This window comes from Schistocerca americana, chromosome 1 (assembly GCF_021461395.2).
Source record: "Schistocerca americana isolate TAMUIC-IGC-003095 chromosome 1, iqSchAmer2.1, whole genome shotgun sequence".
NCBI classification, from domain to species: domain Eukaryota; kingdom Metazoa; phylum Arthropoda; class Insecta; order Orthoptera; family Acrididae; genus Schistocerca; species Schistocerca americana.
The window spans coordinates 1,014,318,541-1,014,369,959 of record NC_060119.1 but is presented as its reverse complement, the minus strand read 5'-3'; the positions used below and the strand labels follow the sequence as shown (position 1 = coordinate 1,014,369,959).

The 51,419-nt window shown below is 43.2% G+C and overlaps 1 protein-coding gene across 1 annotated transcript; it reads right to left on the bottom strand.

Moving 5' to 3' along the window:
- Positions 1-9,877: 9,877 nt before the first annotated feature.
- On the bottom strand, positions 9,878-37,227 carry LOC124548858 (4-O-methyl-glucuronoyl methylesterase 1-like). Its single transcript, XM_047125199.1, has 3 exons — positions 37,104-37,227; positions 25,877-26,164; positions 9,878-10,553 (listed from the first exon to the last, which is right to left on the bottom strand). Exons 1-3 carry the CDS (start codon positions 37,135-37,137, stop codon positions 10,507-10,509), a joined length of 369 nt encoding a protein of 122 aa, XP_046981155.1. The 5' UTR covers positions 37,138-37,227; the 3' UTR covers positions 9,878-10,506.
- Between the last annotated feature and the right edge of the window lie 14,192 nt (positions 37,228-51,419).

The window sequence follows — 51,419 nt, the reverse complement described above, 5'->3', positions numbered from 1 at the left end:
CCACAATCCGGCGCCATAACGTTTTTCGTGCTTCTACCACCACCCTCTCCCCACCCCTCCATCCTGTTACAGGCCTAGAGCACAATTTGTCCTTTAATACGGCTCTACTGCACTGAGACGTGGTACATGCAGTTAATATTCGGCCATGAACCACTTCGTTTAACAATAAACATTAATTTTATGCTACAGAACATTACTTTTAACTATTACATAAAGTTGATGTTACTGAGACATATCGAGTCTCACCTTTACCTAAGATAATGATGTAGGCTGAAGCAACGAATTAAAATCCCTGAGCTGTGGTAACTGCAGTGCCAGTGTGGCGTAATTATTAGCGCGTCTGCCTAGTTAGCAGGAGACCCAGGTACGAATCGTGGCGTAGGTACAAATTTCAATTCATTGCTTCAGCCTACATCACTGTTTTTACTGTTTGCAAATTTTTATCTCCTGCAACACGGAAACTAGTAGTCCTAGAAAAAATACATTTGTTCTTTTTGTGGGAAATTTAATGTTTAATTTTGCACGAGGGAAGTAATTTCGCTAGATGTCATTCAAGAATGTTCATAAGAAAGTAACCTTTAAACACTCCTTCCCTCCACCGCACGCAACCGGTGGGAATTTTTGGTATGTTGTTCATGTCGTAATTTTCCTTCGTTGACTGGACTACAGTGCATGATTAAATATTTTTTAATTACGTATTTCTACAAGGCAAGGAGGATGAAGTTGACAGAAGTAACAGTCCGTTCTGTCTATAATTAACGTTTTGCTGGTCTGTTGTTAGATGATCAGTGCACGTTAGAGTTTCACTTTACCCCATACAAAGGGCAGACAAATCGAATAAAAATTTATTATTTGTTGTCCCTCGTTAACAACCTGACTTGGGTAAGGCGAAGTGGCGTGAAGTGGCCACTCTGAATTGAAACTGAATTTTCCCCAAACCGTGGTTATCAGCAAATGTTGTCGCTAACACATTTTGCATCTACGTACTATGATGTATGATAGGAAATAATTTTAAAGGGAAAAGAAAATAATATGTAAGAACTGCATGCATTTTTCTGTAATTTAGTGATCACCTTTCCCTACCTAAGGGGTTAATGTGCCCAGTGCCATCGCAACTGGATGCCATGTTTGTTGCTCTGCTTCCCCTGCGTATTTTCTAAACATCTTCGTGTCCTACTATCTGAAAGAATTCCAGGTAGCTGCAGCAGACAATTTGTAATCGGATTTTTGCATTAGACCAAATCGAACAGAGGCGGTTTGAGATAATATAAAATATTTAATTCGAATCCCGTCACCAGCGAATAGAATGAAAAATATTTTTGTATATAAAACGGTTAATAAGTCACTCTGATCTGCGGTATTATACATGACATACGAAAGCAACTAACTCTTGGCGTAAACAGCTTGGTCACTTTTCCCGACGAGTGCTGTGGCCATTTTTCCCGATCTGATGCTATGTTGGCATTAGTGGTTCATAGATGAATCTATCGAATCGAAATAAACAACATTGTAGGCCAAAAGACGTTATTTACACATTGATATTGTAAAAAAAGTTTTACTGTTTACGGAAGTAAGATGACAGGAAAATAGAAATGGCTTACCTATATCACACGACAGGAAATCAGAAAAGTTTTACTAAAAAAATAACAGAACAAGCGTCCTCTGTCAGACTCACTGACAACAATGAAGGTGTAAATCAGCGCTAGGCTGACAACTTCTCAGCAGGCAGCGGCACTGTTCAGCACAAATAATTTGCAAAACCACTTCTCCCACACTGACCACAAGTGTTACCATGTCGTCTTTTTAGAGCTAACTCTGGCTTCGTTTAATACCATTTAGGCGGCAAATGAGTGGCTTAGCTGGGATCCGGAAGTTCGGTTTTGGCACAATCACTTCGCTTTTTTCTGTCTTTCTTTTTTTTTTTTTACTGTGGGTAAGGATTGAGGTCCATGTTGACTAAAGGAATGTTATTACACTGAACAAGGATTTCAAAACACGTTTTAATATCCCTTGAAAATTTGTCATTAATTGAATGAATAAGCACAACAAAGAAAACTAAAGTTGTATTGGTGTGCATTCTGGGTTCGGCAGAATACGCATACACATGAAAGAAAAACAGTTGACAGCGTTACTGGAAAAGCCATTGCAGCCTAGCTGACAGTAGCAAAGTATCGCAACATTACAATAATGAAGAAAGCTGTTCGAAGGAAAGCAGACTTCGATGTATGCAGGATGAGTCAGAAGTCATCCGCTTCACAGTTGCAATAAATAATGTGTCAGCGAGTGAACTGAGAAGAGGACCAGCGAATTTCTGTCCAGTGCAGTAGTTTTCTAAGGTGTCAACCTCACTATAGTGCACAGAAGGTTTGGATGAAACAGTACTAAATATAGGTTTCATGGATACAAATTAATGTTTAAATTAACACGTATAATGACGCATATAATCCGTTTTGAACTTTTAGGAATTGAGGTATGTTGTTTCCTTTCTGTCTAAGCTACGTAATTCAAATAATCTTGTTAATTCACAGTTAATTGTTTGTATTAGTATAATATCAAAATTAAATAAATAAATTTAAATTTATGCTGCTGTTACACAGAATAATTACTTCAAAAATAAAACTGCATGTGATGCACTTTATTTTATTTCAACTATTTTCTGGTTTCTTTTTGTAGACATATTTAACGTATTTCGTTTTGAAGAGTTTCAACACTGCTGGACACTTTACCTCACTTACTCTTACAGGTTTCAGTTCGCCTAAAACCTCACAAAATCGATTACATTTTCACCAGCATCGGCAGCCCGTCGTTTATTACTGGATAAAAGCCTCCTGAAGACAGTTCCACACCTTACCGTCTACAACTATACGCGTTCATCTTGCTTCTGCTTATATTTTAATGTCAACCAATTTCAATGTCACCCTCCATTAGGTCGCTGACTCATGCTTTTCTTACCTCTTGGAATCCAGCAACCTGGCCGATTTACCACGCATTCGCCTGCCTTAGTCCTGCCCGCTTCCATTTCATTTGCATTATATCAGTAAGTACATCTCTCACTCCAGTCTGCCTCAAGATCCGTTTGTTTGTTTTTCCAACATGCATCTCAAATTCTCGATGAGCAAACTCTGAGTTTTTGAGTGGTTTTTCGTTAAAAGTTTAGAATGAGCACCGTAGAGCTTTACCGTGCTCGGTGTAAGTCACTTGTCTGATCAGACATTAAGTCACGCCTTGGCACGTTCTACTAGAGCAGGGCTTCCCAACCTTTTCAGCCGGCGGACCCCTTCTTCAGTCGAAAATCCATGGCGGATCCGTAGTCAGTCAAGAGCACAGTAACTTTAAATTTCAGAGCGAAACCCATGGGAACTGAAAGCTTCTTAATGCAAGTGCCATGCTCCCAATGAGCCCTCTCCCCCCCCCCCCCCCCCCCCTCCGAAGTATCAATAGTCTTTGGTTTAGAGATGAATGAAAACAACTTGAAATTAATGATCCAATTTGAATTCCCACAGTACCCAGACACTTACTAGTGGATTTACTCCCTTTGTTCAACACACTATAGCCTGATTAAAATTACTTCATAATTGAAATTTCACACGATGGAGCTGCTTTCCTCCAAGAGCAATCAACGTCACGTCCAAACTATCGGGTGTTGACAAGCTGCCGCTTATCATCTGTTCACTTCCACTGTTTGGCCACTGTTGTGTAAGGAGCATGCATATTTCGTAACAGTCGTGTGTGTGTGTGTGTGTGTGTGTGTGTGTGTGTGTGTGTGTGTGTGTGGTTTTTCGTGAAATCCGAAGAAAAATTTTCAAATGTATGTAAAGTCTTCCTTTGGTCGTCCTCCCTTCTCATTCATTTCAACTGGAAACTTCCCTTGTTGCGAAAGCGACAGAGAAACTGCACCCTTCTTCAATGATCCTGACTTCAGCCCCCGATCCGTCATAGAAGTAATAAACTGGTCAAAAATCGACTTATGAATCAGATAGCGCACTGACAAAGCAAGTTTAACATTTAATGATGGCTGGGGTCGCATACGTGCCAGCGAGCGCTGTGATTGGTCGACAAAGCTCGCTCCGCGCATGTGTAAAAGGTTTCAGCGCATCTAGCGCCCTGAGCCGGCGCACAAACGACCCCCGTATTGTTGCGAAACAGTCGATCAGAGAAGCCGCATTCTCCGGCACTAAACTGTGTATGCGTTCTCACTTAGGAACCGCAAAGGCTGCTTGGGAATACGACCTGAAGTGAAGTACACATGTTTTTCACACGAAAAAAAAAATAGTGATGAATCTGATGTTCACATTTTTATTCAATAATTTTACTCATTATTTTACACGATTTGGTAAAAGGTGACCGCGGACCCCCTAGAAAAAGCCGGCGGACCTCTAAGGGGTCCGCGGACCACACGTTGGGAAGCCCCGTGCTAGAGCGTGGTATCCTTGCCAAAACGAGAAAGCGCAAGCCTAAGAGCTTAAAAAGGCTTCGATCAACGAGAACACTAGGTGGCAGGTCTCGTTTCTGTTCTGTCACGTTTTTCTGGACATAGACACTTCTTTCTTGTCCGTCATTGTTAGCACCGTGATGGAGCAAATACTCTTGAAGGCCCTCGTCTATTGTGAATATGAACGCATTGAGTTGGCTACGGTTTTATGGCGAGACCGTAGCAAGCCGCAAACATATCTTTAGCAGTCATATGATTAGGAACCAGGATGGTAGATTAGGTAAAGTCCTACAGCTTTCGTGTGTCTTTTTACGTGCAGATTTTACAAGCAGAGTTTTGGGTATGCGGTTACGTTTTCAATTTCTCTCTGCTACAAAAGTGTAAACCCGAGTGACTTACAATTAGCTTTTCCGCTCACGACGAAATTTTCAGGGAATCAGTAATATTATTATAATTATTATTATTTCCATTCCTTCCCCAGATGGGAGAAGGCGGGCACATGGAGGGCCTAGTGCTCTTTGGTGTCTATTTGTCTGAATAATCTACTGGTAAATTATACCGTTTATTTCCTGCGTCACGACTGCGCGAATCACTTGTTCCTTGTATTACCGATTTCATCCACGTTTATCGTCTCCATGTTAGAAATTCTTATGTACTTTCATGGGATGGTGTTCTTCTCGCATTTGTGAAAGTCTTACATCGCACTTGCATTCCTCACTAGAAATTTTTTCTTTGCAAAATATTTTCAACAAACAAGGTTAATTTCCGCTGAGGTAATTACTTCGACTGTTCTTGTTGCTGAGACTACGTAACTGAAAATAACTGCCTTCATTATAAATTCTAAATATCTGTAATTCCATTTTATGTTAATGGAATACTGGACTGCGGCTAGTCGATGATTTGCACAAAACAGATATCCAACAGCCGCAAATTTCTGGAATAATTTTATCGCGCTACCAGTTTCGGTGCGTCATTGACACTGTCTTCAGGAAAGGATCCAAGTGTTTGTGCTTATAACAAGAACCACTGTATCAAACTGGTTTCCGTAGATATCTTCACAATAGACGTGGACACGTCACACATTTATGTCGTTAGATTTGTGAAGTGCCCATGCCTGTTGTGAAGATATCTAGTGGAGAGATCGTTTTTCATTTTATCATCTGGGCGAGAAAGGGGGATAGAGGCGTACTGGTCACCATATTCGAGATTTTTACGTCAATGTGGCGAGCTTTTCGCAGCACCGGCATTAGGAATCTTTACAGTGAATTTCACCACTGCAGCCGGCCCTTATAGCAGCAGCAGTCGCTGTCCGGTATAAGCAGATTGTAGTAGTTTTCGGTGTTAAAGTCAGACTTAGAGTCAGTTTGCCCCTCATCCTGTGTTCATCTTTGTCAACTGTATGTTAGTACAGTTCATTTTATGAAACACAAGCATGAATGTAATCGATGTGCTGTGTTGATGTGTGCTGCATGTTATTCACGTCTTTTGGAAATAAATATGTCGTGATACTGAATGCCATTTGTTGCTCAAATGGACAGCTTTCCTTTGATCACGTTATTAATTTCGTTTATTTATGGACGGGGGGAGAGGGGGTAATAGTAGTGTATTGGAATGAATCAAGGAACATTGCACGTAATGTCAGAAATCAGTAAAATCAGTAAATCCGACAACATACTTTAAGCTATATATTGAATGTAACGAAACGAGACATGACATCCAGCCGCACAACAGGATAACGTCACTACTGGAGTGACTGGAGGCAAATACATTTCATGATAATTTCTTAAATATAGTAGAAAGTATAGGGACGAACAGTTCAAAAGAATAATCACAGCCTTATGCTAAAAAAGTAACGCACACAAAATTTAATCATATTCATGCATTACCAACTTCTCATACTGAAATTAGAACATTCTTCAATTGATAGCAATACACCCTGAGGAAGACGTCTTGCATCCATATTAGGAGGATTTAAACTGGAGAAAAGTACATTTTGGGGCTCCCGAAACAACTTAGTTCAGCTAAATTTGTGGTTACAATTATTGCAGATCTTGGGGATGGGAAAAACTGACGTATTTTGCATGTTTTCGTTCAATAATTTCACACGGAATAATGTTCTGGGGTAACTCATCATTAAAAAAGATTGTCTTCGGTGCTCAGAAAAGTGCTGTAAGAATAATGTGTGGTGCGCACCTACGATCTTCTTGTAGACATTTGTTTAATGAGTTGTGCATCCTGACTACTGCTTCACAACATGTTTATTCCTTCATGAAGTTTTTTGTAAATTATCCACTACAGTTCAAGAGGAACAATGATGTACATAATTACAATATTAGGAGGAAAAATGAGTTCCGTTACTCTATATTAACGTTGTCTTCCCCACAAAAAGGGGTGCACAATGCAGCAACAAATTTTTTTTGCCACGTACCCCTGATATAAAGTATCTGACACACAGCAAAGTAAAATTTGAAAACAAACTAAAAAAGTTTCTCCTTGGCAATTTCTATTCCGTAGAAGACTTTCTATTGTTATCATGTGTAAAATGTGGTGGGTAGGAATTACTACGTCATATCAGCCTGTAATTTTTTTTTTAAAAAAAAAAGGCTCTTAAAAATGTACACCTTGTACCCATGTTTACAGTTTGCGATGTGAATGTAAAACGCCTCGTTCCACATCATTACGATTTATCGTGCGAAATGATTCATGGAACAATTAACTAACTAATACATTGTGACAACTTCAGTTTCACTACACGGGGCCAAATCATTTGACATTCGCGTTTAGATTCCACTGTGCACAAATTTTACAAACTAGTTAGTGGAGGGTGGTTCTGTGTCTTACAAGGGGACCTCCCCATCGCACCCCCCTCAGATTTAGTTATAAGTTGGCACAGTTGATAGGCCTTGAAAAACTGAACACAGATCAATCGAGAAAACAGGAAGAAGTTGTGTGGAACTAAGAAAAAAATAAGCAAAATATACAAACTGAGTAGTCTATGCGCAAGATAGGCAACATCAATGAGAGTGTGAGCCCAGGAGCGCCGTTGTCCCCTGGTTAGCGTGAGCAGCTGCCGAACGAGAGCTCCTTGGTTCAAGTCGTCCCTCGAGTGAAAAGTTTAATTTATTATTTTCACACAATTATCAAAGTTCAGGCACTCACACATAATCTACTTCGCTCTCCAAAATTCCAGGACATGTTCAGATTTGCTTGGACATATGCAGGATTTGACCGTCTACACACGGAAAAATTTGAAAACGTTAAAAACATATGTTTTGACAGAGCACAGGGAAAACTGTGCGACTGTGAAACTGTTGCATTCATTTGTTGCAGTTTATGTGACAAAATCTTATGTTTTCATCACTTTTTTGGGAGTGATTATCACATCCAAAAGAAAACCTAAATCGGGTAAGGTAGAGGAATCTTTTTACCCATTCGCCAAGTGTACGAGTTAGGTGGGTCGACAACACATTCCTGTCATGTGACGCACATGCCGTCACCAGTGTCGTATAGAATATATCAGACGTGTTTTCCTGCGGAGGAATCGGTTGACCTATGACCTTGCGATCAAATGTTTTCGGTTCCCATTGGAGAGGCACGTCCTTTCGTCTATTAATCGCACTGTTTTGCGGTGCGGTCGCAAAACACAGACACTAAACTTATTACAGTGAACAGAGACGTCAATGAACGAACGATCATAACTTTGCGAAAATAAAGAAACGACCTCTCCTTCCGCAGCTGCTCACGCTAACCACGGGACCACAGCGCTCCTAAGCTCAGATTCTCCTTGATGTTGCCTATCTTGCGCATGGACTACTCAGTTTGTATATTTTGCTTATTTTTTTCATAGTTCCACACAACTTCTTCCTGTTTTCTCGAGTGATCTGTGTTAAGTTTTTCAAGGCCTATCCACTATGCCAACTTATAACTAAATCTGACGGGGGTGCGATGGGGAGGTTCCCTTGTTAGAGGTATTCAGGTGCTGAAGTTCATCAGTACCTGGCCCACCTACCGGACTTCTTGTAAGATCCTTAATGACGATCCACGAGCTCTTATAAAACAGAGATAGGACAGTGCAATGGACGTCAGATACGATTCAGTAGAACTGCAGGCTCTAAATCATGACTGTCGGACAAGGATTTGAGCCCACTTCTGCCAAATAAAAGACCAGCGAGAAATGCAGTGCCATCTCGCTTGAAGAGTATTTCATGATGTGTGAACAGCAGATCGATACAAGCGAGTAATTTGTGAAATTGACCGTAGGCGAAAAAACATGGAAGTTATTCGTATTTAGTTTGTAGGCCATTACAAGTTTCGTAATTTCTGCTGAATCAGTTGTATACGAAAATGATATTAAGGAGATCAAAAACGCGTTCCTAACAGGGGAAGAGGTTTTAAGGAGAACAGATAATGATTATAAAGTTTTCAGATGTAGGGAAAAAGCAATTTAGTAAAACAGACGGATGTCAATGCAGAATTCAGAATATAAGGGCGGCATCACATTTAACGTAGACAGTTGACACAGAAAAACAAACTGAAATAGTGTACAATGTACTGAAATCCGTACAGATAATCACACATGACGAGCGCGTTTGAAAACTTTTACCTTTACAGAACTACACGAAAGGCTATTTATCTCTTATACTATCATATATGTTGTCCTGCAATAACTCCAGTGTATTTTGGAAGTTTATAACCGGTTAAACAACCACAGAATAAACATACAGTGGACTATAGAGTTATATATCATGCATTCTAAACATTTTACAGTAACAAGAAGTTAGATACATGCGATTTGTTTTGGTTGCGTGATGGTGATATAATGTTGATGCATATTAAATAGCTACATGGACACGCTCCTCTGACAACTCCACTGTTGTCACACCTCGCTCAGTTATTGATATGTGTGCTCAAACCTCTGTAGTTAATAGCGCCAGCGAATAGCCAGGACAAGTAACATCGTCTCTCTGGACTTAATAATGTGTTTTATGCATCTTCAAACCAGGTGTTGGTTTCAAGGAGTAACCCGGGCGCCGATGTTACTGTAGGTATTCGCGCAAAATTACTCACGTTTCTACGGGAATGAGGCTTAATTTCGTGATTTACGGCATGGCTTGTAAATTTCTTGGAAGAAAGTCTGTTTTAGTAGGATATTAACTGAACCGTTGCAATACAAAGATGCGTAGCTTGTTCGTTTATGAAAGGGGACAATAAATTAGATTGCCTGTACAGATTTTCATCACATTAATATACTTCCCTTCACATCCCGTATAACGTCACTCACTTGTCAGGAAAGGAGTAGGAGTTGGTGTATATGAAAAAGGGTTAACAGGCCTACACATGGTATCACGATCGTATGGAACCAAAAACATAGATAAATGAATAAGTATCAATTCATCAAAAGTTTGTGTAAAGCAGAAAATAAATTCTCACTGCAGAGTGGTGGAAAATATTTATTAACAAAAATAGGAACAAACGCATCACTTACGGCGATCATTCTTCAGTAAAATGTAATAATGAAATAACTTCAGTATTACGAGTGAACAACTTACGAAAATGGTACCTACTACTTCTTATTACTGTTATTCATTTTTCGTTATTTTTTAAAAAATATCTCTTACTTTAGTAGGGGTACCATTTTTCTTATTATACAGTGAAACATGCCACGAAACTGTTCATTTCAGAATTGATTTTTGGTTGTCAAATGGTCATATGGCTCTAAGCACTATGGGACCTAACATCTGAGGTCATCAGTCCCCTAGATTTAGAACTACTTAAACCTAACTAACCTAAGGACATCACACACATCCATGCCCGATGCAGGATTCGAAACTGCGACCGTAGCAGCAGCGCGGTTCCGGACTGAAGCGCCTAGAACCGCTCGGCCACAGCGGACGGCTTGGTTGTCAAAAAGCAACTTTGTAATTTTCATGTTGCAGTTCGTAGCATCTTAAATGAACATTGAGTTGAATCAGCTGCGCAAGCGGAGAAGGCGGAGAAGATGTAGCACAGACAGACGACTGCAGAAGCCAACTTCAGCCGGATCCAGCTAGATCCAACGCTCCTTCAGACGGGGTTTACTTCCTCCTCAGCTGGCATGTGCCCAGGTAGAGGATGGTCACGCCTGCAACAAAGACAGTCACGCGCATTACATAATATCTACTTTTATTCGTTTCGTGGAGTTTACATCTAGTCTAAAAAGGTCCATTACAGACCAGCTCCTCGGGAGAGGATCTGGTTGCGGATTCCTTTCAGAATTCGTTATCATATTTTTCTGAGATTGATAGACTCCATACCACATATTAAACCGAGTCCAACGCAATTTTAAGAGTGCGGTAGGAAATAGGACTATACAGAATGAAAGGTTACTGGATTCTAATTCCCCTGAATGTTTTGACTTGTCCCACACACCTCCTGTCACATACTTCTACTCTTCTTCCTGATGGCGTCTTAATTTAACAACGAGTAAACTGTCTTGCCTGTGAGGCATTGGTGTTGGGGAAGATAACAGTGATAATAGGGACAATCATTGCACTGCAGTAATGTGATCAATTTTGTAGTGAATCGTAATTTGATTTTCTCTCAATTATCCTCTCAATCTCACTTGATACTAGCCGCTTTATAGTGCAGAATGATAAAGAAATAGAATGGTTTTCTGGCTCCTTTTTTTATATCATAACCTTGGCAGATTATACTCCACATTAGTGGCCTCCCCTTCCCCTCCCATCCTCCAGTCACCAGTTATCCATCTCTATTAACCACAGGTGGAAAACCTCCGAAACTTAAGAGGAATGGCCAAGATGTATCGGCATCGCATGTAGAAACCTATTACTCTTTTAATCCTAATAGCACGAATCTGTGTCAAGTGAAATGATTCATTCTAGACGCGCTTGTAGCAAGTGTCAAAGCAGAAAGGATTTGAAGAAAGTAGCACATTATGCCGCACATTTTCATTCAGATCCGTTTTGTTGCAAGTTAACATATGCTGCACGAACTGATATTTCGTTCTTTTTGATTCAGCTACAAATATACACACATCAAGGAACGTTTTGCATCACCCCGCTTCCCAGGACTCCTGAAGATAGACGTAGACTGTGCATATTGTATCACAGACACAGTCCCTATGACTCTTCAAAGATGTCACTAATCCCGCCCAAAGCTGTAAATAACCATGCATGAGCAGCGCCTATTAGATGGAGGGGGTCCGATAGACGATCAGTTCCAGTCATTCCACCAGGAAGGAGGTACATGGTTCGTGTTGTCTGTAGTTTAACTATGCCTAGACGGTCAACACCGCGATTCGATCGCGTCCGCATTGTTACTTTGTGCCAGGAAGGGCTCTCAACAAGGGAAGAGTCCAGGCGTCTCTGAGTGAGCCAAAGCGATGTTGTTCGGACATGGAGGAGATACAGAGAGACAGGAACTGTCGATGAAATGCCTCACTCAGGCCTCCCAAGGGCTACTACTGCAGTGGATGACCGCTACCAGCGGATTATGGTTCAGAGAAACCTTAACAGCAACTGTTGTTGAATACTGCTTTTAGTGCAGCCACAGGACGTCGTGTTACGACTCAAACCGTGCGCAATTGGCTGCATGATGCGCAACTTCAGTCTCGACGTCCATGGCGAGGTCTATCTTTGCAACCACGACACCATGCAGCGCGGTACAGATGGGCCAAACAACACGCCGAATGGACCGCTCACGATTGGCATCACGTTCTCTTCACCGGTGAGTGTCGCAGACAATCATCGGAGACGTGTTTGGAGGCAGCCCAGTCAGGCTGAACGTCTTAGACACACTGTCCAGCGAGTGCAGCAAGATGGAGGTTCCCTGCTGTTTTGGGGTGGCATTATGTGTGGCCGACGTACGCCGCTGCTGGTCATGGAAGGCGCCGTAACGGCTGTATGATACGCGAATGCCATCCTCTGACCGATAGTGCAACCATATCGGCAGCATATTGGCGAGGCATTCGTTTTCAAGGACGACAATTTACGCCCCCTTCGTGCACTTCCTTCAGGATAACGACATCACTCGACTAGAGTGGCCAGCATGTTCTCCGGACATGAACGCTATCGAAGATGCCTGGGATAGATTGAAAAGGGCTGTTTATCGCCTACGTGACCCACCAACCACTCTGAGGGATCTACGCCGAATCGCCGTTGAGGAGTGGGACAATCTGGACCAACAGTGCCTTCGTGACCTTGTGGATAGTATGCCACGACGAATACAGGCATGTAGCAAGAGGACGTGCTACTGGGTGTTAGAGGTACCAGTGTTTACAGCAATCTGGACCAGCACCTCTGAAGGTGTCGCTGTATGGTTGTTCAACATGCAATGTGTAGTTTTGATGAGCAATAAAAAGTGCGGAAATGATGTTTATGTTGATCTCTATTCCAATTTTCTGAACAGGTTCCGGAACTCACGGAACCGAGGTGATGCAACCCTTTTTTGATGTGTGTATATTTTCTTTAATCATAAAATAAGTAGCACAAATTCTGGAATATGTGCTCTGTACGTAACCTGAATGTTACGCGTAGATGCGGAGTATGGAGCGTGTGTAGAGTGTTTTACAGATGTGTACGTACTGAACATGTGAGCACGAGTTAACCGACTTTGACGGTTGGATGATAATCAGCGCAAGTCGTAGCTTTTCGAAAATTACTCAAGAATTTCATTTTATTACGTCAGGATGTCCAGGGTGAAAGTACGAGTACAGTGTCTCAGTGAGAACGTTTCCACACGCATAAATAGCCGCAGTAGAGGACCAAAAGAGTTTGACGAACGTACGTCAGGCCGTCTCCGCAGAAAAATGCGACGTGATCGACGGTCTGCTGTGCATCAGATCGATGTCGACCGGAGTGTGCTGACTCGGGGAAATCAATTCTGCCAGGATTGTACAGAGACAAATGCAGAGATTAAGCTTGAGCAGTCGATGCCATCTTCTGTCCTTTGCTCGTATATCGACAGGAAGGGTCCGCGAACGACGGCACTAGACCGTGGAATAGTGCGGGCTGTCGTGTGGCCCAGTGAATTTCAGTTTCAGTTTGTGAGGGACCGCTTATATCGGTCCTCTTAAATTGCCTTACCCTGAAATGAGTCGGTGTAGGCACATCATGATGGGAATTCACATGGTGGAGAGGGCAACTTCTGTCTGGACAAGGGGGCATTTTCCATGAATTGATAAGGGGTGTGTCCAGAAAGTTACGCTATTTTTTAACCAATAGATTTACTGTAGAAACCGTTACAAACGTTTAATGCTATTCAAAATAGTTCCTTTCGGCAGCTACACAATTTTTCGAGCGCCTATGCCAATCATTGTACGCGTCATGGGAGGCTTCAACGGGGACCTCGCCGAAGGCTCTAGTCACAGCGCCTTAGACGGCTTCAGTGAATCCAAAACTGATTCCTTTCAGGACATTGTGTGTCCCTGGGAAGAGAAAGAAGTGGGCCAGAGCTATGTCTGTATCGTATAGACGGGTTGCGTCAGCGTTGCCATACTGTGGTTCGCCAGGTACTCGGGGATGCAACGAGTGCTGTGGCTCGGAGCGCTGTCATTGTGGAGCTCCCAGGTAGTGACAATTTCATTTCTCACTCGGAAGATCTTAATTTTTTCCAGCACATCAACGTAATATGCAATGTTCAAGATATGGCCTTGAGGAATGAACTATGTGTGGACCACACGTTTGGCGTCGAAAAGGCATTCAACATCGTCTTCACTTTCGACTTGCTCGTTCTTGCTTTTTACAAAGTTCTGGGGATCCAGAGGTGTGCTACTCGCAGCTTTGACGTTTTGTTTCTGGATCGTGCTCGAAACACCAAGTTTCATCCCCGGCAATGCCACTGACCAAGACAGAAGTTCCATTACCACGCATTCGAGAAATTTAGTCGCAACAATCACCCGGTGATTCTTCAGATCGTCCGTGAAAAGCTCTGAACTGCCTTAGCACACTACTTATTCATGTGTAATTTGTCTGTCACCAGTCCCTGTACAACAGTTTTCGGAATGTTGAGACTTCCTGCAATCATCTGGACCCTCAACTGGCGGTCGGTATTTATCAGATTGCACAACCGCGTCAAATTGTAGTCGGTTGTGCTGGCTGACGACCGTCCAGCGCAGGGTTCGTCGACCACCTCTTCCCATCCTGCCTCAAATGCCTTCAGCCACAGCGAAACTTGCGAAGACTATAGAACACTGTCCCAGTAAGCTGTCACAGTCAGTTGTTGGATGTCTGCAAGTCATTTGTTCAGTTTCGAACAAAATTTTTTTTAACACATTACGTTTCTCGAGTGAAGATTCCATAGTGTTTCGCGGCACAGGCGCTAAACAGGGGTCCGTGGACACAACGAATTGATGCCCCGACTGCTCGGAGCAGACTGGCGAAGGCATCGCTTTGAAGCTGTGTCTCCATCTCCACGGAGCGCCGCTGCTGGTAAAACGATCGATGAACTGAGATGATGGTCGATAGCAGCGTGAATTACGCAGTCGCCAAAGAGTACATAACCTTGACGGCGCACACTGACACTATGAAAATGTTAAAAACAAAGTTATGTCCCGATCTGTTTGTGAGTATGTGATCTCTGTATCGTGCAAACAAAATGTTGCAGCTATTCTTGAAGGCTAGTTAGAGATTCTAAGTGGCTCCTGACAACATGTACAACGACGAAATGCAGTGCTGTGAATTTCAATTTTTGTTGAAAGTGATTTTTAGTTTGACTATTCATCTGTTCAACTGTAGTGATGTCCTACGAGTGGACTGCAGTCTGGATAGAGGACTGAAGGCATTCTTTCGCAAATAACAGTTCATTTATTCTTCGCAAAGTAAGTACTCATAGAAAGCGGAGATTTTTACAAAACAATTATAATATTTGCCAATTTCTGTGCAGTCAAGCAAACTTATTAATTCAGATCTAAGCTATTATTGTGAGACAGCAGTTATACGCAGATAATTATTTGGTTCTTGGAGTAGACAACATTCCATCAGAACTACTGACAGCCTTGGGAGAGCCGGTCCTGACAAAACTCTACCATCTGGTGAGCAAAATGTATGAGACAGGCGAAATACCCTCAGACTTCAAGAAGAATATAATAATTCCAATACCAAAGAAAGCAGGTGTTGACAGATGTGAAAATTACCGAACTATCAGTTTAGTAAGTCACGGCTGCAAAATACTAACGCGAATTCTTTACAGACGAATGGAACAGCTGGTAGAAGCCGACCTTGGGGAAGATCAGTTTGGATTCTGTAGAAATGTTGGAACACGTGAGGCAATACTGACCCTATGACTTATCTTAGAAGAAAGATTAAGGAAAGGCAAACCTACATTTCTAGCATTTGTAGACTTAGAGAAAGCTTTTGACAATGTTAACTGGAATACCCTCTTTCACATTCTGAAGGTGGCAGGTGTACAATATAGGGAGCGAAAGGCTATTTACAATTTGTACAGAAACCAGATGGCAGTTATAAGAGTCGAGGGACATGAAAGGGAAGCTGTGCTTGGGAAGGGAGTGAGACAGGGTTGTAGCCTCTCCCCGATGTTATTCAATCTGTATATTGAGCAAGCAGTAAAGGAAACAAAAGAAAAATTCGGAGTAGGTATTAAAATCCATGGAGAAGAAATAAAAACTTTAAGGTTTGCCGATGACATTGTAATTCTGTCAGAGACAGCAAAGGACTTGGAAGAGCAGTTGAACGGAATGGACAGTATCTTGAAAGGAGGGTATAAGATGAACATCAACAAAATCAAAACGAGGATAATGAAATGTAGTCGAGTTAACTCGGGTGATGCTGAGGAAACTAAATTAGGAAATGAGACACTTAAAGTAGTAAAGTAGTTTTGCTATTTGGGGAGCAAAATAACTGATGATGGTCGAAGTAGAGATTATATAAAATGTAGACTGGCAATGGCAAGGAAAGCGTTTCTGAAGAAGAGAAATTTGTTAACATCGAGTACAGATTTAAGTGCCAAGAAGTCGTTTCTGAAAGTATTTGTATGGAGTGTAGCCATGTATGGAAGTGAAACATGGACGATAAATAGTTTGGTCAAGAAGAGAATAGAAGCTTTCGAAATGTGGTGCTACAGAAGAATGCTGAAGATTAGATGGGTAGATCACATAACTAATGAGGAGGTATTGAATAGAATTGGGGAGAAGAGGAGTTTGTGGCACAACTTGACTAGAAGAAGGGATCGGTTGGTAGGACACGTTCTGAGGCATCAAGGGATCACCAATTTAGTATTGGAGGGCAGCGTGGAGGGTAAAAATCGTAGAGGGAGACCAAGAGATGAATACACTAAGCAGATTCAAAAAGATGTAGGCTGCAGTACGTACTGGGAGGTGAAGCAGCTTGCACAGGATAGAGTAGCATGGAGAGCTGCATCAAACCAGTCTCAGTACTGAAGACCACAACAACAAAAACAACAATCGTGTGGTGTCTCCATCGGCCGATAACCTATATTCCGTGGGCCTAGATCCCAACTGATCGACAAGCCATATCTGCCCATGAATAGTAATAACGTGAAGAATATAAGTCAGCCACAAGTTGTATCGAGTGAATGGCGCATGTAACAATAGTTCCTACGTGTCTTCACTGATCGGCCAGAACATTATGACCACCGAACTACTATCGACATAAACCCGTCCAGGTGACAGCAGCGTTATCTGATGAGGAATGACTCCAGCTCAGACAGACGCGCAGTGCATGAATTTTATCAGCGGGCGCGCTATCCGTGTGCAGAATGGGTAACGCGAGCGATCTATCTGAGTTTGACAGAGCGCAGATTGTAATAGTCCGTAAGGAACATTTCGGAAGTTGCACAACTTTCTGCGTGTTCGAGGATTGATGTAGTGACTGTCTTCAACACGTGCCAAGACCCAGGTGAAACCACGTCAAGACGTCGTGGGGTTGGGAGGCCACCCCTCATTTCAGATGTCGGACGTCGTAGGCTGGGCAGATTGATAAAACAGGACAGGCGGCGAACTATGGCGGAACCAACATCAGACTTTAATGCTGGGCAGAGTACAAGTGTGTCTGAACTCACAGTGCACCGAAAACTCCTAACGATGGGCCAGTGCAGCCGACGACTCATGCATGTGCCAATGTTAACATCATGGCATCTGCAACTTAGACTTAAGTAGGTACATGACCATCGGCAATGGACGATGGCGCAGTGGCAGAGCGTTGCATGGTCTGATGAATACCAATACCTACTTCATCATGCCAATGGGAGGGCGCGAATCCGTCGTATTCCATGAAACAGCTCCTGCGGAACGAAGACGAGCTACCAGCGGCTCCATTATGCTCTGGGGAAAATTCATTTGGGCATCCATGGCTACAGTGGAGCACGTGCAAGGCACCGTGACGACCAAGGAGTATCGTGCACTGATTGAGGACCACGTACACCCCTTGATGACGATCATGTTTCCTGACTGCAGTGGCATTTTTCAACAAGATAATGCGCCATATCGCAGAGCCAGGAGTGGGGCAAAGTGGTTCGAAGACGCAGTGGCGAGCCCCAACTGATGTGCTGGCCCCCAGTTTACGAGACCTGAAGCTGGTCGAACACATCTGGGATGTGACTGAACGTAACGTCAGACGTCATCGCTCAGCTATCTGGAATTTACGGGAATTATGTCACTTGTGTATGCAGATGTGGTGTAAAATCCACCCAGAGACCTACCAAGGCCTCATTCCTTCCATGCCACGACGCTTCACCGGTGTTATTCGTGCCAAAGGTGGACATACCGGCTATTACATAGGTGGACATAATGTTCTGGCTGATAAGTGTGTAAGGTTGTGTCCACCGAAGGATGGCTCAGTTAAGGCCTGGGCTTTTTTCATATGATCGCAATTAGACTCCATTATCCGGCAGCAGGAATCAATGACAGATGCAAATTTTGTATTGGGGGAAGTGTTGTACCTATACAGTGTACCTAGGAATACATGATGATTTTTGGTTGGTACTACAGTCTCGTGACTGATTTTAGAATCACATGAAGGAATGTGCATTAGAGACTGCCATAGCAGTTTCCACTATGTTCTGCAGATTTTGCTGTTGCTGTACGTGAGGTTTTGTTTTGCGTAGCATTTGTAAATATTTCGAATTTTACACATTTAAGTGCTTTATAATATATTAAAGCTGTTTGTAATATGTCGTCAGTTCTTCAGCTATAAAATTTTATGGCAAGCAATGTAAATTCTACATATTTCCAAAACTACACTCCTGGAAATGGAAAAAAGAACACATTGACACCGGTGTGTCAGACCCACCATACTTGCTCCGGACACTGCGAGAGGGCTGTACAAGCAATGATCACACGCACGGCACAGCGGACACACCAGGAACCGCGGTGTTGGCCGTCGAATGGCGCTAGCTGCGCAGCATTTGTGCACCGCCGCCGTCAGTGTCAGCCAGTTTGCCGTGGCATACGGAGCTCCATCGCAGGCTTTAACACTGGTAGCATGCCGCGACAGCGTGGGCGTGAACCGTATGTGCAGTTGACGGACTTTGAGCGAGGGCGTATAGTGGGCATGCGGGAGGCCGGGTGGACGTACCGCCGAATTGCTCAACACGTGGGGCGTGAGGTCTCCACAGTACATCGATGTTGTCGCCAGTGGTCGGCGGAAGGTGCACGTGCCCGTCGACCTGGGACCGGACCGCAGCGACGCACGGATGCACGCCAAGATCGTAGGGGAACGCACCGCCACTTCCCAGCAAATTAGGGACACTGTTGCTCCTGGGGTATCGGCGAGGACCATTCGCAACCGTCTCCATGAAGCTGCGCTACGGTCCCGCACACCGTTAGGCCGTCTTCCTCTCACGCCCCAACATCGTGCAGCCCGCCTCCAGTGGTGTCGCGACAGGCGTGAATGGAGGGACGAATGGAGACGTGTCGTCTTCAGCGATGAGAGTCGCTTCTGCCTTGGTGCCAATGATGGTCATATGCGTGTTTGGCGCCGTGCAGGTGAGCGCCACAATCAGGACTGCATACGACCGAGGCACACAGGGCCAACACCCGGCATCATGGTGTGGGGAGCGATCTCCTACACTGGCCGTACACCACTGGTGATCGTCGAGGGGACACTGAATAGTGCACGGTACATCCAAACCGTCATCGAACCCATCGTTCTACCATTCCTAGACCGGCAAGGGAACTTGCTGTTCCGACAGGACAATGCACGTCCGCATGTATCCCGTGCCACCCAACGTGCTCTAGAAGGTGTAAGTCAACTACCCTGGCCAGCAAGATCTCCGGATCTGTCCCCCATTGAGCATGTTTGGGACTGGATGAAGCGTCGTCTCACGCGGTCTGCACGTCCAGCACGAACGCTGGTCCAACTGAGGCGCCAGGTGGAAATGGCATGGCAAGCCGTTCCACAGGACTACATCCAGCATCTCTACGATCGTCTCCATGGGAGAATAGCAGCCTGCATTGCTGCGAAAGGTGGATATACACTGTACTAGTGCCGACATTGTGCATGCTCTGTTGCCTGTGTCTATGTGGCTGTGGTTCTGTCAGTGTGATCATGTGATGTATCTGACCCCAGGAATGTGTCAATAAAGTTTCCCCTTCCTGGGACAATGAATTCACGGTGTTCTTATTTCAATTTCCAGGAGTGTAGTTGGATAACATGTGGACGGTAAAGTTATTCTTCGTCGGTCATGGACTGTGTTATATGTTGAAGCAGAGCAAGGCCTTTGCCATGGAACATGTGATATTTGCAAATTAAAGGCCTCAACAATTTTACCTGACCTGAAAATGGAAATTAGTGCTAGTTTCCGCAGCTTTAATTTCAAAAAGCAGTTGCCTTTAACTGTTTTTCTATAGTACTGCTCCTAACTCTGAGGTGACAAAAGTCATGAAATACCTCTTAATATTGCGTCGGACTTCACTTTGCCTGGCGTACTGAATCAGGTCGACGTCGCATGGACACAGCCGTACACAATTGCGTAAGCGTTGCCGGTGCAGGATTTTGTACACGAACTGACCTCTCGATTATGCCCCATAAATGTTCTATGAGACTGACATCAGACAATCTGATCGGCTAAATCATCGTATTGCCCGGAACGTTCATCTAACCAATTGCGAACAGTTGTGGCCCCGTCACATGTTTGGGAACATGAAATCCATGAATGGCTGCACATAGTCTCCAAGTAGCCGAACATAACCATTTCCAGTTAATGATCGGATCAGTTGGACCAGAGGACCCAGTCGATTCCACGTAAACACAGCCCACACCATTAAGGATCCACCACCAGTTTGCACAGTGCCTCGTTGACAAGTTGGCCTGCGCCACTGTAACCTACCATCAGCTCTTACTATCTAAAATCGGGACCTATCTGACCAGGCCCCGGTTTTCTAGTTGTCTAGAGTCTAACGGACGAGGTCAAGAGCCAACGAGAGTGGCTGCAGGCGATGTAGTGCTGTTGGCGAATGCACTCGCGTTGGTCGTCTGCTGCCATAGCCAGTTAAAGCCAATTTCGACTCGCTGTCCTAACAGATACGTTCGTCGTAAGTCCTAAGTTGATTTATGTGGTACTTTCACGCAGTGTTTCTTGTCCGTTAGCACTAACGAGTCTACTCAAACGCTGTTGCTCTCGGTCGATAAGTGAAAGCCGTCAGCCACTGCGTGGTCTGTGGCACGAGGTAAGGCCTGATATAAGGTATTCTCGCCACATTCTTGACACCGTGGTTCTCGGAACAGAGAATTCCCTAGCGGTTTCCGAAATGGAATGTCCCATGCGTCTAGCTCCATCATTCCGCATTCAAAGTCTGTTAATTCCGGTCGGGCAGGCATGATCACTTCAGACACCTTTTCCTATGAATTACCTGAGTACAAATGACACCTGCCCTTTGACATCTTGTGTACGTGATACGACTGGCCTCCGTATATGTGCCTATTGCTATCCAGTGACTTCTGTCACTTAAGTGCAATTTGAATTGACTTACTCGTTATTGGTGTCTAGTAGAGTAGTTGTTTAACAGATAGGCTGGTAAATACCATATTAACAAGATTTTCTTGATTCCTACACTTTTTAAATTTCAATAGAATATTTTTTTAGGTATATGACCATGATGTACCTCGGAGCATGTCTTATTGTTTGGAAACAACCTGAAATTTCCGGAGAATTTTTTTTTATTTCATAAAACGTCTACAGCATATAAAAAGTGAATGCCATTATTTAAAAATGACATAACAAAACTATATTAAATTTCCACAACAGTGAAAGTCTGACAAGTTTCCCAAGTTACAGACAGACCTTCTCCTACATTTTTGTACACCATTTGCTTCCTTTTCTAGTATTTGATGCCGTTGACGGAAACACCAAGTTTCATAAGGACGAAGCGACTTGTCACCGCTCTTTGGCTGCTCGCAGGTAGTTAGACGAATACTCCAATGAATTCAAAACCATGGCTGGCCCCACAGATCCTTGAGCAAATCGAGCGTTTTTAGGATGCTGTAGTCTACTCTCGATGAATCCAGCTCCAACTACCCAAGAACAACTGTGTGTTCCACTATTAGATGCATGAATCAATATTTCTCCAAAACGATTCCAACACCTCGTAAAGTTCTCACCTCAATCGGTTACTACACACCGAAAGGCGACTCGCTATCAACATCATATCCAGTGCATTCCAATGACTTTTTAAAACAAAAATATGACACCACTTGGAACAACTTATCCTGAATGGTCGCTTGCTCTAATATGGATATATTTCTCGATGCACTCAGTAGCTGAGTATCACGTTTATTGCACATGACAAAGTAGGACAGACTTCTAATGCGAAAAGAGCATGTGTTAAATGTTCGTCAATTACAAATCATTTCTATGATCAGAATCCTTTCTCTGCACTGCAGTTGGAGTTTCGCTTGAATGTAATTTCGTGTACTACACAGTAAATACATCAGCCGCCAGACGAATGAATCAGAGTAGTGCGTAACATGAGTGGCAAGATAGAGAACAAACACCGGATAAAAATAATTCTTAGCATTACATGCGTCTTGACATGTTTCAGAAGTTATCACGTAAGTAACGAGAAACGTCCAATTGCAACACAGGTAACAGCATCGCATACTGATAACTCAGACACGTATTATTTCCTCAGACGGAGAGTGTTATCTATCACGCCATCACATATTCACTTACGGCTATAAAAACTAAAGTATCAAATGCGCATTACCTTGACTGATGGTCTCACAGACAAATGGAAATGGAATTTAAAACGCAGGATAATTCAAGCAGCAGATGATTTTCTATTTTGCACTTAATTTCTTAAACACACGAATAATTAATTGAAATCTCTATGTACCAAAACCGTTTTGCTTAACAAGGAATATTCTCCTTGCTTCACGCAGGAACTCAGCTGCAAGACTGATTAAACGTGAGCTTTCTTTTTCTATCTCATTGGCCTCTTAGAGAAAAGGATACACCTCGTTTTCATCTTCCCAGCTCTTGTCAGCTAGATCTGTAACGGAGAAATTTGCAAACACTGGGGTAAGCGCTACTGGCTCATTGACGTGCAAACTGGCAAAACTCGTGGCCCCTCTGCTTCAGCCGAAACTGAAAACCGACCGGCACAGACATTAAGGACTCACTGAAAAGTTGAAGAAACTAAAGCTTGACCAAACGACATCCTGGTCAGATGTTATTTCTTCGTTTACCAGTTTGGTACACAAAGACTCTCAGAAGCAAGTCGGTTCCATTTTCTCACTGGACGTTATCAAGCAGCTTCAAACTGTCTCACTAAGAGCTGATATATATGGAGTGGGTACTTATACGAAAGTCTGAAAGACATCGCCATGAGTAATCCACTTCGGTGGCTGTCATTTTCTTCATGTTGCATTTTCAAGACAGCCAAAGGGCTTGGCATTTTGTAAACGTAAGGTGTGGTATCATTACACCGATATCTTCGTAGTGCCGAGCTATGGTAGAGAACGGCTCGGTGACTTCTTCAGGCGTCTGCACAGTCTCCACGTCAGCATTAAATTTATTATGGAAGCAGAAAAGAGTGAAGCCATAATGTGTTATCTATACATCCGTAACATAACCTTATTTTGCCCTCTGCAATACGTAACGACATCTTGCTGAAAAGTGAAGAGGTCCCACCAGCAAACTGAGGCAAGAACATTAGTAATACACAACATGATATTCACGATCACCAGTAGATAACAAATAAGGATTTGAAAACATTAAATAAAACGGAAAAGGATACAAATAGTCTAAATTAATATTATGTAAGAGGAGTGGATTAAATACTACAAAAACCTCTGGTATGATGCGAACTAGACAGATAAACAAGAAAAGTACACAGAAATGGTAGTAAAAGGCCTAGAGGACCTAACAATAAGAGAATTACTACAAAAACTGAAGAGTAACAGATTTAGATGGAATTAATGCAGAGTTGAGGGTTATCATTACAACTTACAATTGTTGCATATGTTTCATATATGCTGGAAGAAAAACGTGTACCAAGGAATTGGAAGAAAAAGAAAGTAATGTCGATATACAAGAAAAGAGAAAAAAGTATACGTGAAAACTACAGAGGGATAAACTTACTTGAAACGGCATATAAATTTTATTCAACAATTTTAAACACTAGGCTGAAAATAATAGCAGGGTCTTTACTTGTGAAAGAACAGGTCGGATTTAGAAAGGTACAATCAACGACCGATGAAATTTTTATTTTACGATAGCTTACTGAAAAGCAGAGAGAGTTTAAGAAAGAGAGACGCAACGCTTTTACAGATTTTGATGCGGCTACCGATAATGTGGATACAGAAAAATTATGGAGAATAACGGAGGACAGAGATTATCCGATATAGCTTACATCAGCTGTCTAAAATTGGTATAAAGAACTATCAGTAATCTTACATATAGGAGGTATATGTACGGAACCGATACAAAGGCCTATGCTATGCCCTAAGCAATTCAGTGTTTACAGTGACGTTGCAGATCGCAAATGACTCTTAGGATAAATACTGGGGTCCATCTCAATAACACGATAAAGCTAAAATCAGTCCTTTATGCTGAAGAATGCTGAAGATTAGATGGGTATATCACATAACTAATGAGAAAGTATTGAATAGGATTGGTGAGAAGAGAAGTTTGTGGCACAACTTGACTAGAAGAAGGGATCGGTTGGTAGGACATGTTCTGAGGCATCAATGGATCACCAATTTAGTATTGGAAGGCAGCGTGGAGGGTAAAAATCGTAGAGGGAGACCGAGAGATGAATACACTAAGCAGATTCAGAAGGATGTAGGCTGCAGTAGGTACTGGGAGATGAAGAAGCTTGCACAGGATACAGTAGCGTGGAGAGCTGCATCAAACCAGTCTCAGGACTGAAGACCACAACAACAACAACATGCTGATGACCTAACGCCGATTTTCTTCAAGAGAAGATTATTTGAAAGACGTGATTTACGAACTAAATAAAATATGTACAGAATATAATATCAAAATATCTTTTAGTAAATCTAAGTCAAAGGCATTTTGTGAAAAATATCCAGTCAGAATTAAGAAAGCAGGTAACTAAAAAAACAACTGAACAGGTAAAATATTGGATGTAAAATATCGTATGAATCGAAGAAGATATGCAGATCAAATTGAATAGATTTGGAAGTATCTGTGGAACAATTAATACGTAGAACTTCAAAACATAAAATACAGGATGACATGCGACTTAAATTTTTTTAAAAGTCACATTGTCAACCTATTATACGAAAAAGAATAGAGTGAGTTGAATAAATGTTAAGAAAAGCAAATACAAAGGATAGAAATTAGATTTCTTAAGGTGGTGAAGGAATGTAAAAGAATACATAAAATACAAAATGAAGGTATTCGAGAGAAGCTGAGATTTTGGAGTGTTAAAGAGAAATGGATGAATACAAAAAGGAATGTACTTAATATCTACAAAGAAGGAATCTGGAGATGATGAGCTGCAAACCAAATAGGTAAAGAGAGTAAGGTGGAGACCGTGACAGACCGGCCAAAATTGGCCTAATACGGAAATTGCAAAAGAAAAAGATGATGATGTTTGGTTTGTGGTGCTCTCAAGTGCGCAGTCATCAGCGCCTGTACAAATTCCCAACCTTTGCTCATTCCAATCTCGCCACTTTCATGAATGAAGATGAAATGATGAGGACAACACAAACACCCAGTCATCTCGAGGCAGGTGAAAATCCCTGACCCCGCCGTGAATCGAACCCAGGACCCCGTGCTCGGGAAGCGAGAACGCGACAGCGAGACCACAAGCTGCGGACAAAAAGAAGAGGAAGAAGATCTTGCTAATAAGGAATATTCATTAAACAAGATGATCATATGTTTCCTTCGCCTTTTTGCGATTTCGTCCGTTTTATCTGAGATAGTAAACTTTGAACTTGGGCAACCTTTCGGTATTTACACGTTGTTAAGAGGCCTCTCGACCGGTATTCTGGTGATACTCACGCTGCCCACAAGTGTTGGCGCACTCCACTTTCTGTGGGTTGGTGTACGTCTGGTTATCAGAGCCGCACACGGGGTTGTACTGCGGCGGCGTCGGGCAGTCGCAGGGCACCGGAGACGCCGGCGCACCCGTAGATGTCGGTGGGGGTGGCGTCGGTGGCGTCGGCGGCGGCTGTGGCGGCGTCGACGTCGTGGTGCTGGTGGTGGCGCTGTCCGGGAGGTCGGGCGGCAGGGTGAGCACCCCGGGCCACCAGCCCTGCCGCCCCTGAGGCAGCGATACTGCCACGCCCACTGTGAACAACACGCGCGCGGTGTCACAGCACTGGAAGTCACGTAGCCCTCGGCTCGTCACCGTGATCGGCGACTCGAAATTACATTTTGTGGGCAAACACCTCTGAAATTCTGAGTGGTGTCGGGTTGTGCACGCAAAATGTTAATCAGGAGACACAATTCGACAACAACATGGACCTATTATTTGTTGAAATTGTAAGTAGCCTGTCTGTATGTTCGCAGCGCTATAGGCTGTGTTAATATCCCTGACAGCGCTCTGCGCTCTCGGCAAGAGATTCTGTGGTTGGACGGACTAGCAGCTAGCGAGTGGATAGGGAAGTGCATGAACTTGATATTCTTCGTGGAGACTCTGTGCTGGTAGGACACGCATTGTAAAGTGAGATAAAATGTTGTGTTTATAAGAAGATACGCTAGGAAATGTATGATGGATATTTGGTTGATAATGTTTGGGGAGTGGAATTATTGACAACTATATAGGGTGTTACAAAAAGGTACGGCCAAACTTTCAGGAAACATTCCTCACACACAAAAAAACGTTCTGTTGCTGTGTGTTTCCATTCCATGATTAATGTGATTTGAAGAGAATTAATAAAATGAGCTCTAACATAGAAATTAAGCGTTTCCGGACACATGTCCACATAACATCTTTTCTTTATTTGTGTGTGAGGAATGTTTCCTGAAAGTTTGGCCGTACCTTTTTGTAACACCCTGTATAATTTTTGGAACTCGATGTCATATGGATAAGGTAAAATTTTCTCTTCAACAAAATCTTTCTTTGGCTAACCATATGCTTCCTACTAGCTAGAATCTATAGTAGTTTATTTAGCTGGCTGCAGTCTCTTGTCATTTTCAGAAACAACACATTGATTCAAAATGAAGATGTTTACACCAATGCTACAGCGTCCATCACACTTTATCAGTATAGTGAAAAAACTGAAAGAAAAGGAAAGGAGAGTCCTCATCATGAAACTTAATATCAGCTGCCACAGAGGAGTTCTTCAAAACTTTAAACCGAGAAAACGATGGAAGAATACACACTAATTGATCCTATCTGAGGCACCCCCGTTTTGCAGATACTGTACTGATTTCCTCAAGTGCAGATAATGTTAAACAATAAATGGGTAACTTAATGGAGCAGCTTTGAATCGAAATTGAAATAGAATTACAGTAAGACAAACATTATTTATATTACAGTTGAAGTCACGAAGGATGGCGGTCGAGTTTAGGCTTGTTCTGCGCACCTACGTGCCAGGCACTTAAATGTGATTTGCAGAGTATCCATGTAGATGTAATCTTCGACAGCCAGTGAGCGGTCAGTAGTGTTTTGAACGCTCTGCTGTGAATGCCGTAGCTAATGTGAGCGTAAATGTGATCGTAGCGAGCTGTTAAGTGAATTTCGATTCCATTTGTTGCGAAATGTCATCGCTGATTGTGGTGGTAAGTGATAAATTCTGCATAAGCAAGCAAGAGACATAATATGCAGGATATACGCTTTGTTCAAGCGTACCGCAACTGTCGCTTAGAATCGTCAACAATGCAATGCCCGTCCGTGCCTTGACATGCGCAAACCGCCACCGTTCGTGGATCGGACTATAGCATATCGGAAAGAAAATAGTTCAAATCATCAATGAAGTCATGGACCCATATGGTGACACAATAGGAAAATAAATGAACGAAAGTGTAGAAGTGCACTGTAGGACTTTAGCTAAACTTTTTCAGAAATAATCTTGAGAATCGTCAAAAAAGTAGAGTTTGCTATCAGGTATATTACCAGCCTTAACTTACGGCGGTGAGAGATGATCTCTGAATGCGAGAACCATTCAAATATTGAGATTTGTTCAGCGAACAATGGAGAGATTTTTGTTGAACCAGCTAGGAGGTACAGGAACTAGATCAGAAACAAATCAGAGTGGGTGTGGTAACTGTGGAGGTAGCCAAGACATGTTACTTCACCAATTAATGGCAGATAGGTTATGGAATATGTTTTCTGGATTCCAGATTAAATGAAACATTGGGAATGATGACCTAATGGAAAGTGGGTAGAGACTTTAGATGGTACACAAGAGTAAAATGGATATGTACTCGTGCCGCTGAAGATAGTAATGTACACAAAAGCTGAACGTTGGCCAGCAGTGAGTAGGTGAAATGGCTGATAGTGATGGTGGCCACAGAGAAATCAAGTATGGTGACCGCCGAATAGAAGTTCCAACGGTCTATAAATCGTCCAGGGGAATGTCAACCGGTTGGCGCCTCCGCAGAAGTGAGCTCCAGTCATCAGTCGGTCGTTTTTGTTGCCCTCGTGAGCAACGGTAGCTGATATAAGGACGACAGCAGTTTGAAGCCATCCGAGAGAACAGCTTCATTTTCCCGGCGGGGTCAGCTTCATAAAACTGACTGACCATGCACAGTCTGGCTCCAGTTTAGTTCCTCACCACTGAACTGCTGATTGCCGTACAAGTGTGGGTCCCTACAGATCTCAGAGAACTCCAGGCTTATCACTACTGCAATGTTCGTTCTGGTGGCCTAATTGTAAAACACTGGACTTGAATAACAGATGTACGGTATCAAATTCTGACCTTACGAAGGAATTTTTTCTGTCTGCCTTTAACTGGTATAGGCTGGAGACGAGCAAGTCGCCGAAGTGGCGTCCAATTGAAAGACGTACATCAGGATGTCAGTCCACGCGAAATTATTGTTATTATTATTATTTTAAAACTATTACAACAAACTAACATACTATTCACTGGCGTAGAATATAGATAATTACTGGCGTAATAAGTATGAATGTCAAAATTCCAAGTAATGAAATGGTGGCAGTAATATTCGCATAGGAAAAATTATGTAGTCAGAAGTAACACGGCCTACATTCCTGGCGGCACGACACAGAACTTCGACAGCGATCGTTTATACAGGGTGCCTCAAACCATTGGTGTTACCGCTAGATTATCCCCTACAATGAGTATTTTGAGATAAGAAACTAATGGTCGGAATGAATGGTTCAGGCGGCACGAGGTCCTCAGTGACCAGTGCTTGTGAGGAATGCTGTGTTTCGTAGCAAACGAACGTCTGTTGCATCGTCGTTGGTGGCGCTATCTTAAGAAAGATTGACGTGTCCAAGACGCAGTCTCCCACCGCATACAATCAACGACGCTAGTCGAAGATGTAGCGTTACTCGTCACATGAACTTGCAAGCATGTACATGGAATATATATAGTAGGATGCAGAACACAGGAGATCAAACGACTGCACAGAGAATAGTTCTCAACAGGCGCCATTCTGTTCAGGAGAAATTATTCGTCGTGAACCGTGAACAGAAACGTACCGGAAACTGTATCATTAAAGTAGCAGGGGTCCCCATAAAGAATTGTTCAAATGGCTCTGAGCACTATCGGACTTAACATCTATGGTCATCAGTCCCCTAGAACTTAGAACTACTTAAACCTAACTAACCTAAGGACATCACACAACACCCAGCCATCACGAGGCAGAGAAAATCCCTGACCCCGCCGGGAATCGAACCCGGGAACCCGGGCGTGGGAAGCGAGAACGCTACCGCACGACCACGAGATGCGGGCAAGAATTGATCGTTCTGCACTACTGAAGAGGTGGTATTGGATAGAATTCATGAATCACTATTAATAAAATATTCTGGGCTGTTATGCCGCGGTCGAATTGATTTCACATTAGAGCCCAACGTTTCGTCCCCGGCTGCGGAGGACATTTTCAAGGGGGATCTTCGCTCCTTTTAATGTTATGAAAACTAAAGGTGGAGTAAGTGGCAAGGAAACGAAAGGGAAGGTACTATTGATATCAGCGGCATCAGGACGTTCTGCAGTATCTGCGGCGACTAGTGAAAAGAATCTCCTGCTTATTATGCAGTTGCGCCATCCGGACACGGTATTTATCGCAAATGCGCGGACGATCTCGGAGGGCCTCCAGGCCGATACACATTCTTTCCTAGTGCCACCTATCCCCAGTCCCTTTCCACGTCCTCCATCCCCGCTACTTAGAGATTACCGCAGGAGGTCGGACGTAACTGCGCACCCTCACTGAAGGTGGTGGATTCATTGCCCATTGGAGGAATTCTGTGTCAGTGTTTCGGACAGACACCATGCATTCATATAATTATTTGAATGTCCAATTCACGTCCTGGCTCGCTACTGGGTGACGTCAGTCAGTAGAGAGCCAAGGTATCAATCGGACAGTCAAAGCATCTACGATCACCCTTGAAAATGTCCTTCGCAGACGGGGACGAAACGTTGTGTTTAAATGTGAAATTCATTCGACCAAGACATAATAGCACGGAACATTTTATTAATTGTGATATTGCCGGCCGCGGAAGTTTGGAAGTTTACACTTTACAAAATTCATGAATACATACCCACCAACAGGCCCATGAAAAACACACATTGAAAGAAACAGTATGGAGAAGATTCTTGGGGCCGAACGAGTATTAACACAGATTGCAGTTAAGAAATGGATTATGTTGTTAGTTTCTTGCATTTAGACTGCTTGCTTGTATTTAGCCTGGCTGTCATAGCATTGAACAATTGTTACGAACTCAACGTGTTGTTATTATATGTGAGTTGTCTTCTTCAAGAAAAGACTGCTCATTTCCGATTATTAATATATTATCTCCTTCTCGCTATTATCACTACGGATTTCGAATATTGAGTATGAATTTATTATCAGTCTTAGGATAATTACATTACAGGACCTATTACTTTAGGATATGAATTAATGTCTCATTTTGCTCAAATCTACCGTAACAATGTATCATTTCGTGCTTCGGAACAGGTGCTCTAAATAAGTCACCAACCTCAAAATAACTGTGAAGCATTTGACACTGGATTTTAACGTTCAGTACACCGTATGTGTCCGCATCTATATTATATGGAAATTATTTTTGTATGACACGTCACGTGGACACGTGGAGTAGCCAACAATGTACTGCGAAGTACAGTAACGAAGTTCAGAACTATATTTCCATGTTATTATTTTTGTTGAGTGTTCTACGATCCTCGATGGTTTTGATATTAATTTATGACATTACTTACAAATACATCAACACTTTTGTGTACAGATCTATGCAAGTCGTAGAAACTGCACTGTGCTGCACTCATTGCAAAGTTCTGCATGGCATGTAAATATCTTTGTGATGACAATAAACTTTTATGTAGTGTTTTTATTCCGCTTATGTGTCTAGATAACGTAGTAGAGCTTGCTGCAAACGCAAACAAATTCGATTGTGTTTCTTGTTACTTCAGAGCTTCATATTCTCATACTGTAACGTTAATTATACACGAAACTACAGTGAAGAGCCAAAGAAACTGGTAAACATACCTAATATCGTGTAGAGCCTCCGCGAGAACGCACAAGTGCCTCAACACGACCTGGCATGCACTCGGCTAATGCCTGAAGTGTGGCTGAAAGGAACTACACCATGATTCCTGGAAGGCTGTCAATAAATCCGTAAGATTACGAGTGGATGGAGATCTCTTCTGAACAGCAAGTTGCAAGGCATCCAAGATATGTTCAGTGGTGTTCATGTCGGCAGAGTTTGGTGGTCAGCGGAAATGTTTACACTCAGAAGAGTGTTCCTGGAGCCACTCTGTAGCAATTCTGGACCTGTGGGGTGTCGCATTGTCCTGCTGGAATTACCCAAGTCTGTCGGAATGTACAATGGACATGAATGGATGCAGGTGATCACAGAGGACACTTACGTACGTGTCACCTCTCAGAGTCGTATCTAGACGTATCAGGGGTCCCATATCACACCAACTGCACACGCCCCATACCATTATAGAGCCTTCACCAGTTTGAACAGTCCCCTCCTGACACGCAGGGTCCATGGTTTCATGATGTTGTCTCCATACCCGTACACGTCCATCCGCTCGACCAGGCAACACGTTTCCAGTCATCAACAGTCCAATGTCGGTGTTGAGGGGCCCATGCGACGCGTAAAGCTCTGTGTCGTGCAGTGATCAATGGTACACGAGTGGCCTTCGTCTCCGAAAGCCCATATCGATGATGTTTCGTTGAATGATTCGCATGCTGACACCTGTTTATGGCACAGCACTGAAATCTTCAGCAATTTGTGGAAGTGTTGCACTTACGTCACGTTAAATGATTCTCTTCAGTCGTCATTGGTCCCGTTCTTGCAGGAACTTCTTCCGGCCGCCGCGAAGTCGGAGATTTGATGTTTTACCGGATTCGTGATATTCACGATACGCTCGTGAAATTGTCGCACGGGAAAATCCACCTTGGAGAGGCTTCACACAGCTAGTGCGCCGACTATAACGCCCCGTTCAAACTCATTTAAAATCTTGATAAACTGCCATTGTAGCAGCAATAACCGATGTAACAACTGCGCCAGACACTTGTTGCCTTACATAGGTGTTGCCGACCTCAGCGCCATATTCTGCCTGTTTACATATCTCTGTATCTGAATACGCAGATCAGTTGCTTTGGCACTTCAGTGTGAAAATATCCTTCTAGGCGTTCGTGTAACAGCATTTTGGCGAAACATTGTGCCAACACTGTGTTTGCTTTTTGTCGGCAAATCTTACCAGCCCCGGACAACGTTATCAAGATTACATACATTTACGTAACAAAACTGCCGCGTTTCTGCAAGTACCGGCCACCAAAATATCGCCGGATCCGGCTCCACAGTCTTCCAGCACTGAGCGACGCCACATGCGGCCTTGAAGCTTTGATTCCATCAGACTACCTTCTGCAAACATTACGCTACATGCTGGCCCTGCCCAAATAAAAAATAACTTGCGACACGCTCAAGGTGGGCGAGCGCAAGGATAACGATTTTGCCGCAGCTGGAATCTCACATGAACATTCCCCTAGGCGAAAATACAAGAGCGAGATTATGGTCGGCAGCGGCATTTCTACACCGGACCTACTTCTGGCTTCGTTGATGTTTGTTAGTAATTTCTTTTGTGTTACGTCTACTGATACTGCATAAAATAACCCAACGATCACAGCTTCTTTCCTTGTTTCCCGATAATCATTAACCAACTTCCATTTCTTCCCATCAACTTTTTATCAAAAAAATGGTTCAAATGGCTCTGAGCACTATGGGACTCAACTGCTGAGGTCATTAGTCCCCTAGAACTTAGAACTACTTAAACCTAACTAACCTAAGGACATCACACACATCCATGCCCGAGGCAGAATTCGAACCTGCGACCGTAGCGGTCGCGCGGTTCCAGACTGTAGCGCCAGAACCGCTCGGCCACCAGCGGCCGGCAGCATTTTATCCATTAATAAAAACAGCTAGAGCTTTCTTTCAGAGAGTCATTGTTCTTTATCACTTCTGTCTTAAGTGTCTTGCTATCATTTTTCATGCGATTGTCCGAATTCCCCCCCCCCCCCCCACCCCCACCACAACTGAGACCATCTGTTTTCATTCAGTATCATTTCCTTGACCCTCATGGAAAACGATCCCACGAAACAATGACAGCGTTCTGAAGGACTGAGGTCTTTATTGTCTCGTTGACCTGCGATATGTTGTACATGAACAAACGGATACAGATGTTCCGACAGTATGTCTTAGAATCGTTTGTCGATGATAGACTACGGCAAAAGTGTCAGTGGCACTGCTTTACGACATAAGAACTCACACGAGTACCTACTGTCTGATCGAAGGTGTCGGGACACCCTACGGAATACGATGTTGACCGCTAGATATGACAAGAACAGACCAGTCAGTATAAAAGGAGGCAGACAGAGCTTTCTTGTCAGTACAGTATCAGAAACAGCAGAATGGATTGCCCAGTAGAGCTCGGTCACTTCGAAAGTGGACATTACATTGTATCTCACCTGGGTAACAACAACCATCAGGGACATTTCAACCCTCCCGTAGCTGCAGAAGACGGACGTTGATGATATCATTGTGAAGTGGAAACGCGAAGGAACAACTACAGCTAACATCCAGGCCTCCAGATCGCAGACACTCATATCGGTAATAAACGCTGAGTGTCCGTAGAGTATCAACCGAAACACCGATTTAGTTCGTGCTGTGTGCTGTCGTCCAATAGAACATGCGTAAAAGGTAATTAACATAGGTTGCAAGTGCTACTCTGAGACGAAGAGGTTGGCGTAGAGGGTGATTTCACGGAGGGCTGCATCAAATAATTCAGAAAATGCAATGATGTCTTGTACGAGTAAACATCAAACAAGCTTGCTTGCGTCTTTGATGTTTGATCTTTACATGACTATCACACATACGCAGTTGTATTAAGAAAGGAATATTTTAAGTTTCATTGGGCATTGCAGTTGTACAGCGCATAGCTGAATACCTTTTAGGGAACCGAAGATGATCAGATTCATGACCGAAATCGATCACCTTTAATAAAAAAAATTGTACGGCTCTGTATTATACAATGCAGCTCTTAACTTTTTTCCTTTGTTTGACTGTAATAGTGCTACAGAAGTTTTCCACACATTATACGATTAGCTGATTCCATCCTCAGTATATTCGCACTGTGTGTCGGCATCTCACAAATTTGCGTAGAGATGCAGATGTTACTTGGATATTAAGTGTATATTTATGTGTGATCTGCTAATATTGACCATTTAAACCAGGCAGAAATCAGTAGACTATGTAAGACTGACATATTTTTGTCTAATTATTAGAGCTACAAAATGACTTGCCTTAATAACTTAACGAAGGTTGTAAACCTCATTTACAAGTAGAAGAAAGTACCGCTTGAATACCTTCAGCAATATCAAAAATATTTCTGATTAACAGCTTCAGTGTAATGGTGGAAAAGACAATGAAACCATTACGTTTTACTCCAGATAAACAAGAACATCACTTTCCAAAAATTAATACTCTATGATGAAAGTGGAAATTAACACAAACTGTTGCACTTTCAGGCATAACTTGTAGGCATACATTTTCCTTGATAGAAGCAAACAAAAAAATAATTGGGAAAACGGGTATATGACCAAACACCGAGTGTGTATTGCAAAATTCGACTTTTACTCTCTGACAAATGTTACAAAGAATAATTGTAGCCAATGAATCAGATAAAATAAAATATTTGTGAGGTCAAGTTTAACATAAGGACATGCGATCTAAATCGATTCTTTTCTATTTTGTAAGGAAAACAAAATTGACGCATTTTAATCCTCACGAAGATACAGTTTTTGCCTCATTAATATCAAACAAGGTGAAAATATGGTAAAGGTCTCTAAAACTAAATGTAAAATTTCAGTCTATTGGCAGAATTTTTCAGTTATTGTATCATGTAAAAAGGAAAACGAATTTTTGAAGGCGGTGCTAGAATGCCACTAATATACAGTAGCATTTTGGCTGGAATTTCAATAGTACGATATCAACACGTCACAAAGAAGAGACTATATGGCCGCCTATAACACATCGAAACTACATCCATTGTTGAAATTCTGTATAACTTTAGAGAAGTGTAGGAAATACAAGGGAGTTTTGCGGGAACCAGTAGTGTCGTATAAAGTAAACCGCCTGGAAGAACGATATGTCGAGCTTATTCGGTAGTAAAACTTGCGAACGAGCAAGTTCAAATGGTTCATATTGCTCTAAGCACTATGGGACTTAAATTCTGAGGTCATCAGTCCCCTAGACTTAGAACTACTTAAACCTAACTAACCTAAGGACATCACACACATCCATGCCCGAGGCTGGATTCGAACCTGCGAATGTAGCAGCCGCGTGGTTCCGGACTGAAGCGCCTAGAACCACGGCCGGCGAACGAGCAAGTATAATTGGACGCAGTGTGAAGTAAGTTGGACGTAGATTCTGAAATCCACTTTCCACTTGTGAGAAAAAAATTGTTATTACTCATAGGCGACATATATATATATATATATATATATATATATATATATATATATATATAAGGTCGTTTTCAATCTGAAGACGATTTCGCAATGTTTTACTAGGGATGGCCCTTGCCTTTCTCCGACCTATGAACTGGCTTACCCACTCTATTACAGGCGGACGTACAGTTTGCTGTGGACTTTACATCATGGCGAAATTCAACATTGCTAGAGGAGAAAGATGCGATTAAGAAAAATAGAAAATAAATAAATCCTGGGACCGACTGGAGACTGAAACGCAGACCTTTCGATTTGTGGTCTGGCACTTGCCCACTGTGCTAACGAGCCAGACATATTGATACTTAATTAAACTTGTTACCAGTTTCAACCATCTTGACGTACTGCAGATTTTTGGTTTGTCAGAAATTGAGGGAAATTTCAACGCACCGCTCGAACTTTGTATCAGTCATAAATATGACACAAAAATGTTTCCACAAATGTGTAGCGGTGCAGGGAAACCTATTTGGACACGATTCTCAAGCGGAGATTTCTGTAACAAGTAAATTTTGTTTGTAAGGAAGTATATGAAGACTATTACACCAATAATTTGTGGGAATGCAGCCGGGTGACGTCTTCGACAACCAATAGTATTACTACGGGTAAGCACCCTGTAATTTTCAGGGAACAAAGGCATTTGTATCCTGAAAATGATGGGGTCTTCTTCAGTCAAAATATCAGCGGTTGTCGATGACGTCACCCGGCTGAATTCCCGTCTGTTGTTTGCATATTTCATACGCCGGGAGAAACTCAAGTTTCACATGAAGAATATTGCTGGCTATGTGCTGGTCGACTACTTAAACCGTTTGCATGAAATGATAGTGGGGGTTATGCACTTGGGATGTGAATGAGAGCAAATGAACAGAAACAGTACTTGAGATGTGTGTTGCAATACAAATGATGACTGCAGACAAGTTTATGAATTAGGTACGAGAAGTGATACATTTTGCACAGTCGGATCTATAACAGTAAGTTGTAAACGCACAGGATATTGCTATTCTTATTGGAAAACTCTGCACTAGTTCAGAGACGGGCACACAACAACAGGTGTGGCGCCTGCAGTACTCACGAGCGCACAGCAGGAGTAGCCAGGCGGTCGTCATGGCGGCGGAGGCGAGACTAAGGACCGCGAGCGCGGCCGGTGCGAGAAGTAGCGGAGCTGGGCGTGCGCGGGGCAGTCCCTGGAGCCTGAAGCGCGGGATTCCAGGCAGATGACCTCGCGGCCCGCTGCCAGCCACCGGCCCGCACCTGATGCTCTGACGTCAGAGCCCGCCGCAGGATGCGTCAGCTTCGTAACAGGTACCTTGCGTACATACAGCAATAGTGGCCAACTCGTCTCGTAGCCTCTACCGTGCTGATCTTCAACTGGACTGCACTGCCTAAGGATTCTCTAAATGAATCTCATTCTACACTACTGGCTATCAAAACTGCTACACCACGAAGATGACGAGCTACAGACGCGAAATTTAACCGACAGGAAGACGATGCTGTGATATGCAAATGATAAGCTTTTCAGAGCATTCACACGAGGTTGGTGACACTTACAACGTGCTGACATGAGGAAAGTTTCCAACCGATTTCTCATACACAAACAGCAGTTGACCGACGTTGCCTGGTGAAACGTTGTTGTGATGCCTCGTGTAAGGAGGAGAAACGCGTACCATCGCCTTTCCGACTTTGATAAAGGTCGTATTGTAGCCTATTGCGATTGCGGTTTATCGTATCGCGACATTGCTGCTCGCGTTGGTCGAGATCCAATGACTGTTAGCAGAATATGGAATCGGTGGGTTCAGGAGGGTAATACGGAACGCCGTGCTGGATCCCAACGACCTCGTATCACTAGCAGTCGATATGACAGCATCTTATCCGCATGGCTGTAACGGATCGTGCAGCCACGTCTCGATCCCTGAGTCAACAGATGGGGACGTTTGCAAGACAACAACCATCTGCACGAACAGTTCGACGACGTTTGCAGCAGCATGGACTATCAGCTCGGAGACCGTGGCTGCGGTTAGACGCTGCATCACAGACAGGAGCGCCTGCGATGGTGTATTCAACGACGGACCTGGGTGCACGAATGACAAAACGTCATTTTTTCGGATGAATCCAGATTGTGATTACAGCATCATGATGGTCTCATTCGAGTTTGGCGACATTGCGGTGAACGCACATTGGAAGCGTGTATTCGTCATCACCATACTGGCGTATCACCCGTCGTGATGGTATGGGGTGCCATTGGGTACACGTCTCGGTCACCTCTTGTTCGTATTGACAGCACTTTGAATAGTGGACGTTACATTTCAGATGTGTTACGACCCGTGGCTCTACCCTTCATTCGATCCCCGCGAAACCCTATATTTCAGCAGGATAATGCACCACCGTATGTTGCAGGTCCTGTACGGGCCTTTCTGGATACAGGAAATGTTAGACCGCTGGCCTGGCCAGCACATTCTCCAGATCTCTCACCAAATGAAAATGTCTGGTCAATGGTGGCCGAGCAACTGGCTCGTCACAATACGCCAGTCACTACTCTTGATTAACTGTGCTATCGTACTGAAGCTGCATGGGCAGCTGTACATGTACACGCCATCCAAGCTCTGTTTGACTCAATGCCAAGGCGTATCAAGGCCGTTATTACGGCCAGAGGTGGTTGTTCTGGGTACTGATTCCTCAGGATCTATGCACCCAAATTGCGTGAAAATGTAACATGTCCGTTCTAGTATAATATAATTGTCCAATGAATACTCGTTTATCATCTGCATTTCTTCGTGGTGTAGCAATTTTAATGGCCTGTAGTGTAGTTGAAACAAGTGTCAAGGTAAGTAATTCTACACAGGAAAGTTTTCAAAAAATATCTTGCTAACTTGTCTAGGTGCGACAATTTTGTGAAATGTTTGTTGTTGCTATACACTGAAGAACCAATGAAACTGGTACACCTGTCCAATATCTTGCAGGTCCCCAGCGAGCACGCAGAAGTGCCGCAGCACGACATGGCATGGACTCGACTAATGTCTCAAGTAGTGGTGGAGGAATTTGACACCATGAACCCTGCAGGGTTGTCCATAAATCCGTAATAGTACGAGGGGGTGGAGATCTTTCCTGAACAGCAAGTTGCAAGGCACCCCAGATATGGTCAATAATGCTCATATCTGGGGAGTTTGGTGGCCATCGGAAATGTTTACACTCAGAGAGTGTTCCTATAGCCACTCTGTAGCAATTCTGGACGCGTAGCGTGTCGTATTGTCATGCTGGAATTGCCCAAGTCCGTCGGAATGCACAATGGACATGAATGGAAGCAGGTGATCAGACAGATGCTGAAGTACGTGTTACCTGCCAGAGTCGTAGCTAGACTCCAATTGCACACACCCCAAACCATCACAGAGCCTCCACCAGCTTGAACAGTCCCCCGTTGACATGCAGGGTCAATGGATTCAAGAGGTTGTCTCCATACCCGTACAAGTCCGTCGATACAATTTGAAACGAGACTCGTCCGACCAGACAACATGTTTCTTGTCACCAACAGTCCACTGTCTGTGTCGACGGTCTCAGGTAAGGCTTAAAACTTTGTGTCGTGCAGTCATCAAGGGTACACGAGTGGGCCTTCGGCTCCGAAAGCCCATAGCGATGTTGTTTCATTCAATGGTTCTCACGCTGACTCTTGTTGATGACCCAGCGTTGAAATGCGTAGTAATTTGCGGAAAGGATGCACTTCTGTCCCGTTTAACATTTCTCTTCAGTCATCGTTGGTCTCGTTCTTGCAGAATCTTTTTCCGGCCGCAGCGATGTCGGGGATTTGATGTTTTACAGGATTCCTGACATTCACGATACACTCAAGAAATAGCCGTACGGGAAAATCCTCTTTTCATCCCTGCTTCTATATCTACATCTACTTAGATATTCTGCGTATCAGATTCAAGTGCCTGGCAGAGGCTTCATCGAACCACCTTCACAATTTTCTGTTATTCCAATCTCGTATAGCGCGCAGAAAGAACGAACACCTATATCTTTCCAGAGTGAGATTTTCACTCTGCAGCGGAGTGTGCGCTGATATGAAACTTCCTGGCAGATTAAAACTGTGTGCCCGACCGAGACTCGAACTCGGGACCTGTGTCTCCGCAATATCCTTTCTTTCAGGAGTGCTAGTTCTGCAAGGTTCGCAGGAGAGCTTCTGTAAAGTTTGGAAGGTAGGAGACGAGATACTGGCGGAAGTAAAGCTGTGAGTAGCGGGCGTGAGTCGTGCTTCGGTAGCTCAAATGGTAGAGCACTTGCCCGCGAAAGGCAAAGGTCCCGAGTTCGAGTCTCGGTCGGGCACACAGTTTTAATCTGCCAGGAAGTTACCTATATCTTTCTCTACGAGCTCTGATTTCCCTTATTTTATCGTGGTGATCGTTTCTCCCTAAGTAGGTCGGTGTCAACAAAATACTTTCCGATTCGAAAGAGAAAGTTGGTGATTACAATTTCGTGAGAAGATTCCTTCGCAACGAAAAACGCCTTTCTTTTAATGTTTTCCAGCCCAAATCCTGTATTATTTCTGTGACACTCTCTCCCATATTTCGCGATAATACAAAACGTGCTGCCTTTCTTTGAACTTTTTCAATGTACTCCGTCAGTCCTATCTGGTGAGGCTCCCACACCGCGCAGCAGTATTCTGAAAGAGGACGGACAAGCGTAGTGTAGGCAGTCTCCTTAGTAGATCTGTTAAATTTTCTGAGTGTCCTGCCAATAAAACGCAGTCTTTGGTTAGCTTTCCCCACAACATTTTCTATGTGTTCCTTCCAATTTAAGTTGTTCGTAATTGTAACACCTAGGTATTTAGTTGAATTTAAGGCTTTCAGATTACACTGATTTATCGTGTAACCGAAGTTTACCGAATTCCTTTTAGCACTCACGTGGATGACCTCATGGTTTTCACACTTTTAGGGTCAACTGCCAATTTTCGCATCATTTAGATATCTTTTATGAATCGTTTTGCACTTTGTTTTGATCTTCTGATGACTTTATTAGTTGATAAACGACAGCGTCATCTGCAAACAACCTAAGACGGCTGCTCAGATTGTCTCGCATATCGTTTATATAGATAAGGAACAGCAAAGGACCTATAACACTGCTTGGGGGAACGCCAGAAATGACTTCTGTTTTACTCGATGCCTTTCCGTCAAATACTACTAACTGTGACCTCTCTGACAGGAAATCACAGATCCAGTCTCATAACTGAGACGATATTCCATAAGCACGCAATTTCACTACAAGCCGCTTGTGTGGTACAGTGTCAAAAGCCTTCCGGAGATCCACAAATATGGAATGTATCTGAAATCCCTAGTCAATAGCACTCAGCACTTCATGTAAATAAAGAGCTAGTTGTGTTTGACAGAAACGATTTTTTCTAAACCCATGTTGACTGTGTGTCAATAGACAGTTTTCTTCGAGGTAATTCATAATGTTTGAACACAATATATGTTCTAAAATCCTGCTGCATTTCGACGTTAACGATATGGGCCTATAATTTTGTGGATTACTCCTACTACCTTTCTTGAACATTTGTATGGCCTGTGCAACTTTCCAGTCTTTGGGTACGGATCTTTCGTCGAGCGAACGGTTGTATACGACTTTTAAGTATGGAGCTAATGCATCAGCATACTCTGAAAGGAACCTAATTGGTACACAATCTGGAACAGAACACTTGCTTTTATTAAGTGATTTAAGTTGCTTCACTACTCCGAGGATATTTACTTCTACGTTACTCATGTTGGCAGCTGTTCTGGATTCGAATTCTGGAATATTTACTTCGTCTTCTTTTGTGAAGGCATTTCGGAAGGCTGTGTTTAGTTACTGTGCTTTGGCAGCACTGTCTTCGATGGTATCTCCATTGCTATCGCGCAGAGAAGGCACTGTTTCTTGGCGCTAACATACTTCACATACGACCATAATCTCTCGGGATTTTGTGCCAGGTTTCGAGACAAAGTTTCGTTGTGGAAATTGTTATAAGCATCTCGCATTGAAGGCCGTGCTAAATTTCGAGATTCTGTGAATGATAGCCAGTCTTGGGGATTTTGCGTCTGTTTAAATTTTGCATGTTTGTTCCGTTGTTTCTGCAACAGTGTTCTAATCCGTTATGTCCACCAAGGGGGATCAGCTCCGTCGTTTGTTAATTTATTTGGTATAAATCTCTGAATTGCTGCCAATACTATTTCTTTGAATTCAAGCCACATCTGGTCTGCTCTTATATTATTAATGTGGAATGAGTGGAGATTGTCTCTCAGGAAGGCGACAAGTGATTTTTTATCTGCTTTTTGAATAGGTATATTTTTCGCTTATTTTTGGAGGATTTGGGGATTACAATATTCAATCTCGCTACGACAACCCTGTGTTCACTAATCCCTGTATAGGTTTTTATGCTCGTTACTAACTCAGTATTATTTGTTGCTAAGAGGTCAAGTGCGTTTTCACAACCGTTTACTATTCGCATTGGCTCATGAACTAACTGCTCGAAATAATTTTCAGAGTACGCCTTTAGCACAATTTCGGATGATATTTTATGCGTATCTCCGGAACTGAACGTGTATTTTCGCCAGCATATCGACGAGCCTTCAGTTAACTGTTTATATCGGTAGGTTGGTTGGTTGGTTGGTTGGTTGGTTGGTTGGTTGGCTGATTAGTCCGAGGGATCCAAAGAGCGAGGTTATCAGTACTATGTTGGTTGGTTGGTTGATTAGGCCGAGGGATCCAAACAGCGAGGTTATCAGTACCATCGGGTTGGGAAAGGATGGGGAAGGAAGTCGGCCGTGTCCTTTCACACGAACCATCCGGGCATTTGTCTGAAGCGATTCAGGAAAATCACGGAAAACCTAAATCAGGATGACCGGACGCGGGTTAAAACCGTCGTCCTTCCGAATGCGAAGCCAGTGTTCTAACCGCTGCACCACCTCGCTAGGTGTCGGCCAGTTGACTTAATTATGTACGCTACTGTAATGTTTTCGAACCGCATATGCACAGAAATACGATGTGCACCTGTCCACATGTTCCAGCGTGGTATTAGAATGTGAAATGAAGTCTGAAACTTAAAATATGTATTTGAAAACGATCCGCGGTTGAAACTGACCAATTGCGCAGATCAGATAATAAAAGGAATACAGCCCACTTGGACTATGTTTTCATTTTCAAAACACGACGAGGATCTATACCCCCACACAATAAAATTTTTAAAATAAATCTCGAATCTAACGTTCTAAATTACGGTATGGGCCTAAAGCGCTCCGAAACTTCCCGTATCCCCTCCACTTTGCTCCGCTATAGAGAAACAGTGGCCTAAAATCCGCCCTCCCTTCCCCCTGTGGGTGCAACATCATCATTTCGTTATCTGCCTTGCTGCAGGTTTAGATTTCATGGCCTATCCTCTGCTTTCCTCTTCATCATTTGGTACGTCTACTGACGTTATCCAGCATCGAGTGTGTTTTCTGCTCTTCCTTCTCTTCCGTGGAATAAACCCTGTAATTGTCTCTGCAAGAAGGCTATCTCTGCTAAAATTGTGTCCTATCCAGTTTATCCTCCATTTCTTCACCTTTAATAACATCTTCCGATCTTCTTCGATACTTTCCGGTACCTTCTCAGTCCCGGCTTTATCAATCTAGCTGATCGTCTCCATTCTAAGCCATATCCATATTTCACTAGCTTAAATTCTCCTGTCGCCTTGCTAGGTGCAGCAAGTGTAATGACTTTAGTGCATTAACTTCCTTTAGTGTTCGGCGAAATCGCTCCCAGTGACTGACACTGACTGACCATTGTTGCGGCTCCCCTTGATGCGACAACAGGCGACGACAGAGAGGTGCGCTTGCAGTGGTACGACCAACGTCAACACTAGATACACGAGTGACACATCGTGGTCGTTTTAGGTTGCAGATAGCGCTATTGCTACCTACATACGTTGTGCTACAATGTCAGTGCATTGCATATCCAAGCTTGTAGCACACAGCACGCAAGTTTGACATTTGTTGCATGTTACCATCATGATACTGTAATTTTAAAGGCCAGCAATGATCATTCCAGATGTCTGTGCAGATCCGACGAACCTGACGAGGAGAACACGGTATGTGCCATCACCCAATTTCACACGAATTCCGCTCAGTGGAAGAGGAGTCAAAATAAGCGACCACGTCTCTCGGCTTATTCGTAGATACTTGAACGTTTCTCAAAAAATTACGGTCAAAATTTTCGAGGTTTTCTTCCCCAAGTGCTTTATTTGTCTTTTACCTCCAGATACGCTGAGACGAAATGGTGGCTCAGTGGTTGGAGTCTCAGCTTCTTAATTTTGTGCCCAGTGTTCGAAACCCGATTAATATTTTTTATTTAATTTTATTTTATTCTTATCGTTTTAATTTATCTATCCACGTCCCAAAAGATACTACACGAATGTTTCTCATCAAATTAGAAAACACAACGGCGTTAAAATAATTGTGAAATTACAACTGGGTTTCAGAATAATCATTACACATTTCCTGTATAATATATATGCGTATAGTATGTTGAGACGTTACAATCTTTTTAAATTCTCATGTTCTGATATTTCAATCTCATATCATATCATATATTTTATTCAATATGTTTATTTTCCAGGTGGATTTGGTGCATTCCCTTAGACAGTAGCCGGCCGAAGTGGCCTGCGGTTCTAGGCGCTTCAGTCTGGAACCGCGGGGCCGCTGCGGTCGCAGGTTCGAATCCTGCCTCGGGCATGGATGTGTGTGATGTCCTTAGGTTAGTTAGGTTTAACTAGTTCTAAGTTCTAGGGGACTAATGACCTCAGAAGTGGAGTCCCATAGTGCTCAGAGCCATTTTGAACCTTAGATAGTACCAATCGTAAACACGTTCGAAACACAGATACACCAACAATTACGAGCGTCGCGTGAAGGCTGGTTCGCCACAGTAATATTTATTCGTACGTATCTCACTCGGGATAGAAACGTCGTTAACAATGGTGAAGATTTCGGGCGTTGGTTGCCAGTTAGCTGCAAACCATAAGTAACGGCTCACTTTCCCGAAAAATGGCCGCTGCAATTGATTATGAATCAAGATACCCTATAAAAAATTCACCGAAATCCATTTCAAAATCATTATCTCAGTCTTCTGTTTTTAGTTCATTCGTCTGACACCCAGTTGGTAGACAAATGAGGACAAAGTTACATCAATATACACGGGAAAAGATTCGTGTAGTTGTCTTCTATAAGCGTCACTATATAAAATAAAAACAAAAATAACGCAATAAACGGCTTTCGAAGACGGGCAGCAAAATTAAGCAGCGGCGACACTAGTATTTTGCCAACTTTCCTCTGAGTATATCAGCAGGTAAAAGGCACATAAAATAACTGGAAAATATCCCGAAATCTTTGACCATCATTTTTTTTTCAGGAACGGTCGAGCAACTACAGATAAGCCGAGACACGTGTACGCTTATTTTAACCCTCTTCCACTGGGCGAAGTTTCCGGGAAATCGGGTTATGGCATTTTCCGTGTTCTCCTCGTGTGGGAAAGGCCACGGAGAAGACATTAATTTTGATGTGTTTTTACGCTAGCAGTCAATGGCCAACAACACTCGCTGTTCACATCATCTACTAGTAGCATGCAAGCCAAGGTAATGAACACTCGCTGATAGGATTAAAAAACCTAATCAGGCAGGTAAGCCGCACTCATAACTGTAACAGCAATAAAATACGTTTAACCGTCGGGTTATATTGAAACAGGGCACGAACGAAGAGACCACCGGTCTTCATTTAGCGTAAACCATCATCTGCAGTGTAGTGATATCACAACGAACTAAAGCTTGCATCGACGTCCTATTTCGCGATAGAAAATTCGCTCATTCGACTACTTTGTCTTCCCGAATATGTTAGTATCAAACATTCATTCAAAAGCGAGTCGCTAGCCACATCTCAGTATGTGGCGATAAATACACACATCAAAAAAGTTTTGCATCACCACGGTTCCGACAGTTCCGGAACCTGTACAGAAAATTAGAAAAGAGATCAACATAAACATTGCTCATGAAAATCACACATCGCATGTTGTACCACCATACAGCGAGACCTTGAGAAGTCGTGGTTCACATTGTTGTACACACCAGTACCTCTAATACACAGTAACACGTCCTCTTGCATTCATGCATGCCTGTATTCGTCGTGTCATACTATCCACAAGTTCATCAAGGCATTTTACTCCAGATTGTCCCAGTCCTCAACGGGATTCAGGTTGATCCGTCAGAGTGGTTGGTGGGTTACGTCGTCCATAAACAGCCCTTTTCTATATATCCCAGATATGTTCGATAGGGTTCATGTCTGGAGAACATGCTGGCGACTCTAGTAGAGCGATGTCGTTATGCTGAAGAAAGTCATTCACAAGAAGTGCACGATGGAGGCGCGAATTGTCGTCCATGAAGACGAATGCCTCGTCAATATGCTGCCGATATGGTTGCACTATCGGTCGGAGGATGCCATTCAGTATCGTACAGCCGTTACGGCGCTTTCCATGACCACCAGCAGCGTACGTCGGCCCCACATAATGCCACCCCAAAACAGCAGGCGACCTCCACTTTGCTGCGCTTGCTGGGAAGTTTGTCTAAGGCGTTCAGCCTGACCGGGTTGCCACCAATCACGTCTCCGACAATTGTCTGGTTGAACACATATGCGACACTCATCGGTTAAGACAACGTGATGCCAATCCTGAGCGATCCAAAAGGCATGTTTTTGGGCCCATCTGTACCGCGCTGCGTGGTGTCGTGGTTGCAAAGATGGACCTCACTATGGACGTCGGGAGTGAAGTTTCGCATCAAACAGCCTATTGCGCAGTTTGAGTCGTAACATGACATCCTGTGGCTCTACGAAAAGCATTATTCAACATAGTGGCGTTGCTGTCAGGGTTCAACCGAGCCTTAATGCGTAGGTAGCTCTTGGGAGGCCTGAGCGAGGCACGTCATCGACATTTCCTGCCTCTCTGTATCTCCGCCACGTCCGAACAACATCGCTTTGGTTCACTCCGAGACGCCCGAACACTTTCCTTGTTGAGAGCCCTTCCTGGCACAAAGTAACAATGCGGACGCGATCGAACAGCGGTAATGACCGTCTAGGCATGGTTGAACTACAGAGAACACGAGCCGTGTACCTCCTTCCTGGTGGAATGACTGGAACTGATCGGATGTCGGACCCCCTCCGTCTAATAGGTGGTTCTGAGGCTTGGTTGTTCAAATCTTGGGGCGGTTTTAGTGACGTCTCTGAACATTCAAAGGGACTGTGTCTCTGATACAGTATCCACAGTCAACGTCTGTCTTCAGGAGTTCTGTGAACCGGGGTGATGCAAAACTTTTTTTGATATGTGTATAAGGCTCTGGAACACAATTAATGCAACCCAGTGTTGTGCTGCAGCCATTCCATTCTCTCAATATGTGGCGAAACATGGGCGGGCGGTACTCTAAACTGATTTCTTATCTGACATGATTATCTCGTCGAGAAACTGAGTGACACGTAGTGATTTATCAAGAGTCACACGAGAGGTGACAAACAAGATTTCTTGTAATACAGTTATACAACATATTCGTAGTACTCTTCAATCTCTTTTCGACTCTATTGCATCCTCCCGATTGGATGACAGAAAAACTTTATTTTACAGCCAGCATGATCTGGGGTCAACTCTTTGTAGTGCGATAAATAATGATGTCTCACGAGTGATAACTGCGCAATGACTGAAAACAAGTTTTTAATTAAGTATCTGAGAGTCTGTCCAGTTGCAAGTCTGATGCTTAAAGACAAGAAAAAACATAGTTGTTTTAGGCCTTACGTTTACAGTCATAGGTTATACGAATGACATGTGAATTCAATCAAGGAAAAGGGAACTACAGTAACAGACGATGGTCGAGATAAAGAAGAAGCAAAATTCAAACTACCAATAGAAAAGAAAGAGCTTCTAAAACAGATTAATTTGTTGCTATAGAATATACGAAGGTTGTTTCATAAAGAATTGTCATAGATATTTTCGGTCATAATTTCTTGCACTAGCATTTAATTCTACGATATTGTGTTAGCTTAACCCTTGCTCGGTGTCTGTGGTCTTCTTAGACTACAAAGAAACTGTTTTAACTGGGATGTAAGGTTCTGATCCTCCTCATCTGCTTTTTATGGACTTTTTATTATAACTGGGCAAAATATTTATAGTTATATCACGATTCTTAGTACAATAATTTTTAATTTTTGCAGTGGGGTCTGGAAATGTCCGAGGTGGCCAATATGTGATTTTCAATGTTATATTTCAACTTTATTACGAAAATAAAAACTTCGCACAATCTACCTTCTCAGATGGCTATTATAAGTCCATTACTGTAACCAGTTCGTAGAAAGTACATAGATATGCATTGCTGGACAAATTCACTGTTAGCAATTACGTGTAGTTTCAGTATTACGTGGTATTACAATTTATTCATAATGGATGATAATATACGCTTTGAAGGGGCTACAGTCTCGAGCAGGCTTTAGTAAATAATCACAAGAGTGATTGTGCTAATGAATCACTTTTTCAAAATCTGGATCAGAGCGATGATGCTGATGTGAGTACGATAGAGGAAGACATACATGTCGGCGATAAGGTGAATCTGAAGAAAAAGATAATAATTGTGTGGGCCGATGTGACCGAGCGGTTCTAGGCGCTTCAGTCTGAATCCACGCGACCGCTACGGTCGCAGGTTCGAATCCTGCCTCGGGCATGGATGTGTGTGATGTCATTAGGCTAGTTAGGTTTAAGTAGTTCTAAGTTCTAGCGGACTGATGACCTCAGATGTTAAGTCCGATAGTGCTCAGAGCCATTTCAATCAAGATGATACTTACACTACTGGACATTAAAATTGCTACACCAAGAAGAAATGCAGATGATAAACGGGTATTCATTGGACAAATATATTATACTAGAACTGATATGTGATTACATTTTCACGCAACTTGGGTGCATAGATCCTGAGAAATCAGTACCCAAAACAACCGCCTCTGGCCGTAATAAAGGGCTTGATAAGCCTGGGCATTGAGTCAAACAGAGCTTGGAGGGCGTGTACAGCTACAGCTGCCCATGCAGCTTCAACACGATACCGCAATTCAGCAAGAGTAGTGACTGGCGTATTGTGACGAGCCAGTTTCTCGGCCACCATTGACCAGACGTTTTCATTTGGTGAGACATCTGGAGAATGTGCTGGCGAGGACAGTAGTCGAACATTTTCTGTATCCAGTAAGGCCCGTACAGGACCTCCAACATGCGGTCGTGCTCTATCCTGCTGAAATGTAGGGTTTCGCAGGGATCGAATGAAGGGTAGAGCCACAGGTCGTAACACATCTGAAATCTAACGTCCACTGTTCAAAGTGTCAAAGTGCTGTCAATGCGAACAAGAGGTGACCGAGACGTGTACCCAATGGCATCCCATACCATCACGCCGGGAGATACGCCAGTATGGCGATGACGAATACACGGGTCCAATGTGCGTTCACCGCGATGTTGCCAAACACGGATGCGACCATCATAATGCTGTAAACATAACCTGGAGTCATCAGAAAAAATGACGTTTTGCCATTCTTGCACCCAGGTTCGTCGTTGAATACACCATCGCAGGCGCTCCTGTCTGTGATGCAGCGTCAAGGGTAACTGCAGCCATGGTCTCCGAGTTGATAGTCCATGCTGCCGCAAACGTCGTCGAACTGTTCGTGCAGATGGTTGTTCTCTTGCAAACGTCACCATCTGTTGACTCAGGGATCGAGACGTGGCTGCACGATCCGTTACAACCATGCGGATAAGATGCTGTCATTTCGACTGCTAGTGATACGAGGCCATTGGGATCCAGCACGGCGTTCCCTATTACCCTCCTGAACCCATCGATTCTATATTCTGCTAACAGTCATTGGATCTCGACCAACGCGAGCAGCAATGTCGTGATACGATAAACCGCAATCGCAATAGGCTACAATCCGACCTTTATCAAAGTCGGAAAGGTGATGGTACGCATTTCTCCTCCTTACACGAGACATCACAACAACGTTTCACCAGGCAACGCCGGTCAATTGCTGTTTGTGTATGAGAAATCGGTTGTAAGCTTTCCTCATGTCAGCACGTTGTAGGTGTCGCCACCGGCGCCAACCTTGTGTGAATTCTCTGAAAAGCTAATCATTTGCATATCACAGCATCTTCTTCCTGTCGGTTAAATTTCGCGTCTGTAGCACGTCATCTTCGTGGTGTAGCAGTTTTAATGGCCAGCAGCGTATGTTCAATACACCTACTCTTGTATCTAGAAGTGGGCAGTACCACCTGATTTCCAAGCAGGCTCCCTGGAAATATAATTCGGAAACTGTACATTCTCCACGTCACCTTTCACCACATTTATAGACGGGGACATACAGCCTCAGACTTTTTATCAAGATCACATGCTTACCGTAATAGTAATATACATCAGTAATAGTGCAAAGACAGTAAAATTCTACACCAATATCTCGAATGCTGGATTGAACTTGACTCTATAGAACTACAGTCATTCTTTGGTCCACTGATTATATCTGTTTTCATACAAGGCATGTGGGAAACCCTTGAATGGATTCTGGTTAGATGAGTATGGCTTACCTATTTTCCGAGCCACAACGAGCTTTCCAAGTCTTTGATATCAGTTCGATGACAAACTTACAAGGCAAGAAAGAAAAGTTGTTTCTGTATCAAAAGCAGTACCTTATGTGGACAGTGTTTGAAATGTTCGGTGATACATGCATTTCGTTTTATATTCCGTATACTAAAGTGGATGACCACCTGTTTACTTTGAGGGAACGGTGCCCATTCAAAGTGTACATTTCTTCAAGAACTGGAAAGCATACGATAAAGACTGTGAGACCAATTATCTCATAAATGCACAACTGTATACAGGAAAATCTGCTGAAGAAAAGATAAATTAGCCAAGGGAAACGACTGTTACATTATTTAGTTGCTCACCTCAGGGGAGGTGGTAGGATCATTACCAATGATAATGTTTTTACAAGTTTGCAACTTAATTGCACCATGCAACAATGGAGGTTTGATATCAACAATGTGAATGGGTGTCACAATAAGTCATTATCATTTTTTTTAAATTTTTACATTTTATTGCCATATAGTTGCTAAGATCTCTTTGGAGCCAAAAAAGACACCATGCATATAGTATGGGAGGGTTAATGTGCAACAAACACGCCGTAGTACCTTCATTTTTGGCATTCCTCGGTTTCCGCCTGTGAGAGGCAGCCAAGCTGAGACGTGTTCAGGGTCGCCTAACGCAACTGTGGAGTGACGAGTGATGGACTACGTGCAGCTTCGAAATTCTGCTTTCGTCTCAACAAACCTTCAGTTGAGTCCTCTG

Bases quoted from the DNA above. Each gene is read 5' to 3' on its own strand.
- LOC124548858 (XM_047125199.1), bottom strand. From the start codon at position 37,137: ATGACGACCGCCTGGCTACTCCTGCTGTGCGCTC. The intron at 26,165-37,103 runs GTGAGTACTGCA...TGTTGTTCACAG, and splicing joins GCTACTCCTGCTGTGCGCTC to TGGGCGTGGCAGTATCGCTG. The intron at 10,554-25,876 runs GTGAGTATCACC...TCTTTGTTGCAG, and splicing joins CGCCAACACTTGTGGGCAGC to GCGTGACCATCCTCTACCTG.